This window comes from Crotalus tigris, unplaced genomic scaffold (assembly GCF_016545835.1).
Source record: "Crotalus tigris isolate CLP2741 ecotype Arizona unplaced genomic scaffold, ASM1654583v1 scf7180000018867.1602434, whole genome shotgun sequence".
NCBI lineage: Eukaryota > Metazoa > Chordata > Lepidosauria > Squamata > Viperidae > Crotalus > Crotalus tigris.
The window spans coordinates 808,164-879,635 of NW_024097246.1; the positions used below are offsets into that span (position 1 = coordinate 808,164).

Below are 71,472 nucleotides of genomic sequence, written 5' to 3' on the forward strand. Positions count from 1 at the left end.
ATCCAGCCGGAGTTGAACAAAATCATTTGGACCTATGTCCCTAGCAACCTTATTCAAAAGAGGCTGTATCACATTATGAACAGCCTCTATAGCATCTACAAAAGACCGGATTTGGTCAAGATTAATAAATCTATAGCGTTGATAATATTCCACAGCCCTGAAATTCCTGATAGGCTTCTCCCATTCCTGTACCATATCCAAATAAACATTGTTCATATTCTGAGAGTTTGCAGAGTTAGGGGCTTGTAGCTGTGGTGTAGAATGACATATCTCCCCTTCTGGTTGAGATGCTGGCGTGGAATCACATTTATGACTGTCTGCTGGGGATGCGGGAAGTCCACCTACATGCATTTTTGCTTTTTTGCAGGCCGGCTCTGGTTAAACAAACAAACAAAAGGCTATCACCAACATTCCTAATAATGTAATAACGCTCCCCTCCCTTTAGTTTCTAAAAAAATAATACTAATGATTTTGTAGTTGGATAAAATGCTAGATATTATACCTCCTAACAGCATTCGTGTTGTGTAGCTTGTGCATGGCTGGGCCTCTTGGGGCTCCTGGGGTAATGTAAGGTCTACATATGGCTGGTCATCCACCCATTCTGAAGGAAAAAAAGCCCCCAATGTTCAGAATTGTTGCAGAAATGTTTACCAGAATCTAAAATGTTATGAAAATATGAAAGACAAATACCTTCATACGCCCTCAAACATTCTGAGTCTGTCAATTGGTTCTCTACAGTAATAGCAACATCAGTGAATAACTGGTCATCCTCCCATTGTGAAGGAAAAGAGAAATCCTATGGTCAGATTTGTTGCAGAAATGTTTACCAGAATCTAAATGTGTGAAAGTATGAAAGACAAATACCTTCATAAGCCCTCAAGCATTCTGAGTCTGTCAATTCATTCTAGTGAAATAAAACAATCAATCAGTCAAACAAGCAAGCAGACAAGAATATTTTAAAACTCCATTTTGCATCTAAGTGTTTCAAAAATTAGCCATAAAACTACTTACAATAGTGGCTTCCATTCTGAAAAGGGTCTTCTTAGCAGATCAAATGGCTCCAGAGGTACAGATATGCCAGAAACCAGCAAATGTGACTAGACCAGTATGGACCCTGCTTTTGTATACACTGGTGATGTCACAACTTAATCACATCAGAGGAGGTGTGTTTTTCACAACTTTTGCAAATCTGACCACCCCCGCCTCATCAGGGAAACCGAATTGAATAATACCCCTTGAGTTTTGATTAAATTGTGTTTAACATCTGCCAAAGTTAAACAGGGGTCAGCAAAAGAAAAACATAATACATATTTCATGTGATTTGTAAAGCCCATTTTATTATAAATTTCATAGCATTAAGAGATTCTTGTAATTAATTTCTGTTACATTTTGGCATATGAGCCTCTTCAGAGACAATGGCAATTCAGATTCAATCTTTGACATTAATGACAGTGGTTTACGGCTCTTTTCGATGCGCTGTATGAATGTCTTGACCTCATCAAGGGAACCCTGGGTGAAATATAAGTTATTCATTTTGTCAGAAATACTGATGATGATCCAGAGAACATGAGGCATAGAAAGTCTAAAGCATAAGCTTTTAATATGTTCTGTTTCACTGGTACCATCCACGTGGTCTTCATCTGATTGTAGACACCCCATTAAACAGTGGTGTAATATTTTAATAATACACGCTTTCAGAATCTGAGGCATGCTGACATTTTGAGACTCCGCCGTTTCTAAAGCAGGAAATAAGGTAGATTTAGGCTAGCTGTTTCAACCAATCAAAATACTGTTTTCTTAATTTATATATATATATATTTACTTACCATTTGATGTTTTGCAGAATCTGCAATAACAAGGTTTTATAAGTTTGTTCTCTTCAATGAAACTGTATAACTCAGGTCCTTTTCTTATTCTGCGCCCACGCTTGGGTGGTTTGGGGGTCAAATTTACATCAAACAAATCTCCATCAGAGGCTGCCATCTTCAAAAGACTGCTGGGGTTAAATCGCTAGCTGTTCAGGCCTGCCCACACAAACTCCCCTGCCCCTTGAAATGACACGCCCTTGAGCATTGTGCATGCCCAGATCACGGGGAGCATGACATGCCCAGGCACGTCCCAAACAAGGCCTAACCCCCACTTTTTTTTACTAGCAGACAGAGAGGCATGGCTGCTTGCTGCTTGCCTCTTGTGAGCCTGGTTGGCTGCTTGCCTCTTGTGAGCATTTTAATTCCTGTTAATATTCCTTGTCTTTTGCTATAGTGGGGAGGGGGGCAGAATAAATTTTATTCAAGGTGCAAATGGCAAAATATGTGTCTTTAGATTTTTTTACAAAGGTAAAAACCAGCTGTGGGTTTTAAAAGGGGCTGTGTTTGTTTGTTTTTTCCCCTGCGTTCGAGGAAATGCTTTTAAAGCCACCTAGAAATAAATACCTTTCAGAAAAAATATCTTTTAGAAAAAGGGGGTTAAATGCAGGCTCTGGCTGCCTTTCAGGGGATTCTTTTCCCCCAGCTTTTGAGGCACTGATTTTTAAAACTCCACAAAAATTAAAAGCATCGTTAGGCTAATAAAAAGCCTTTTTTTATTTTTTATTTCACAGCTCCCCAAAGTAGGGCTTGTTTCCCAAAAACACAAACAGCTCCCCAAAGTAGGGCTTGGTTCCCAAAAACACAGGCCTCTGCTAATTATTCACTTAGCTCTTTTTGGTTTTGAATGTCCATAGAAATAGTCTAGGGTTAACAGCTCCCCAAAGTAGGGCTTGTTTCCCAAAAACACAGGCCTCTGCTAATTATTCACTTTACTTAGCTATTTTTGGTTTTGAACGTCCATAGAATTAGTCTAGGGTTAACCTAATCATGTACCCAGAGGATTGCCTGCCAATCTTGATGGGATTAGGCCAAAACGTCACATCCGGAGGGTGGGGGCTGAGCACGTCACTTCCTTTTAGGGCTGTGACCTGTTGACGTAATCAGCACATGGGTTTGTTTACTTTGATGACGTCACTGATCAAAAGTGCTGATAATTTTCATTAAAAAAAGGTATACACTACTTCTACTGGTGTAGGCTTTGGAGGTTACAATCTATCAGAAGCGCCTAAACAGAATACATTATACTAAGTACCACAGGGGGTACTTAGGGCATGCCTTCCACATCATCCTCCAATGAAATCCCATTGAGTCCCGGGTTTCGGCACCAAAATTGTTAGACACAAAAATAGTGACAAACTGAAATCCACTCTGAGTTACAAATAGAAAAGAAGTTTATTAGACTTCACAACAAAGTCTAAAAAAATAACGGTTTGCAAAGCGTAGTGGATTCAGGAAGGCAATGCAATGTAGCCAAGCACTGAACCACACCCCAAATTCCAAAATCACATATTATTATACATCCTATCACGACGCCCCATTCCCTCCCCCATGGCCCCATTGGCTTAGGCTTTGGAGGTTACAATCTATCAGAAGCGCCTAAACAGAATACATTATACTAATAAGCTCCCTCCCCTACTATCCCATATCCATTCTAGAGGAGAGATGTCTCCCATCTTCTACACCTGTTAGATCCAGTAGGGGTACCAGGCACCAGAAGGTACTTAAAAACAATTCCTAGATGGTGACTCACACTGGGCCCCATGGTAACTCCTGTTCTCCCCCCTTCCTCCACCTGAGGCTTGTATGTTCCCTATATACTCAAAGCATCTACTCAGGCAATTGATTATACAATGATAATTATAAAATATAAAATATGATTACATGATAATACTAAAAGCATATATATTTTTATTTTTAAATTTCCCCCACACTTTGACATAAAGTCAGCATCCCTTCTGGGAAAATTTGCTTGTAGCCTTTGGTAGCCACATGATATACCCTAGTCCAGTGTTTCCCAAACTTGACAATTTTAAGCCATGTGGACTTCAACTCCCAGAATTCCACAGCCAGCAACGCTGGCTGTGGAATTCTGGGACTTGAAGTCCTCATGCCTTAAAATTGTCAAGTTTGGGAAACACTGCCCTAGTCAACGCTAATTTTTTTTTTCATGATTACAACTCTCATTCCAGATGGTCCTCATTACAGGGAATCCTTGACTTACAACATTTTATTTAGTTTCTGTTCAAAGTTACACCGGCACTGAAAAAAGTGGCATGATCATTTTTCACACTTACAACCCTTGCAGTAACCCCATAGTTACATGTTCAATATTTGGATGCTTGGCAAATGATTCACATTTATGATGATTGCAAAATCCCAGTGTCATGTGATCCCCTTTTGCAACCTTTTGACAAGCAAAGTCAATGTGAGGAAGCCAGAATCACTTAACTGGGTTACTAAATTAACAATTGCAGTGATTCCCTTAATGACTCTGGCAAGAAAGGTAGTGAAATGGTGCAAAATTTACTTAACAACTGTCTTATTGTCAACAGAAATTTTGGGCTCAATTGTGGTCGTAACTCGAAGGGTGCCTGTATTTATATACAGTATATACTCTGTGGGAAGAATCCAGAGAAAGAAATATTTGGGGGAATATTAAAAAGGCAAAATATATTTCCCCAAAGGAATAATGGAGAAGATCTTTAAAAAGGCAGAAACTTCTCTCCCCCCCCCCTCCCAGCCAGGGAACTCAGCAAAAGCCAGCTTTTAGAAACGCAAATGTAATAATCTTTCAGAAAAGTTGCCGCCTTCCATCTAGAAACTGAAGAGATTAGGAAGACAAAGACCCCTAAAATCTACATACCCCACTCTAAGACAGGACATAATAGGATTAACCCACCAATACCAAAAGGGCACACTCAGACTGAGCTCAAAGTACATGACACAAGAAATACAAAGCCTCAAACAGGAACAGGAAACAACCTCAAGAGACCCCAGAAGGTATAAAAGCCCACCATTCTGCTCCATGTGGTCACTTTTTTCCAGAGTCATCTTTCTGTCTGGCTCTCCTCTTCAATAAATTACAACCTTCTTTCTAAAACAGTTGCCATGTCATAATCATTTCCTTAGTAAAGAACCTTGCATTTGTCTCCAACAGATCTTCCTTCCTTCCTTCCTTCCTTCCTTCCTTCCTTCCTTCCTTCCTTCCTTTCTTTTTCTTTCTTTCTCTTCCTTCCTTCCTTCCTTCCTTCTCTCTCTCTTTTTCTTTTCCTTCCTTTTCTTTTCTTTCCTTTTTCTCCCCATCTGAGTAAACAACTCTGGGTGGCTCACAATTTAAAAACATATATTACAATTAAAATCTTCAAAACATTTTAAAACAGTAAAAACCATTAAAACAATTCAAAACATTAAAACATCTTTATGCTATTCTGCCTTTTCTCCTACCCTTTCAGGTTGGTTTTGAATGTGGAATCTGCTTTAGAATTTTACCCATCCAGTTGTGTATCATCTGCAAACTTACAGAATTCATCATTTCCCTCCCCCCAAGTCATTTTTAAAAAAATAATAAAGGTAGAGGACAGAGGGCTGAATCTAGTAGCATTCCACCTAATCTCTCTTTCCAATTTGATGAGAAAAAATTGCCATTCGTGTAGCTAAACTGGAATTGAAAAAAGTGCAGGAAATTAATTTGATCCCTGCCAGAAATGGAGGTGAAACATTCAGAGATCAAGAAGAGAAGAGAAGAGAAGAAAGAAAGAAAGAAAGAAAGAAAGAAAGAAAGAAAGAAAGAAAGAAAGAAAGAAAGAAAGAAAGAAAGAAAGAAAGAAAGAAAGAAAGAAAGAAAGAAAGAAAGAAAGGACTCCCCATTCAGAGGTCCAGAGGGTATTTATAAAACCAGAAACTGTTTTGATTTGCAATGCCCCATTTTAAGAGAGGCTGCAGAGTTTCCACAGGTGGCCTCTGGAAGTTCCCTGAAGCATCCAGGGGAGGATTTAGAGTTAAGGCCCTGGGTACAAAAGCCGCCTTTTACAACTTGGGCTGATTTCCGAACACGCCTGATTTCCAGGAATCAGTGCAAAGCAGAAACTGAAACTAAACAGGCTGCATAAAAAGCACTCGCATCCGCTCGAGCTTCACAAAAGCATCGAAACCCCTCGCAGAGCGAATATAGCCGGTTTTGGCTCCTCTCCAGTCTGAACTTCAAAGACAAACAAGTTCCGACGTGAGTCTCTCTCTCTCTCTCTCTCTCTCTCTCTCTCTCTCTCTCTCTCTCTCTCTCGGGGGAGGGGGTGTTTCTTATGGTGGTTCTCACGGCGTCTTTTACCAACAGGTGAGCCTCCATAGGGTCGTGTCCTTAAGGGAGCATAAAACTTTCTCCCGCAGGGGGTGGAAAACACAGAGTATGGGGGGGGGGAGCCAGAGATAGGCTGATTTTCTGGTTATGGACAGTGAACTGAATGAAAGCCCAATGAGAGGATGGAGACAGATTCTGCAGTGGAGGTTGGGGGTGTCCTCATATGAAATGGGGGAAGAGCCAGGAAGCCAGGATTCAGCCGAAGTCTGAAAATTATGTGTCACTGTGCTCCACTAGGGGGATGACAACAGCTGAAAAGAATCGTGCAGAGCTCGGAGTAAGGAGGCTGAGGAAACAAGTGTATGTTCCGTTAGTATTTGGAAGCAGATTATGGCGAGGATGTAATTTAAGCTTGTTTCTCTTCTCCGTTCCTGAGTTCACGGAAGGAGGTGGCTGTAAAGTGGCTTTTTCCTTAAATCCCACCTGTTGGTGAAATCTAATTGTACTTTAACTCTTAATACATTCCGGGGTGTCAAAGGAATCTCTTGAATCTGGCTTGAATCAAAGTCCGAGGGAAATGAAAGATGAAGTCAGAATAAGCAAAACAAAATATGCATTCAGTTTTCAGTTATTTATTAAATGGATAAGTCAGGTTACATTGAAAGATGAGAATCTGGCTTGAATCAAAGTCAGAGGGAAATGAAAGACCGGAAGAAGCAAGACAGGTCCTTCATTATTTATCTCCCTTTATGCATTCAACTAAACTATCAATTTATTAAATGTATAAGTCCTCTTGGGGAGGGAGAAACTTACATTGAAAGAAGTGAACGTGTTTCCAGTTAATACATTGGAAAGCTTCAGTTTGACTACGAAGATACTTTGAGGTACCAGGTACTTCTTGAAATACGACAATATATTTCCATCGCTAAGTAAGATAGTTATTAAGTGAGTTTGGCAGCATTTTATGATCTTTCTTGCCAGTTACGTGAATCACCGAAGTTGTTAAATTAGTAACACGGTTGTTAAATGAATCTAGCTTTGCCATTGATTTTGCTTATCAGGAGGCCACAACAGACCTGACCCCATGACACTGCAACTGCCACAAATAGGATCCAGTTGCCAAGTGTCCGAATTTTGGTCACGTGACCAGGGGGATGCTGCAATGGTTGTTCAATGTGAAAAAGGGTCATGGGTCACTTTTTTCAGTGCTGTTGTAAGTTTGAATGGTCACTAAATGAATGGTTGTAGGTGGTAAGTTGAGGACTATCTGTATTGTGGTTTTACTGTGGCACTAAATGGGATTGTGTAATTAGTTGAAGAATGAATGTATTTGAGACTTCAAAATTTGGTTAAACAGAATTTGTCAGCTTTCAATCTTTGAACAGATTTTGTATTGCCAGAAAGGCAAGATCAGATAACAGGACTCCATATAAACTTGGTTTGATTTCTTGTTCAAACATTGACTCTAATGATTTGTGTAACTATGATTTCGCTGATTTTGGCATACTAAGCAAGTAGAAAATATTATTGGAACATTGTTCTGCATTTTTTTCTTTTTAGTTTTTTTCTTTTTTTCTTTTAGCTTTATTGTTTAGGTTTTTTAATCATATAGCTGTTTTCAGTTATTTAGATTGAAGTATAAAAATATATTCATTTTTATTGCTGGCACTGGTTAAACAACATTTAAAGACTTAATAAACAACATTTAATTAATATTAATTAAATTAATATTTAAAAAATTCTGTCCAGATATGTTGGATGTTAATTCTGTAAATCCCCATTGAATGTGGCCGTTGGGTTGGCTTTGGAGGTTATAGGAGCTAAAATTCAACATTTCTGATAGAAGCAAGCTAAGTACATGTGAAACAAAGGTTCAGAAGTGAATTTCTAAATCTAATTTATGAAAATGCAGCAAGTCAGGCAAATTTTGCATTGTAGGAGATGACCAGACTGAGCCCGAGGGAGGGGTCAAGCACATCATCAGTCTCGAGTCCCTTTGCGCTCACAAGAGATCTAAGGCCAGCGCACCTTGAATTCCGTTGACCCTTATCGACCACCAATCTGCCTTTAACCGTTAGCACTTCAGATTCTTGTAGAGAGTGCTAACATGCAATAAACCTGTATTCATTTCAACCGCCTCAGCTCCTGATTTCCTGTGCTTGGCATGCATATTTCTGAAAAGGAAATTAGCGCCAGTAAAAAAACATTATGACTGTATTATCCTGGATGTGGCAAAGTCTTCTAGAACTCCTGAGTTCACTGGGATCTTTTCCAATCGAGGTATTCCAGAGACTACAGTTTTGACTGTTCAACCTTTCTTCTTCTTCTTTTTGTTTTATCCAGGCCGAAATGGCTGTCCAGCCCAAAGGTGCGCTTGCTACGAGAGCCGTGATGAACATTAGCAAAGCAGAGGAAGTCCAAAAGGAGACAGAACTGATGATGAAGCCCCACGCAAATTGGGAGGAGTATCTGATGCCTGGGCCCATTTCCATCGCCCTCTTAGGGGAGCTGGCTTGCATTGCTGCAGGACAAGGAGACTTTGCCATCAATCTTGCCCCACCCGAGGGAGGCTACAAATATATGAGGTATCCGGACTCTTTCCGGGCCTCCCTGATGCAGGTGAGCAACAGTGGGTGGCATGCCTTCAGCATAGCCCACAAGAATATGGATGGCATCCGGCTGCTTTCTATGAGCAAATCAAGATGGTCATGAAGACCTTATTCCAGGGTGACCTTACCTTGATAGATGCCTTGCTCCCTGGACAGCTATCCAGCCTGAAATCAATTGCAAATGAATGTTCCTCTTTGGCTAAGGCAGTTGACAATAAGTTCTATGATGTCATCTGTCTGACTGAGGAACTCCTGGAAGTGTGTATGAGTTCCAAATCACAGTATGAACAAGGATTGACGCAAACCAAACACGCCTTGGAAGACCTGAAGCTAAGAAAAGCAGCAGCTGAAGAAGCCCAGGCCAAAGCAGAGGAATACTACAAGGAAGTAAAGAACAGAGTGACTGATACGTTTGACGATTATAGAAAAGCGATAGATAGCATTCCTACCGGCTGGAGTAATGTAATTCTGGATTTCACTTCAACTGTAAGAGAAACCTTGACGGTGCCAATTGCCAACCTGACATCCTTGGTCAGCTCTAACAGAAATAAATTGCTTTCTCCAATCAAGAGCAGAAGTGAGGAAGAGTTTGAAAGTAAGGATGACTTTATAGCCATGAACAACATCTGTCCCCTGTCAGGTCAAATGGTGGTATTGGTGGACAGACTTAAAACCATGGTGGATGATGAAGGTAATATTAACATGGATGTCCTCTACAATAAAAAAAACAATGAAATCAAAACCATATGGATCAAAAATAAATCCCAGCAACTGTTAGAGAAAATAAATAAAGAAAGAAAGTGCAGCCTGAAAAACCTGGCAATGAAAATATGTAATTATATAATCGAGATTTCCAATATGTTAACTGAAAGAGTAGAGTCAGGGAACATAAACCAGAAAGAACTGATAAAGAAAATGAATACCCTCTCGACTGATATTGTTGTTTTTGATAGCAGAAGCAAATCCTGCAACCGCACATCCCCTTTCTGTCCCGTGGCGCCAAATATGGCCAAATCCCAGGCCAAAGCAGAGGAGTACTACATGGAAGTGAAGAACAGAGTGACTGATACTTTTGATGATTATAGAAAAGAGGTAGATAACATTCCTACCGGCTGGAGTAGTGTAATTCTGGGTTTCACTTCAACTGTAAGAGAAATCTTGACGGTGCCAACTGCCAACCTGACATCCTTGCTCAGCTTTAAGAAAAATAAGTTGCCTTCTCCAAATATGGCACCAAATATGGCCAAATCCCAGAAAAATGTCCAAGAAGATTCATCGTTGTCATCAGCGATGAAAAACAGCCTTTTGAAAACCGAGCAAATGAAAGAAATACTGAAGATGAGTCAAGAAGAGTACCAGAAAAGCTTCGACAACTTAAAGGAGCAGAATAAGGATTTGCTGGACGTGCTCAGTGAAATGAGGAAATGTGAAATAAAGGAGATTGATTTTGAAAAAGCCCAAAAGATGCTGATCAAAGGCCTGGACACCATGGGAAGAGTGAAGGAGCAGTGGGAGAAAATGGTGCGTTTCTTCCAGATGATCTCGAATCTCATTGATTCCTGTCTCAATAAGCGCCTGACGGAATTTGTGAAATCGGCCGAAGATCTTCCCCAAATTCCAAATTATTCCCACCAAGACTTTGTCATAGATATGATCTATAAACAGGCCTTCAATGCGTCCAACATAGCTCATTTGGTGCACATGATATCCGAGACCTACACAGACGTGTCTTCAAAATACCTGATGGATAATGTGGGCAGCCTGAGCAGGCTTATTTCCATGGACCCTTCTGATCCCCAATTCCAGATGGAGCGGATCAAACTAGCAGACGGCTGTGACAATGCCCGAAAAGCCATAGAGGACCTGGTCATTAAGCAAAAGAAAGAATTTGAAAATAACATCCATGCCAGAGTGGCCAAAATCAATTCTGAGCTGAAGGCTGTCTTGGCAGAAGTGCCGGAAGCTGAGAGGAAAGCGATCGAACATAATGTGCACAAAGGAATGAGGGAAATCACCGAGGATGAAGCTGGTCAATTCATGTAGAAATGTCTTTCAATCCATGAGGGAAATGGAGGCAGTCTAGGCCAGCGGTAGGCAACCTTGGCTCTTTTATGACTCGTGGACTTCAACTCCCAGAATTCCTGACCTGGGAGTTGAAGTCCACAAGTCATAAAAGGGCCAAGTTTGAAGACTCCCTGGTCTAGAAGTTTATAGCCCATTGTGCTCTTGCTCTTTTCTTTTTCTGAAAAAAAGAGGAGAGGAATTTTCACACAGCTGCAGAGAACTGCCTTATCAGACTTTTGGTTCCATTCCAGAGTTATCTCACCAAGGCCAGGTCGTGCAGTCTCCTGAGCTGGGAATCAAAGCCATGAACTTTTGAGGCTAAATTTTAATAAACCTCTGAAAATTGCTCACTAAGATTGAGCTTCTGCACAGGTTCCAGAGTGCCCAGCGCTGTGCACTAAGGCCCTTGGAGTATCTCCACTGCTTGAAAATGGGGCTGCCAGCAGCTCAAGGGACAACATCTTGCAATGTAGACGGGGTGCACCCCAAATAGTCTAAAAATAGTCTTCAGATTCTGGCTGCTAGACCTGACCAGAAACTTCCAGCAAGAAGAAACAGTGTGAGTACCAAAAATAAAAACACTGGTTAATGCTGTATTCTGTTAACACCAGAGGAAATAAATAGAAACCTTGCTTAGTATATTGGTTTTTTTGTGTGTGGCTATTTAATTTATTTGCTGCGGTGAAACACTAAGGCTTAAAATTCTTCTTACCTACTGTTGTGTTCATTATCTCCGGATCCTCAAAAGAACGTGTTCTCTGGCACCTGGTCACTACCTGAAACTTGGCAAAACAGCATAGGCCATTTACTCACAAACCACAAATCTTATGACAGCAGACCTCTCAAGCCTGCAACCAATTAATTCACAAAATTTCCCACACTTAACTTTGCTAAGGAGCACACCAATATTTACCTTGACACTCATCGGTTTCATTCAACTTAACAGCAATATGCTTTATCCACCCCCATTCCTTCACTTAAATTATTATAAAGTTAAGAAGAAGAGATGAGGAGAATTCTGGGAATTGAAGTCCACACATCTTAAAGTGGTCAGGTTTGAGAAACAGTCTAGTGCAGGGGTCCCCAACCTGTGGGCCACAGCCCACTACCAGGCCGTGCCGGGCTGTGGGACAGGCTGGCTAGTACACTCACTTGCCCCCACTAACACTAGTGCCACGGTCGCACAGTGAAAACGGGGCACTGAGCAGCCTAAACGGAGCACTGCGTGGCAAAAACAGGGCCCATGCAGCAAAAACGGGGCAGGGCTAGAGAGTGTCATGTGGGTGCTAGTGCCACCCTGTTTGTGTCATGCGCATGCTCGCAGCCCTGTTTGTGTGCAAGCATGTAAAATGCTTCCCCCTCCCTTTCCATCTGGTCCTCCAACCGAGAAAGGTTGGGGGACCTCTGGTCTAGCGGGTGGAGTAATCAGAGTCTCAGTTGTATTTCTGTGCAGGATTTGCACAGAGACTATTATCTGATCAAACATACTTTGGATGGTCCTCCTTGACTGTTGGCTGATAGTATTTCCATCTTATTTCCATCCATTTCACTGTTCCTAGGAGAGCACACTACTTCGACACCTATAAAAATCAGGGTATATTAAGGCTGCTCAGGGAGGTCTAGGGATTTAGAGGAAAAGAGAATGATGGGAATGCAGCAGCAGAACGAGATTGCTGGGGCTCCTGTGAATGAAATGCAAGGGGGGAAATGCTCAGAGAGTTGGAGGGCTAGAGAGGCCCCTCAACCACTGGCCAACTTGGTGAAGGAGTATAACAGTAACAATAATAAAAAAGTTGGAAGTGACCTTGGAAGTCATCTAGTCCAACCCCCTGCTCAGGCAGGAAACCCTATACCAGTGGTTCTCAACCTTTCTAATGCTGTGACCCCATAATACTGTTCCCCATGTTGTGGTGACCCCCAAGTGGGTGTGGCCACCAATAAGAGGGAGTAGGACAGCTAGGGAAAAGGGAAAAAAATGGCGGACAGCGTGGTTTGGCGACCCCCGTGAAATGGTCATTCGACCCCAAATGGGTCCCGACCCACAGGTTGAGAACCACTGCCCTATACCATTTCAGACAAATGGCTGTCCAGTCTCTTCTTAAAGACTTCCAGTGTTGGAACATTTACAGCTTCTGGAGGCAGGTTGTTCCACTGGTTAATTGTTCTGTCAGGAAGTTTCTCCTTAGTTCTAGGTTGCTTCTCTCTTTGGTTAGTTTCCATCCATTGCTTCTTTGTCCTGCCTTTGGGTGCTTTGGAGAATAGCTTGACTCCCTCTTCTTTGTGGCAGCCCCTGAGATATTGGAACACTGTTATCATGTCCCCCCTCGTCCTTCTCTTCATTAAACTAGACATACCCAATTTCAGCAACCGTTCCTTGTAAGTTTTAGCCTTCAGTCCTCTAATCATCTTTGTTGCTCTTCTCTGCACTCTTTCTAGAGTCTTCCCCAATAGATGGCGGTCTTGCTCCACTTGGCATGAGCAGTGATAGGGAATCTTGTGTCTCTACTTTAAACTGCCCTTACAATATTAGCCAAGAAGAGAAACAACATCAGGAGTCTTTTGAAGCAAATTGCTCATTTTATTTTGATTGAGGGAACTATACTATCACGAGACTGACATTCTTTTCAGTGATATGAATCTAGGTTTCCTGGTCTGGTCTCGGAAACTAAGCAGTGTTGGTAGGATAGGAGGCCACTAAGAGATCCTAGCATGGACAGTTAAGAAGTTGGAAAAATAGACCCAACAGAGGCAGTTCTCTATGTTGCCAAGTAAGCCAGGAAGATAAAGCCATGAAGTCACCAGGCCCTGAGTTCAGCTCTAAGAAGGTTTTACTTCAGACTGAAGCACCCCAAACATAAATGTCACATTTTTTTGGTAGCTTTGAGCAATTCTTTGTGCTGTCCAGCTTTCTACTTTAAATATGGGGAAGAGGGTCATCTGGCTTATCTTGCAGGGCTGTTGTAAGATTTCAGCTCATGTTGAAATAGACAATGAGACAAAACAGAGCTCACACTCTGCTAAGGAGTTTTCAAACTTTTATTGCACTGAATCTTTGGACCCCACAGATAGGATTAAGGCAGTGGTGGGATTCAGCCGGTTTGCACCAGTTTGGAAGAACCGGTAGTTAATTTTCTGTTGCCAAGGCCCACAACGAACTTCCAGAAGCGGCATCCACACAGAGAACTGGTTGCTCACATATTTGAATCCCACCACTGGATTAAGGGCATGAAATAAATACATGAGCACACACAGTTCATGTAGATTTCTCATGCTAGTAAATAAATAGGTAGCTGAAAAGAATATTACACTCCAAGAGCTGAAAGGTCCTAGTGGTTACTTTGCTCTTGGTAGATACATTCCAACAGCTCCATAAATGTCAAGCTTTTCTCAACTTTAGTTTTAGCACCTAAAACTTGTGGTTCAACACTCAAGCTATTTGCATCTAGACCCAGTTTCCTGCAACTGCCTCTGTTAAAACTTTCTTAGAATAGACTGCTGCTGTTTCAAAAGCTGCCTTGCCCAAAATGGAATCATATTTACTGTTTTTCTGTGGCAGCGTTTTTTGAATTAGCTCCTGCAGCTGCCTATTTTATTCAAACTGGACCTGCTGCTGAAACCCCCTGATTTCTATTTTTGTCTGACAGAGGTACAATTATTGAACAATGAAAAAGCACCCATTTTTCTTTTTCTGGTTTCTTAAGATATCCCCAGATCAGCTTTCTTTTACCTGGCGTTCTCCAGGTCTAAAGATGAAGGATTCACCTAAGCAGGGTGGAGAAGAACCAGGAATTTTGTCTAAAAGATCCCTTCAGAGAAGTAGTTAAGAAGGACCCAAATCATTAAGGAAGCAAAGGAAAAATGTCATATCACAAGAAGTTGGGCCTGAGCACATGGGAAACCTCTCCCCAAATCCCACCAACAGGCAAGAATAGCTGCCAGATGTGAGAATCTACAAAACAAAGCAAGCTAGGGCTTTGGAAGATAAAAGAGGTATTAAAACCTACTCACTCTTTGAATCTTTTTTTTTTTTTTTGGATCCAGACTGGGCAGCTTCTGACCTTCTGGCTGATGCCCAACAGCCTAGTTGAGAAGGACATGGATAAGTGTGGATGAGTGTGGGCATATGTGTGTGAGAAATAACGAATGTATATTGTAACCAGTAAAGTGTTGCTGTTACATTAAATTCACTGGGTTTCTGGGTATTTCCAAAGAACTGGTTGTGCTTCTGTGTTTGAGTGGGGCTGTTGACCAGGGTTGTGGTGGCGTGAGTGACCATAAGCCAAACTTGAGAGCATGGGTAACACTACCAACTGGAGATGTTACTCACCGAAGAATCCCCCTAGGGCAGGGGTCCTCAACCTTAGCAACTTTAAGACTTGTGGATTTGCTGGCGGAGGAATTCTGGGCGTTGAAGTCCACAAGTTTTACAGTTGCCAAGGTTGAGGACCCCTGCCCTAGGACAAGGGTGTAGGCAGGCTACCAAGATCACAGGTGTAAAAGAAGGGCAGAAACAACCCTAGTTATGACAGAGATTGTAATGTAGTCATATGCCTGCTCAGATGTCAGCCCTGTTGATTTTAGCAGGGTTTGTTCTTATCTGGAGATCATGGGTCAGCCTTATGGGCCAGAGTTAAGTTGGCTTTATCCAAGAACATTGAATTTAAAGCAGGAGTCCCCCAAGTGGTCAAAATTGCTCCTGAGAATGGATGGAACTATCCAAGGGGTCAATGTTGCCACTATTAGTATGTACAGCACTATTAGTTAAAGGCCAGAATCGAGACCGAATTTCCATTCTTAAACAAGGCAGTTGTTAAAATGAGTCATACCCAATTTTATGACCTTATTTGTTCAGTGAACCACTGCAGTTGTTAAATGAATCATATGGCCGTTAAGCAGATCTAGCTCTTTGCTTATTGGAAGCCAGCTGGGGAGGCCACAACCCCATGACCCTGGGACACTGCAACCATTGTAAATATTTGTTGGCAAATTCTGATCGTGTGCCCGAGGATGCCGCTACTGTTGTAAGTGTGAGGACTGGCTGTAAGTCACCTTTTTCAGCGCTGTTGTAATTTTGAACAGCCACCAACAAATGGTTGTAAGTCAAGGACTACCTGTAATTTCCTTTAATGAATGCTCGGAGGTCAATGAACAATTTGGCACTTCGTGAAGGGGGCAAGGAGCCGAAGAGTTTGGAGATACTTAATCTAGAACAGGAGTCTCCAAGCTTGGCAGCTTTAAGACTTATGGACTTCAACTTCCAGAATTCCTCAGCCAACATGGCTGGCTGAGGAATTCTGGGAGTTGATGTCCATAAGTCTTAAAGTTGCAAAGTCTGGACACCCCTTGGGATAAGCTTTCAGAACCTGTTAATTTATTCTAACCCTCCACAGAACTATATTCTGAGACAGGACGATAAAAGGCCTTTCAGAGGGTTGCCAGCATGATTGTACACATAAGTAAGATTTGAGTTCCCATGACACCCTAAACACATTTTTCTTGGTGACCTCACAGGAACCCTCCTAGCATGATCTGCTTCTGAAGTTCGCCCTCCAGTTGCAGGCCGTGTGAGAAGTCAGGGAAACGGGCTCAACTCCAGACAGCCATTTTAAATTCACAGTGATAAGTATTTAATGAGAGGCGGGGGAAACACCACCTTGGTGTGATACAGCTGGAGGCGTGTAAGATGGCCTTGTCAGTGAAGAACACACTGAGGGCACGGTGGGAGGAGACCTTCTTGGCCAAAAGGAAGTTGTGGGGGAAGATTTTTTTCTTCTTCTTCTTCTCGTTCTTTCCACGAGAGGAGCCATGGCTACTGCTGATGCTGCTGGAGCTGCTGCTAGCTTAATGCCCTCAACTCTCTGTGAGGTCCACAACAAGCCTCTGAAGTTCTTTTGCCAAAATGAGTTGGCTTTGATCTGCACCCAGTGTGCCAAAACCAAGCAGCATCACAACCACATTGTTTTCCCCATTCAAGAAGCAGCCCAAAAAAACAAGGTGAGTGAGGAATTGGCTGTTCCAGACAATTTTGGGATCTCCTTGGCAAGTTTTAAAAGAGGCGAGACTCTTCCAAGAATTTCAAGCTTGGAATTCTGGCTGGGAAGTTTGGAAGAGGAAGTTCATTTATCTGGCAGGCAGCAAATTGAGAAAAGCAACTTCTAACGCTCTTTGCAAAGCATCCTGAACAAAACTTTAAATATCCTAATTTGACTGTAGCAATTACTCCAGGGTTTATTTAGAAAAAGAGGCAGGAAGAATAGGATGTATACAAAATAAGCCTTTGATTGCGCTTCTAAACTTTGGCAAATGGAGCAGGAAAACAGAACAAATGAAACATTTTGCTTTGCATCTCTTCATTCTACTAGGTCTGGTAATAAATGTAAAAGCTGGGAGATAATCTCTTCTTGGTATCTCCAAGTAAAGCAACAAATTAATTCTTCAAGGATTTCTGATCATGTTATCAATCTAGTTCTACTATGGATTATAAAAGTCAGAAACTGTAACTACCAAGATTAGGAGATCACCCGGGAATCATCCAAGAGCACATCTCTGTGTGGGTGGGTGGGTGTGTGTGTGTGCGCACGCATTTTGAAATAAAATTTTATAGGTATATAATTATATATATAATATATATTTTTTAAAAAATTAAAAATTAGTAGAAACTAATATAGAATAAGAAAAAGGGGAAAAAACTGGGAGGGAGGGAGAGAAGGAAGGAAGGAAGGAAAGAAGGAAGGAAGGAAGATCTAATATGTATAGCATTTATAAGTACAATTATAAATTTACTTCTTCCCCTATGATTATAGCATAATCTATGCTAACTATCAAAACCGTAACTTGTAAGTTCATTTCTTTCTGTTTCATGCAAAATGTCATTTTCCAAAGAGTAGTAGTATCAATAGGTATTAATTTTTCTATTAAGAGGAAGAACTGCAGCACTCTCTTGGGGGTCTGGGATTGAGGGCTGCCCCTCCTCTCCCTCCTCAGTTTCCCCCCCCCCCCCATTCAGAGGAGATTCTTGCAAGGAAGGGGATGTCAAGAGTCTCAGCTTCCAGGAAGTCTCCCTTCCTTCAGCTTGAGCAAGAGGCATCCACCAGCAGCAAAGCAGAAGAAACTATGAGATACCCCTTTCCTTTGTTATTCTGTTGGGCTGCAGGGGTGGGAGAAAGTTACAGGATCAAAACTTTCCACCTCACCATCCCATAAGGTCCCCCCACTGTCCCAACAGGGCACAGGAGCAGGGTGGGGATGTGGGAAAAACAAATTCTTAGATTAATGGAATAGAATTAAATCAAGTTGATATAGAGAGAGGTAAGATCAAAGTTCTTTATTTTATTTTTTTAGAATAATCCCACAGATTTGCAATAGGGAATTACCCCCCCCCCCCGACATTCCCAAACTGCCCCCTCCTCTTGATTGATGGGAGATGTTTTCCTCCCTGTTTTATTGTTTTATTTATTGTTTAATTGTCTTCCTTTTTGGTTTCTGAAGGAAAACAGGCACAGGAAATAGATAGAATCAAGATCACGTGAAGTGATCCAGTTTTGGTCACCAGGATGTAAAAAAGGTATTTAGACTCTAGAAAGAGTACAGAGAAGAGCAATAAAGATGATTAGGGGACTGGAGGCCAAAGCATATAAGGAACGGTTGCTGGAATTGGGTATGTCTAGTTTAATGAAGAGAAGGACGAGGGGGGACATGATAGCAATGTTCCAGTATCTCAGGGGATGCCACAAAGAAGAGGGAGTCAAGCTATTTTCCAAAGCGCCTGAAGGCAGGACAAGAAGCAACGGGTGGAAACCAAGCAAGGAGAGAAGCAACCTAGAACTAAGGAGAAACTTCCTGACAGTTAGAACAATTAACCAGTGGAACAACCTGCCTCCAGAAGCGGTGAATGCTCCAACACTGGAAGTTTTTAAGAAGAGACTGGACAGCCATTTGTCCAAAATGGTATAGGGTTTCCTGCCTGAGCAGTGGGTTGGACTAGATGACCTCCAAGATCCCTTCCAACATTATTATTATTATTATGGATCATCGCACAGTCAGCCAGATGTTCAGACTGGATTTGGCATTTTGTCTACCTATGAGTCCTTACCCAGGACCTGGGATAGGCAGATGTGGATGTTTGATGATATTACAGATATCGTCACAGGATGGAAGCAGTTCCTAATAAGGCCGCCTTTTGCAATTGACTAATAGCGAATTTGTCAATGCCAATGGTGTTCAAGTGGTGCTCCAGTTGTTTTGGGATTGCACCCAAGGAGCCTATGACTATTGGTACTACCCTTGCTTGCTTTTGCCACAGTCTTTCTATTTCTATTTGTAGGTCTTTGTATTTTGTTATCTTCTCCAGTTCTTTCTCTTCTATTCTGCTGTCTCCAGGCACTGCCACGTCCACTATCCAGACTTTTTTGTCTTTCTTATCGACAATTGTTAAGTCTGGGGTGTTATGTTGCAGGTGCTTGTCTGTTTGAATTCTGAAGTCCCAGAGCAGTTTAATTTTATCATTTTCTATGACTTTCTCTATTTTATGATCCCACCAGTTTTTGCTTACAGGCAAATGATATTTTTTGCAGATCTTCCAATGCACCATTGTTGCTACTTTGTTATGCCGCTTATTATTATTATTATTATTATTATTATTATTATTATTATTATTATTATTATTATTATTATCTAAACTCCATTACCTATAATAACATGAGATCATTTATCTATGAACATGTTTTTATCATCTGTTGCTTATGCGTTAGTCTCTCTCGCCTTTCTGAGATTTATTTATTTGTTTGTTGGTTTCCTGACTTTATTATTTTTATAAATAACTCAAGGCTTACATGTCTCACACACCTTCCTAATCCTATTGTCCCCAGAACAACAACCCTGTGAACTGGGGTTGACTGAGAGTATGTGACTGGCCCAAAGTGTCAGCTGCCGCCTTATGCTTGCTTGTGCTTCCTTGCTATGCAGTGACAGACTGCCATGAACTGTAGAGAGAGGGGAACGAAGAGGGGCCTTCCACTTGGGGGAAAACGAAAGTAAGTGCTGCATCTCCTCCAGATGCTGCCTCAAGGTCACCCAGCTGGAAGAAGGAGGGGGCCACATACCAAACTGTGCTTGGACTGGCCACTGGGTAAACATCTTGCCTGAATTGGATTGGTTACACTGGGGTGGGCAATGAGAGACGGTTAAGGGAGGGAAAAATAAAACTGAGGGATTTTGGTGCCCAGATTTTCAATTCTGGATTTGCAATACCTCTAATAAACTATACTCTTCTCAACAAATGGAGCCAAAGATTGTTTCTATTTAAGGGGTTCAAGTCCTGGTAGATCTGACACAAGGTCACCTGGCTGGCTTTCACAGCTAAGATGGGACTTGAACTCATAGTGTCTTGCTTTCTAGGCTGGTGCCTTAACCATTAGTTAGAACAAACTGGCTACGAATGCATCCCTTTGTGGTGTGAGGGGCCATCTCTCAATATTCTTTGGTGGGACTCCCACTAGTAAGTTCTGTAGTATTCTGTAAATACTACACTATGTTTTGATTATTTGCTTTGGGTCCTGGGTTTAGCTCCACAGGGAGGAGCTGAGCAACATAGGAGTTAGGACAGGGGTAGTCAACCTTGGCTCTTTTATGACTCATGGACTTCAACTCCCAGAATTCCTGAGCCAGCTTAGGAGCCAAGGTTGACTACCCCTGAGTTAGGATGACATCTGCAGCTGCTTCTAGTTTTACAGTCCTCATCCATCAAAATGGCTCTGTGGCTTCAGCCAGATTGTGATTATGCAGCTTCACAAAATGGGGTTGATTAGTAAACTATGATGAAGTTCATAGCTAGGTTTGCACAACCTGTAAACTAGAATCTATGGTTTACTGTCCACAACGGACATACTTAAGTAGTATTAAGCACATCCTATCTAACTGTTTTATAAATAACATGCTATCAGATTAAGCCCTAACATTGTTGCTCAATTTATTGCATGACTCTAATCATTATGGTTTATTGACATGCTTTAACATTATAGGATCAATTGCAAACTCAGTATTCTGACCTTTGAGAAAGACAGAGAGGAATTTATTGTCCCCCAAAATTGCTCAGATGCTGACAAAGCTTATTTTTTTTAAAAAAAAAAGTTAGTCTGCAAATGTTAATGAACTTTATCCTTCAGTATTTTATTACACCTGGAAATCAAAGTCGGGAAGGGATAGAAGGGGGCCTTGTGGGAATGGATGGTAGGAAGGGGCAGACCAGTTTCTTTCTTTCTTTTTTTAAAATAATTTTTTATTTTTCCAAACTCTCCCCCATACATATACTATGATATTTATCAGATGTTAACATACATTCTTTTTACATTCATATATAAGATACTTTTAATAAAATGAAATAAATACATACACATGACTTTTGGTATTACTCGCCCATTTCCTCTTTCACTGTATCCACACTCCTTCTTCTCTACCTTCTTTCTCCCTTTCTTCTCTTCCCTACTTCCCTCTTCTTCCTCTCCTCTTCTCTTTCCTTCACCACTCTCCTCCCCTTTTTCTCCACTTCTCCTCTTCTCCTCCAACCTTCCTACTTCCTTCTCCCCTCCTTCATTCTTTTCTCTCTCCTCTCCTTTCTTCCCTCTCATCCCTCTTCAGATACAATTCAGGGGTAATGTCCGAGCAACTCCTCTCTCCAAATTTCCCTATCTGTATTATATACAATAAGATTAATTTTCTCTTACATTAATACTTCTATTTATCTAACCTTCTCGGTATATTCTTCTATAAATATTTATACAACCTCCAGTTATTCAATACTGTGTCGCCTGGGTCTCCCTCCTTATAGGGCAGACCAGTTTCAAACCCTGCAAGATGCTAGAGAAGGAGGGAGTGTGAGATGGAGGCTTCAAATCAACCCAGCTTCAATGAAGTGGGTATAGTTTGATATGGAAAGGTATCTTCACAGGCAGAGAAAGGAATACAGATAGTCCTTGACTTATGATCGCAATGGAGCCCAACATTTCTGTTGATAAGTGAGACAGTTCAATAGGTTTTGCTTCATCTTATGACCTTTCTTGCCATTGTTATTAAATGAATCACTGCAGTTGTTAAGTTAGTAACACGGTCGTTAAGGGAATCGGGCTTCGCCATTGACTTTGCCTGTCAAAAGATCACAAAAAGGGGATCATGTGACCCCAGGGACACTGCAACTGTCATGAATACATGCCAGTTGCCAGGCGTCCTAATTTGGATCACGTGACCCTGGGGATGCTGCAACAGTTGTTTCAGTGTGAAAAACGGTCATGATTCACTTTTTCCAGTGATGTTGTAACCTCGAACGGTCACTAAATGAACTGTTGTAAGTCGAGGACTACCTTTAAGTGAAAAGATGTGCAGGCTGTGCAAGAGTTAGAAAGAAGCTGTCCAAAAAGCTATTTTGGACACATTTCCAGAGAAAAGTAAGTCTCCTGTTTCTGCTTTAAACTCACATACAGATGCCAGAGGCGAATAGCAATAGACTCAAGGCTGAACAGATAATGGCAGATAAGGAAGGGTTATAAGTCACAATATTTATTTATTGGGGGAGGGGGGAAGAAGCCTGCATGGATGGTTTCATTTTTAGTAGAAATACGAAGAAAGGAAATCAAACCCAGCCTGAACTTCAGAGAGCAAAGTTAGGCTTGTCAGCCAGCTGCAAGGTCAGGGTTTCAGGAACCACCGTACCAGCAGAATTATAAGTATTTGCTTCTTCTCTGCAGATAAAAAGGATGGGTCTGAAAGTATAAAAAATAAGATTATATCATAGACACGCACAGAGGTTCTTTGAGAAGAATCTGTTATGTAGCTTGTTACGCTTTATTAATTGTGAAATCAAATGCAGGACCCCAAAACCAATAAAGCGTGAAGCGTGCAAACCAGCGTTTGCATTTCTTGCATCAGATGAGAAGAGCACATGTTGCTCCTTCGGTCCTGACCACTTTTCATGATTGAGAGTGTCTTAACAAACTTGCATCACTGTCTGGTTTGGTGGCAGCAGTGCCTCAGATAGAAGGTCCATACCGAAATTGGTAAGGACAGCCGAGAAGATCATAGGAAGCTCGCTTCCTGGTATTCAGGAGTTGCTTACAAGCGCTATGTGCTTAGAGCTTGAAGCATTGTTAGAGACCCCACACACCCACATGATTACATGAAAAAAAACCCCAGTTAAACGAATATAGAAATTTACACATTCTGCTTTTTTCCCCAATCATTGGGCCTGTCTTCCTTGGAGCAAGCATTGTTAATACTGTAGAAAGTCAAGATAACCTATCTAGAGTGATGATTTTTCTTTGGGAAAAACTACTTTTTCCCTGACAGCATGTATATGCACACAAATGAACTGATAGACTAGACCAGGGGTAGGCAACCTTGGCTCTTTTATGACTTATGGACTTCAACTCCCAGAATTCCTGAGCCAGCCATGCCGAGGTTGCCTACCCCTGGACTAGTCTCTCCCTCTCTCTCTCTCTCTCTCTCTCTCTCTCTCTCTCTCTCTCTCTCTCTCTCTCTCTCTCTCCCTCCCTCCCTCCCTCCCTCCCTCTTTCTTTCTTTTTCTCTTGTTAAGACACCAGACTAGAAACCAGAAAACTCTTGAGTTCTAATCCCACCTTCCACCTGAAAGCCAGCTGGGTGACTTTGGGCCAATCACCAGGAGACTGAGAGTTCTAATCCTGCCTTAACTGTGAAGGTTGGTTGGGTGACTTTGGGCCAATCTTTCCCTCTTAGCCCAACCCACCTCCCAGGCTTGTTGTTATTGTGAGGAAAGTAGGAGGAGTTAGGAGTGTTTGCTGCCTTGAGTTATTTTTAAAACCAATAAAGGCGGGATAAAGAATTCCATAATAGGAAAAAAAATCTGCAATCAATCACACGCATGAAAAAGACTCCTCTCCTTCATGAAATTATAGCAGTTGCAGTGGAACCAATTTTATTGATAAATTATGCCTGCTCTGCATCTCCAATTCATGGGAATGTGTACAGACAATGGCATTCACAGGGCAAAGCCAGCTATAATGCCAGCCTCCCCCCCCCCTTTTTTTTTTTTAGGCTTAATGTGACATCACTTGAAGGGCCCAGACTCGCAGGGGTAGGCAACCTTGGCTCTTTTGTGATTTGTGGACTTCAACTCCCAGAATTCCTGAACCAGCATGGCTCAGCTTGGAAACCTCTCCCTTTCCCCTCAGCATGGCTGGCTCAGGAATTCTGGGAGTTGAAATCCATGAGTCATAAAAGAGTCAAGATTGCCTACCCCTGTCCTGGAGGGTTGAGGTGGCAGAATGGCACTGTATCAGTCTGATGAAAACAGAGAGAACCTGTTAATACCCCTCTACTGTATACAAAACTCAGAGAGTTTTGTATACAAAAGCCGAGGTGACGCAGCAGTTAGAGTGCAGTACTGCAGGCCACTTTAGCTGACTGTGTTCAGCAGGTCAGCGGTTCAAATCTCACCGGCTCAGGGTTGACTCAGCCTTCCATCCTTCCGAGGTAGGTAAAATGAGGACCCAGATTATTGGGGGCAATGTAAATATATATATACATTGCTTACTGTTGTACACCACTTAGAGAGTGCTTGCACTTAAAGCAGTATATAAGTCTCATAAATAAATAAATAAATAAATAAAATCCGGTGGCCTTCTGGTAGAATTAATTTTGCAGGTTCAACCCGTATGTGAGAAGAGGGAATTGTCTTGTCTACAGCTGCTCAAGGAGGAGACACACACTGAAAGAAGCTACAATGTTCTTTTGCATCCCTGGAATTTCTTCTAGAAACTTCAGATCTGATTTTCTTCTCCTCTTCCTAGGCTGAAATCCAGAATCACGTGAAAAAGGGAAGAGAAGTCGCTCGGATGTATGAGAAGCATGTTGAAATGAGCACTCGGAATCTATGGGTAGGTGCCTCTGCTTTTATTTGGCCTCACTGGTTATATCAGTGATCCATTTTGCTAGAGAAGACAGTTAAACTAACAAAAAGATGGCAGGCCCCATTTCACTGGGTAAAGGTAGTCCTCGACTTACGACCACAACTGAGTCCAAAATTTCCGTTGCTAAACAAGGCACTTGTTAAGTGAGTTGTGTCACATTTTATGACCTTTTGCCTCAGTTATTTTTTAATTTATTTATGAAATTTACAGGCCGGGCCCATCTTATCTCAAGGTAACTCTTATTCTTATTAAGTGAACCGCTGCAGTTATCAAGTGAATCACGCAGTAATTAAGTGAATCCGGCTTCTCCCCCTTGACTTTGCTTGTCAGAAGCCAACTGGGAAGGTCACAAATGGTGATCACATGAACAAACCCAGGCCAACTGTCATAAATACATGACAGTTGTTGAGCCGCCAAATTTTGGTCATGTGACCATGGGGATGCTGCAACGGTCATAAATATGAAAACCAATCATAAGTCACTTTTTTCAGTGCCGTTGTAATTTCAGACAATCTTTCAAACTTTCAACTAAGCTCTCAGTCTGAACAAGTCATGCCATAGAGGAATAAGCATGTCACTACACACACACACACACACACACACACACACACACACACACACACACACACATTTCCCTGAAAATAAGACCCGGCCTTTTTTTCCCTCCAAAAGAGGCAGTAGGTCTTATTTTCAGGGGATGTCTTTTTTTCCTAACACCTACCTCACTGACAGAGAATGAGGTGGCTGGAGTCACTGAAGCAGTAGGCATGAGCTTACACATATACACCCACTAACACCTTCGTTCCCCCATTACTCACATGCATGTATCCCCAAATTGTGTGGTGCCTGCACTGGGCCTGCCAAGCAGAATGGGACAACTTGCCACAGCCAACTCACCACAGGACGCTGTGGCCAGCTTTCTGCAGGACAACTCACGCATGGGATGATTCAACAATTTTATTTAATTATTTAAAATAATGTTAACATTATTTTCATTTTTGTCACTCACATTTCGTTTTGTCCCTCCTTTCTTTAATGGTTCTATTCCACAATTTCTTCAATATTGTGTAACATTTGTACTATGGCAAGTTGTTCTGCAATGAGTTGGCTGTGGCAAATTGTCCCATTGTTAGTTGGCCATGGCAAGTTGACCGTGGTGAGTTTCCTAGACCAGGGGTAGGCAACCTTGGCTCTTTTATGACTCATGGACTTCAACTCCCAGAATTCCTGAGCTGGCTCAGGAATTCTGGGAGTTGAAGTCCATGAATCATAAAAGAGCCAAGGTTGCCTACCCCAGTCCTGGACCCTTCCCAAGGTCTCCTGCACACTCACATGGTACTTAGTTGGGACACCTGCTTCCTGCTTAATGCCCCGTGTGTCTTAGGGTTACAATGACAACCGGGACTACCTGGATTGCTATCCTAAGCAAAGGGGTTATGTGACACTGCACTGTATGACCACAATGCTTAGCGATCATAATCCTGTTCCCAATCGCCATTGTAATTCAAGGACTATCTATATTGTATTATGGATTATTTGCAGTTGCGGCTAATTTTCTTACCGTGGACATATTACATGACCATTGATATTTTTTGCTTATTATTTATTGTATTTAATCTTACCCATGAGTAGCTGTGAAATTAGATGATTCAGCAGCATACAAACCCAACAATCATATATCTGCAGAAAAGGCCAGGAGAAGAACGTCGCAAGTTGGTGCATGAATTCGAACAGTTCCATCAGGCTGCAAAGGATCAAATGCAGTTTCTACTTTCCCATCTGGAAGAACTGAAAATCAACATCTTAGACTACCAGAAAAAAAATCACACCAGACACACCACAAACACAACCCAACTGAACTTCTTGATCGGAAACATAGAGAAGAAGTGTGATCTGTCAGAGATTGAATTCCTGAAGCAAATGACTCAGATCAACAGCTTGGTCAGTAACCTAGAAAAACTGTGTAAGGAGCTCCCTGAGGAATGCCTGAAGGTGAGAACTTTCATAGAAATGCTCTTGATTTTGTGTGTGTGTGTGTGTGTGTGTGTGTGTGTGTGTGTGTACTGTGTTTTCCCCAAAATAAGACCCACCCCGAAAATAAGCCCTAGCCTGATCTTTTGAGGTGGGCCTAATATAAGCCGAACCCAAAAAATAAGCCCAGGGGGTGGGCATGGTGAGCACACGGGGGGCCGATGGGGTTCAGCAGCAGCTGTAGCCCGCCCGCCCCTTGGCACAGAGCAGCTAAGTTTGCACTCAGAGGGGGGAAGTGTTTGGATGCCTATGGGGCACTTGGGAACAAACCGATTTGCTCGGTTCCCAAGCGCCCCATAGGCACCCAAACACTTTCCCCCCAAACGGAGATCTGACAGAGACTGGAAGCTTCATCTCCTTGCAAATGGGGTGTTTGGAGACGGAGCGATTAGTGCCACATTTGCAAGCAGACAGAGCTTCCAGTCTCTGTCAGATCTCCGTTCTGGCGAAAAGTGTTTGGGTGCCTATAGGGCACTTGGGACAGCTCCACCCCCTCTCCCACCTGCCTCTCCTCATGGTGGCGGCATGGCGCAGCAGGCCATGTGGCCTCCTGCCACGAGTGGCTGTAGAAGTGGGCTGGCAGCCATGTCAGCCTCCTTCAGGATGGGGCTATCGGTGCCGCTGCTGTGAAGTGAGGTTGTTGTTAGTTGCAAAGTCGTGTCCGACCCATTGCGACCCCATGGATAATGTTCCTCCAGGCCTTCCTATCCTCTACCTTCTTCTGGAGTCCATTTAAGTTCATGCCTACTGCTTCAGTGACTCCATCCAGCCACCTCATTCTCTGTTGGTGGGGTAGGTGTTAGGAAAAAAAGACATCCCCTGAAAATAAGACCTACTGCCTCTTTTGGAGGGAAAAAAAAAGGCCGGCTCTTATTTTCAGGGAAACATGCTGTGTGTGTTTGTGTGTGTGTGTGTGTGTGTGTGTATGTGTGTGTATAATGACATGCTTATTCCTCTATAGCATGATTTGTTCAGACTGAGAGTTTAGTTGAAAGTTTGAAACCGTTGTATATAAATAATGAAGTCAAAAGGGAATCTCAAAGGTGCTGTAACTGAATTATAGCTAAAACTTTACTAAGTTCACAAATACTGCATGTTTTAATGAATAATGTAAACTTCTGCATTAATTCTAATAATTACTTTAATGCTAATGCTAACCCTAACCCTTACCAAATGAGAATTTTCTCTTCTTCCTTCTAGGAATTTAAAATTATTTCGAACTGGTACGTATCTCTTCCTTCCACATTTTGCTTCTGCCTGGGGATGAGGTTTTAGATACACTTTCCTGGAGAAGCTCCTGCGTCTGAACTTCTGAAAATGTTGCTGTGGTTCCCTAGGCTCCTCTTGGCTCCTCTGTAACAAGATTGTTAGAAATCTTTCTTTGAAAAAGACTACAGACACATAGATCTGTCTGTCTGTCTATCTATCTATCTATCTATCTATCTATCTATCTATCTATCTATCTATCTATCTATCTATCTACCTAACCTAACCTTATCATCTGTCTGTCTGTCTGTCTGTCTGTCTATCTATCTACCTACCTACCTACCTACCTACCTAACCTAACCTAACCTTATCATCTATCTGTCTGTCTGTCTGTCTATATTATCTATCTATCTATCTATCTATCTATCTATCTATCTATCTATCTATCTAACCTAACCTAACCTAACCTAACCTAACCTTATCTGTCTGTAAGTCTGTCTGTCTATCTATCTATCTATCTATCTATCTATCTATCTATCTATCTATCTATCTATCTATCTATCTATCTATCTAACCTAACCTTATCATCTATCTATCTATCTATCTATCTATCTATCTATCTATCTATCTATCTATCTATCTAACTTAACCTTATCATCTATCTATCTATCTATCTATCTATCTATCTATCTATCTATCTATCCACCCATCTATATCTATCGATCTAGATTTGATCGATCTATCAAATCTATCGATCATCTATCCATCTATAGCTGTCTATCTCCATCATCATCTAATTGAGGTACCACCCATCTCACTCTACCCTCTTCCTACATGAAATTGCATAAGACTGTACTTGCATTATATCTTTTGCTGCCTCATGTAACACACTAGTTTGCTTGTGTTTTCACAGATGTAACTATGTCATTTTGTTTTCATGTACCTATATAACTTAGATTTTTTTTTCTTTTTTTTTCCCTTCAGCTTGGGTGAAGAAAAGTATGTGGAAAACAATCTTGGTGACCTGGAACAGAGATTGGAAAAAATCAGTGAACAAAATAAAGTTCTGAAGGAGACACTGAGGGCATTGAAAGGTATCAGGATGTAAAGAAGGAGGAAAATGAGAGGTGGTAGAAACAGGCTTTGGGTTTCTTCCCATGAGGGTTCCAGGTTTTGTCATGTTCTTGCGCACATTGTCATCAATAGCTTTCTCTTCCAGAAAATCTGTCTCTCCTTTACTTCTCTCACAATCTTCCACATACTTTCTTGTGAATGATGGGTGAAAATCGTATGCATGGAAAAAAAAAACTTATTCTTTCAAATACATGGTTTACATGGGTTTATACATTCACAGGAAAAGCAGTAAATCCAAAAGTACAATTAATTTCTTTCCTTATCACAAAAGACCAATTTAGATCTACTAGATCAAAAAGAATTTCTGAATGGGAGACAGTCCGTAGTATGGGAATGCCAAAAGCAGAGCTTGAAAAAAAAAAAAAAAAGGAAGTGAAAGACACCAGAGTGAGAATAGGACATAATTCCAGGGGGAAATCAAAGGAGGGAAAGCTGAAAGAAGGAATTCAGAGATTTGTATGGGAATTAAAGAGCTACTTTGAAAAGTGGAATTGAAATGAATGCTGTCAAAGTAGCATCCAAGGAAAATGTGAATGAAATGGATGCTATCAATACTTTGAGGATGTTGACAAGTGTTAAAGGCATAGATCAGTGGTTCTCAACCTTTTTAATGCCGCGACCCCCAACCGGTCGTAAGTCGAGGACTACTCAACCGGTCGTAAGTCAAGGACTACTCAACTGGTGCAGCACCGTTTGCAGAATGGGACTTTTGGTGGGCTCAGCAGGGCAGAGACAGCCTGGACAATTCCTATTGGCTTTTGAAAGCCAATAGAATTAGACTCTATTCAAGAGAGTCTATTCTATTGGCTTTCAAAAGCCAATAGAATAAAAGGGAGTAGCACAGCTAAGGAAAAGGGGAAAAAAATGGCGGACTGCATTGTTTGGCGATCCCCGTGAAATGGTCGTTTGACCCCTAATGGGGTCCCGACCCACAGGTTGAGAACCACTGGCATAGATTGTTAGGAAATACCCAGTCAGAATGGAGGGGTCAAGTGGGGAACTAACCTTGAATCTTTGCACAGCTGCAAGAGGTCCAAAACTGACTCCCACCATGAAGCCTTATCTATCCGTTCCCAAGAGAAAGCCAGCATTCTGGGGAGATTTCTGTATGATAGATAGAATAAGGTAAAAATTAGCTTGAATTCAACACATGTGGATCTGGTTGCTTGTGCTGACATAGATGGTGTAGATATGAGTGTGGTTGGTTTATGGAATAGCTTCGGAATTAATTTGATGTGTTTGTGAAGGCTGTAAAGTTTGGATTACAGCAATGGGCTCTACATGGGGCTGGCCTTGAAGAGCATTCAGAGGGTTCAGTTGGTGCAGAATGCAGCAGCATGGATATAAAAGGCACCAATTATTCAGCTCAGATAACACCACTACTGACCTACATTGGTTGCCAATGTGCTTCTGGATAAGATTCAAGGTGCTGTTGTCATCTTAAAGTTCTTCATGGCTTGGGAGTGGGTTACTTGAGGGACTGACTCTCCTGAGTTGCTTCTACCCATCTGATCCTGGGCATGCTTCAGGTCCCATTGGTGTGGGACCTGAAGGGTGTCAGTTGGCAAGGCCTTTTAGGCCCACCTTGTTCTCCCTCCAGAGATCAGGATGTCCCCAGCTCTACTGGCCTTTTCTAAGGCTCTAAGACAGGGGTAGACAACTCTGCCCCCTTTACGACCTCTGGACCTCAACTCCCAGAATTCCTGAGCCAGTCTGCTGGTTATAAATTGTCCACCCTGCCCTAAGACCTAGTTCTGAGCCCAGGCCTGGGGCTTCAAGGGTGTACAGCAGCGGTCTGCAACCTTGACAACTTTAAGACTTGTGGACTTCAGCTCCCAGAATTCCTCAGCCAGCATAGCTGGCTGAGGAATTCTGGGAGCTGAAGTCCACAAGTCTTAAAGTTGTCAAGGTTGCAGACCGCTGCTGTGCAGGATCCTGATTCTTGGTTGCCCCTAATGATTTTGCTTATGATGTTTCTCAGCAACTTTGTATTTTCACTTTTGTAATGCTTGCAATTGTTTTTATTTTATTTCAATTCTGTTTGCTGCCCAGAGTCACTTGTTGAGATAGATGGCCATATGAATTGAAAGATGAATAAATGAATATCTGATGAGTTAAATAATGCCATTGTTCCCGTAAAAAGGGAAAACTATAACGGGATTGGTTTGTTAGGCATGCCTGGGAAGGTGAGTGGCAGAATTCTGACTGAATGCTTACCTGCTTTCTAGGTAAGATGCAAACCGAATTAATGAAAACCATGGACAACTGCCTGAAGCCTTATGAGAAAGGTAAATTTGCTAAGCCAAACTGGGGGAGGGATCCACATCATGGAAGTCAGGAAGAATGTATTGATTTAAGGTTTCCTTTCCTGTGTGAAGTTAGCCACTGAGATTTGTGCACAATCATTGTGGCTTAGTTTGTGGTGCAAAACCAGCCAAATGGTGTATGTTTTATGAATTGTGAATAAGTCGTCTGTTGTTTATTTTCTGATGTGTTATTTAATAGATATACATTGTAAAAACTTTTCATTCCACTGATTCATTGCTAAGCCACATTAACCATGATTTAGCGGAAAGACAACACATAAATGGGATAAATAGTCTGCAGCTGTTTGCATTTTGCCAGCAGACAGCCATTTTGCTCTTTTAAAATTTTGGGACACTTTTGCTTGCTTCACCTTGAATGATTCCCATAAATCAGTGCTTCCCAATTTTTTTCCCCTTCAAAATTTATTAAATCAATATCACTAATGGACTTTATGTCATTTTACTCCCCTGCGAAGAGGGTGGTGGGTAAATCAGAGATTGCAGATGGCTACAAGCGGGCTGATACACACTTTCCAAATCCTGACTGTGCATTATGCGGAGGTGCGCATCCTGTGGGCTGATTGGTTGGTCCAACTTCCTGTTCTATGGAATTTCTCCCTAGCCCAGGGGTAGGCAACCTTGGCTCTTTTATGACTCATGGACTTCAACTCCCAGAATTCCTGAGCCAGCATGGCTCAGCTTGGAAACCTCTCCCTTTCCCCTCAGCATGGCTGGCTCAGGAATTCTGGGAGTTGAAGCCCACAAGTCATAAAAGAGCCAAGGTTGCCTACCCTTGACCTAGCCAGAACATTAAAATTTGCTGATGTATAAAAGGAACAGCTATGCAACCGTCTCCGAATGATAGGCACATATGTTCCATGCAGTGCTGTGATGCAGAAATCTACTCCAGCCTTTAGCTGATCTGTTGTCATCCAAAATTGCCAGCAATCTGCCAGTTGGCAATTCTGAATGATACTGCCATAATCTATCTGAAGGCTGGCATAGAACATTAGAGGGAGTCAAGCTATTTTCTAAAGTGCCTGAAGGCAGGGCAAGAAACAACAGATGGAAACTAATCCAGGAGAGAAGCAACCTAGAACTAAGGAGAAACTTCCTGACAGTTAGAACAATTAACCAGTGGAACAACCTGCCTCCAGAAGCAGTGAATGCTCCAACACTGGAAGTTTTTAAGAAGAGACTGGACAGCCATTTGTCCGAAATGGTATAGGGTTTCCTGCCTGAGCAGGGGGTTGGACTAGATGACCTCCAAGGTCCCTTCCAACTTTATTATTATTATTATTATTATTATTATTATTATTATTATTATTATTATTATTATTATTATTATTATTATTGAAAATTTATAAGGTTTTACAATACAAAACAAAACAGTTTTCCCCATCCCTCCCCAACCCTCCCCTTCCCTCCCCCAACTATCCCAGAGCTGGATATAGGCTTAATTAGAATTTCTTCAAAAAATCTTAAGAAAAGTATAAAATATAAATAAATCTAGATACATTACTTAAACAAATTACTAAATAATTAACAACAATATATATGTAAAAAAAAGAAAAACATAAATACCAGAAAAGAAGAAGAAAAAAAGAAATACATAAAAAATATGAAAAGAAAATTAACTTTTCAATATAAGTTATAAAATTATAAACAAATCTAAATACATTACTTAAACAAGTTATAAAATAATTAAAGGTAATATATATATATAAAAAAGAAAAATAGAAAAGAGGAAAGAAGAAAATAATAATAATAAAAAGAAAAAAAATAAAAGGGAAAAAAAGTTTGGCTTTTCAAGAAAATTGGCTTTTCAATATAAATTATTAAAAAGCTAAGTAATATTTTTTAATATCCATCTTGTGTTGTATAAAATCTATCCATTTCCTCCATACCACAACATACTTCTCTTGAGATTGATCCTTCAGGAAAGCCGAAATCTTTGCCATTTCCGCCAGATAAGAAACTTTAAAAAGCCACTCTTGCAAGGTAGGCAGAGATTCCTTCTTCCAACATTGTGCTACTAACAACCTTGCAGCTGTGATTAAATTTAACATCAATGTGATATCTTTAGTATCACAATCTGTAACAATACCTAATAAAAACAATTGTGGGGTAAATTTTACCCTCCTTCTAAAAATTCTTTGAATATTCCACCATATCTTAATCCAAAAAGCTTTTATATTTTTACACGTCACCAAATATGATAATATGTAGCATCCAAACTTCCACATCTCCAACATTTAGGCTGTAGATCAGGATACATACGAGACATTTTTTGTGGATCAAGATGCCATCTATAAAACATTTTATAAAAGTTCTCCCTTAAATTTTGGGCTTGCGTAAATTTAACGTTCCTCACCCAAATAATTTCCCAGGTATCTAATAGTACCGGTTCACCAAAGTTTTGTGCCCATTTAATCATACATTCTTTGACTAACTCTGCTTCTGAGTTCAATTCTACTAAGATATTATTATTATTATTATTATTATTATTATTATTATTATTATTATTATTATTGGAAAGTCACTTTGAGCCTTGCAGCCTAACACGATCCTTTTCTCTTCCAGGAAATGTGTTCTTCGATCGGGACACACTGAATCACATGCTGGAACTTTCAGATGACCAGATAACTGTCAAGTGGAATGCAGAATTGAAGGAAAAAATACCTTACCACTGGATGAGATTTGAAAAAGATTCCTGTGTGCTTGGAAGTGAAGGGTTCACTGCAGGGAGAGTCTACTGGGAAATAAATGTGGAAGAAGGGAAGATCTGGGCTGTGGGGGTTGCCAAAGAGTCGGTGGAGAGAAAGCACCCGGTACACTTTGCTCCCGAAAACGGCATTTGGGGACTTGGTTTAGATGAGCAAAAAAAATATGTGGCCTATACCAATTCTGGAGTTGTTCCTTTGGGTCTGTCTGAGCCTCTCCAAAAGATCCAGGTAAATCTAGATTACACTGCCGGGCAGGTGTCATTTTACAATGCTGGGACCAACAATTGGATCTTTACCTTCCCGCCAGCAAACTTTTCTGGTGAAAATATCTACCCTTGGTTTTGGATCAAGGGAGGGCTGCTCAGGCTGCCAGCAATAGATTTTGAAGAGCTGGTTGATGATCTTGTGTGGGGAAGATATAGTGAGGTGCCTCTTTATGGAGACCCCTGGGAATTTTTTAATGAACCTTGGTGAAGTCCAAAGCAAACTGGCCATCTCCTGCCATGCATTCTCCTTGGTTCCTCTTAGTCAGATGCTTTATTGGCCTTCCCTTGTTAAAGGCATGGAGGCCCAGCTTCAGTTTAGAAGCTTTACATCTGGATGGCCGTGACTGATTTCCCAGAGACCTGAGCGAACAACCAGTATGTTTTCTGCATTTTAGGTCACAGAACACTAGAGATGATACAGACTTGATTTTTTTAGACCAGGGGTTCTCAACCTTGGCAACTTTAAGACTTGTGGACTTCAACTCCCAGAATTCCTCAGCCAGCTTTGCTGAGGAATTCTGGGAGTTGAAGTCCACAAGTCTTAAAGTTGCCAAGGTTGAGAACCCCTGTTTTAGACCAATGTATTGTACCGTTAATATTTCATGAGATGGTTCATTCGTATGTTCTTATGCCTTAGGCTAATTTAATCAGGCCATTTCTTTGATGTAGAACTGCCTTGCTTTTCTTTATCCAGTGGGGAGACAGAAATCCTGGAGAAAATGGTTATTCAGCTGCCTTCTCCCACGTTCAGTATGAATGTGTACTTTACATATTAGTCCTTCCCAATTTCTCTCCAGCTTTAGAAATTATATTCGAAATGTGATGTTATAACCTGTTCGATCCATCCCAAGGATGTCTGCAGAGAAGAAGGTTAAAAAAATAAACAGGATGGCCACAGTCATCTAAGCTCCAACCCATTTATATGTTTTGCACACATTAAAAGAGGACTTTGATCACATATGCTTTTGTGGATGATGCACATAGAAACCAGACATCCCTGACAATTTTAAAATATTTCTTTGGACATATAAGATAAAATATCTCTCTAGGATTTTTCCTACTTACCGTATTTTCCGGCGTGTAAGACAACCCCCGACTTTGGAGATGATTTGCATGGTTTAGAAAGTCGTCTTTTACGCCAGAAAATATGGTATATACAGTATATGAAAGTAATATTCTTAAGCTTGCTTCCACCAATTTTGTCTCGGTTCGTGGTATTCTTTGTTCTTAAATTTGCATACTGGTAGTACTTTTCATTTGTCTACTGTATTACTATTTCATTGTTTGCAGACTTCCTGTGTTCTTGTTTGAGTATATTTTAATACTTTTCAGTTGGTTGTTCTAATAAAAATTTTAAAAAACTGCAAATCATATTTCTGAGGCTGTACCTATGCTATGGTGCACCAATATCTGTGTATGCCCCCATGCTCACAAGAAAAATCCAATGTTCTGCATTAAGATAAATCAGAGCTAGATTTTAAAATTGGATTTAGCTAATTTTAAAATTCAGACAAGGTTGACCCAGCCTGTTTTGACTCTCTCTGGACCCTCATAACTTTTCCTAGACACAAAATTGCTCTGGCAAAAACAGCAGGAACAAAGTTGAGATGTCTGTCTGTTCCCTCCTTCTCTTGGATAAGGATCAGCTGGCATCAAAACCACCAGTATGTTTTTGGCTGGGAAGGCTGAGCAAATTAAAAAATGGGGGTGAAGGAGGGAGTACAGTTTTGCTTGAGTTCCTAAGCCAGGACAGAGGCAAAAATTCCTAGTCTTGGAAAAGTAAGAACGTACAAACCCAGGATTTCAAAATGATGCAAAAAGAATTCCTAGCTTGGCTATAGTTTCTAAAATATGATAGCTGGGCCACAAATGAACTGGGTCAGGGAAAGTGCTGCCAACTTGGGTAACCACAGAAGTCTGGAGCCATTACACAATCCTTTCATCCCTTTAATCAGTAAGCCTGGATATTATTTGATGCAATACTATGTGGAATAATACAGGGAGAAAAGACACAACTCAGGAAACATCAGATAAAAAGCAACTTAGCCTGCAGTAGGAATGTCTGCAAGGCAGGCAGCTTCTAGATCAGTGGTTCTCAACCTTTTTAATGCCGCAATCCCCAACCGGTCGTAAGTCGAGGACTACTCAACCGGTCGTAAGTCGAGGACCATTTGCAGAATGGGACTTTTGGTGGGCTCAGCAGGGCAGAGGCAGCCTGGACAATTCCTATTGGCTTTTGAAAGCCAATAGAATTAGACTCTATTCAAGAAAGTCTATTCTATTGGCTTTCAAAAGCCAATAGAATAAAAGGGAGGAGCACAGCTAAGGAAAAGGGGGGGGGAATGGCGGACTGCGTTGTTTGGCGACCCCCGTGAAATGGTCGTTCAACCCCAAATGGGGTCCCGACCCACAGATTGAGAACCACTGTTCTAGATTCTTGGGCTGTAAAGGAGATGGGGGCAAGGAGACGAATGTACTTCCAGACTTGCAAGATTCTAATAACAGTAGATTTGCATTCTTCTATTCTGAATGTACTTTCAGACTTACAAGATTCTATTAATGTAACCTTACAATAAAATAGAATTAGCTCATTGGCTATGTTTTATGTCTAGCCTGTCTTGTAAGACTAACATTCTGTGACTACTTCTGAAATGGACTTCTTCTGGTTAATTTAGTTTGGAATGTTTTGAAATACCCCCAAGAGCAGAAAAAGTATACATCGCCTCAGTTGAATTCAATTTCTTTCTTTTTCAGGAGTTTTTGAGTTTCTTCTTGCTTTTGATACATGAATATTTTTAGTCCTCCTCCTTCTAATCAGATATCCTCAATTAACAGAACAACAAATTATATGTATGACAAAAGCGAATTGGAAAAGAACCAAATCAGATCAAATCTTTATTACAATCAAAGATCAGCAGAAGGAAAGTTGGGTACAACCATTAAAATTCATAAAGGATACATCAAGAATAAAAATAAAAATCTAAAAAAATATGAAAAAGGTGAATTAAAAACTAAAAGTATATATAAAAAACAAGAATCAGAAAGAAAGGGTAGGAATATTAGATGGCTGTAGGAGAGCATAAAAGATTAGTATGTGAGAGACCAGATCAAGTTACAAAGCAATATAGTGAATTAGGTGCTCATTTCATATCTTAGAAGCTACAATTTTCTTGGCAAGGTTTTTCAAAAGTGGTTTGCCATTGCCTCCTTCCAAGGGCTGAAAGAAAGTGACTGGCCCAGGTTCACATAGCTGGCTTTGTGCCGAAAAAATACTGTACAAGTCTCCCAGTTTTTAGCCTGATATCTTAGTTATTATACCAAACAGGCTCTCTAGATGTTCCCTAACCTTTAGATCAAATTTACCTTTGATAACCTTTATCAAATTTATGTAGCCACCCATCTCACCATTAGCAACTCAGAGTCGGTCACAACAATGGGATAAAACAGCAATGTAAAAAAACTACAGATACAAAATGTGAAAATTCATGTTAATAAATACCATAAAAGGGTGATATTTCCAATCCAGTCTGAACATCTATCTGACTGTGCGACAAAGCAAACATTAAAAATAGACATCCCAGAATTTATACCACAAGGCATTCTCCAACAGAAAGTACAAAGAATGCAAACTGGGTTTGACTTTCCATCTGATGACCTTGGAGAATTCTGTGTAAAGAAGTAAAAACAGTAACTTTGCAGATTTCAGACAATTTCAATCAACCTTCACCTGCCAATTCTCTGTCAGGGTTCGGAGTCATCTGTTGACCAGAGAGAAGCTATAAGGACTAGATCCTAGTTTAATAGAAAGCCTGAAGGAACATAGTATTGATTGGCAGAAGTCTGTGATGTATTCCTATTTGAAGGGATTATTCCTACTCTGAGGAATTCTATGTTGCTTAACACTGATAACCAAGTTTATAATTTTAGAAGCAGAGAAGTTAATTTATGAGGCTTTCAAAACCTGGGACCTAAGCTTGTTCTCTTTAAAATATCACTCCTTTTGCATCCCTGGGTGGTTTTTATTTCACTTGTTCCTGTCACTCCAAATAGCCCTTTGCCCTCTTCGTGTTGACATCCCTCCAGTTATTTAATGTCTTCCTGTCTTGTCCAAACGAAGCTGGACCCATTTAGATTTTATTAACTGTCATGAACCTTCTTGCTCTCGGCTCCCTCCCTCCCCAGAATAGTTGAACGGCTCCGATTTCATTTAGTCACTTAATTTCTTTGGGAACATCAGAAGGAACAACATCGCCTTCGTTTGAAGAACAGGAAGGCCTGAGGTGAGGAGAGCAAAAATAAGCAAATAGGAGATTTAGAATGAGATTAAAGTCAGGAATGTCAGGAAGAATTTGCATCGGCTGGGAGGTTCTTGAGAAGTGACTTTTTTATTTTTGTCAAAAATTTATAGTTACAGAAAGGTTTTAGGGGTGATTAGATGGTGCCAGGGCTAAGAATTAAAACAAGAAATCAGAAAGCCCTTGGTGGAAATATCTTCTCTGTCATGAGAAGTTTTAAGGGATCCAACTCCTGTAGATGTATCTGTTTTATAAAAAGGATACAATTCTGTTGTCTACCAGTTCCATGATGGAATGATGTTTTAAGGATTGCCACAGTAATAGATGCTTGAAAGATTTGGAACGATTGAGATGTCTGTATACATTTGTAACATTGCAAAAGGGATATTTTGGAATATTGCTCCAACAGAAATGGGTGAAGGCAAGAAACTATTTTTTTTCTTAATTGCATTTGAGTCATTTTGGGGTAGATATATAAACTTTTAGTTCTATAAAATGAGCTAGCTTGTTATCTAATATACATTAGATCCCATTAGTGAATTGTATAGCCTCCAAAGTCATGGTCCTAAATTAAGTCCAGTTTTACAAACACCCATTGTTACTTTATTATATAGATATTGGTTTTCTAATTTGCCTTCATGATATTATTTAATTTTTCTGTTTTAGTCTCTCTGATTCTAATATACAGTAAATTGTACCTGCCTGGCTGTTTTTTACTCTCGTATCTCAGCTGAAGGATGATTTAGGATCCAATACATTTGTCTTTGGATCCAGTTAAGTTCACAGTACTTGAGAGAAGCCAAGAACAGCTACAATTTAGCAGAGGGGTTCAAAGAGAGCTCAAAATTAAGCTTTGGTTTGCTTCTTTATCACCTAGGGCAGGGATCTCCAAACTTGGCAACTTGTGGACTTCAACTCCCAGAATTCCCCAGCCAGCCCTACTGGTTTCAATGCTGGCGGGGGAATTCTGGGAGTTAAAGTCCACAAGTCTTAAAATTTGGAGATCCCTGATGTAAGGTGTGATAGAAAAAGAGCCATTGTAGTCTATAAGCCACGGCTTCAATTAGTATGAATTGATGTTTAACAAATTACAATTAAATAAATCACGCAATACAAGACAGCTCTTGAGAGGAAACAAAAGACTGCTTCATCCTTAACACATTTATAGTGTTGTTATGACTGAATACAAGGCAACTCAAGTTGTAGCAGGGAAATAGCCTGGCAGGAATAGCCAACACTCCAGAAGACAGGCTTAAGATACAGGAGGATCTGGACAGACTTGAACACTGGGTGCTATCTAACAAAATGAAATTCAATGGTGAAAAAACTAAGGTTCTACATTTAGGCAAGAAAAACCAAATGCACAGGTATAGTATAGGGGGTACCTTGCTCAATAGTAGCAACTGTGAGAGGGATCTCGGAGTCCTAGTGGACAATCACTTAGATATGAGCCAGCAGTGTGCTGCAGATGCCAAAAAGGCCAACAAACTGCTAGGCTGCATTAACAGAGGGATAGAATCAAGATCACGTGAAGTGTTAATACCACTTTACAATGCCTTGGCAAGGCCACACTTGGAATACTGCATCCAGTTTTGGTCACCACGATGTTGAGACTCTAGAAAGAGTACAGAGAAGAGCAACAAAGATGATCAGAGATCTGGAAGCTAAAACGTATAAGGAACGGCTGCTGAAATTGGGTATGTCTAGTTTAATGAAGAGAAAGACGAGGTGGGGGGACATGATAGCCGTGTTCCAATATCTCAGGGGCTGCCAAAAAGAAGAGGGAGTCAAGCTATTCTCCAAAGCACCTGAAGGCAGGACAAGAAGCAACGGATGGAAACTAATCAAGGAGAGAAGCAACCTAAAACTAAGGAGAAACTTCCTGACAGTAGAACAATTAACCAGTGGAACAACCTGCCTCCAGAAGTGGTGAATGCTCCAACACTGGAAGTTTTTAAGAAGAGACTGGAAAGCCATTTGTCTGAAATGGTATAGAGTTTCCTGCATGAACAGTGGGTTGGACTAGATGACCTCCAAGGTCCCTTCCAACTTTATTATTATTGTTGTTGTTGTTGTTGTTATTAATCAGAAACTTGAGACAGGAAAATTTAAGATCAGCTGATTAAAAGGGAGCCTCAGTGCAGACTGACATACAATCACAAATGAGCCCAACGTTTCTGTTGTTGAGCAAGACTGTTATTAAGTGAGCTTTGCCTCATTTTACCACCTTGCTTGCCACATTTATTAGGTGAACCACTGTAGTTGTTAAGCTAGTAACACGATTGTTAAGTTGATCCGGCTTTTCCATTGATTTTGCTTGTCAGAAGGTCACAAAAGGTGATCACATGATCCTGGGACACTGCAACCATCATAAATACATGTCAGTTGCCAAATTTTGATCACGTGGATGTTGTCACAGTCATGTGAAAAACAGTCATAAGTCACTTTTTTCCAGTGCTGTTGTCACTTTGAATGGTTGTAAATGGCAGACTACCTGTATTTTCCAACCTTGGCAGTTTCCAGGGAGTTCAACTCCCAGAATTCCACGGCTAGCATGGCTATTGCTGAGAATGAAATTGAAATTCAAATCTGGGGACTTTGGTTAACCGAATCAGAGAACTGAGAATTGTGTGGTTAGGGGTGAACCCCGAGAATCAACTACTTCCACTCTTTGCAGTGGCCTTTCTCCTTCACTCAGGCCACACTGATGTCACAAAGGGGGATTCTCATAGCCTTTGCTAGCTCCTTCAAGGAAACTCCCCCTTGAAACTTGTAGAGTTTGGAGAAGTTGATAGACTGCCTTGAGGAACCCCAAATTTCTCTTTCTGAGCAGCAAGAAAGAAAACAGAGGAGCTCAAAGCTATGTGATGCTGGTGCCATTTTTGTTTTCGTTTGTTAAAGGTAGTTTGGGAAGGGGGACATAAATCATCTTTATAAAAAGCTTAGCTAGAGAAGATGGTGTGCAAACAATATTTTTCTTGGTGCTCTCTGAACTTGGTTACCCAAACCAGGTAACGTCACCTGTGCTTACTAACAAGTTTCATTACTACCAGGTAGATCATCTAGTTCAGGGGTAGTCAACCTTGGCTCTTTTATGACTCGTGGACTTCAACTCCCAGAATTCCTAAGCCAGCTTAGCCAGGACTCCTCATTTCAATCCTGAGCTACAAAGATTCTCCTTTATTAGAATAATTTTCCTTTGCTGAGGTCACAGGCCTTGATTAGAAGAAAATGACTTTATATTATGATACTAGGGATCACTGTCTGGGGGTTTGTTCATGACATTTGGCCATAATGCAGTTCTTTAGATTTTGACTCGGTGCGCGATTCAAACTCAGTCCTTGTGGCTTATCGAACAAACCAGAATTAAGCAAACAGTGACTCCATGTAAGGTATGAATTGAATCCAGGCATGAATTGCATTTGTTGGTTTATGAGCCTGCTTATTCTTCCACTCAGAAGCATCCACGAAAGTCAGTATTTACAAGATGGCTGGTATGGTGTCGCTCTTTTGTGCATGCACAAAATGGACAGCCATTTGTCCAAAATAGTACAGGGCAGGGCTTTTCAACCTTTTCACCCATTGTACCACTTTTAGGATATGGCAACATCTGAGTACCACCAGTCGCCTAGCAAAGTGTCAAAAACTTGATGACCAAAAAAAATAAAAAAAGGAAAAAAATGATAAAGTACAGGTAGTCCTCGACTTACAACAGTTCACTTAGTGACTGTTCGAAGTTACAATGGCACTGAAAAAAGTGCCCCCCAAGCCACAGCCGAGCAAGACACCTGCCTGCCCACCTGGCGGCGCTCTTCCTCCTGTCCAAGGTTTTCATTGTTGTAAGCATTTCTGTTGAGAATTGGCAGCAGGGGTGGGGTGGGGGGGTGTTTGGTTTTTATGTCCCCCGTCTCCTGGGTGGTTGCAGGAGGTTTTGGTCACTTCACATGACCCTGGGACACTGACCGTCATAAATATGAATCAGTTGCCAAGCATCTGAATGTAAATCACAAGACCCTGGAGATGCTGCAACATTCCAGCTGATCGGCGCTTCTTCTGGGCTCAGCAGAAGCGCCAGGATCAGTGCTGAGCTCCAGCTGGAGCCTGGCGCTGATCCTGGCACTTCCACTGAGCCCTGACAGCCCCAAAAAAGTGCCGATCAGCTGGAAAGCGGCACTGATCCTGGTGCTTCCGCTGAGCCCTGACAGCCCTGCATCTCCACTCATCTCTTGCTCAGGCTTGTGTGGTGCTGCCACCGGTTCAGCTCATTCCCCTCCCCCGCTACCAGTTTTCTAGGATGGTCACGTACCACCTGCCAAGTGCCAATGTACCACAGGTGGTACCCGTACCACTGTTTTAAAAGCCCTGGTATAGGCAGTGATGGCGAACCTTTTACAGACCAAGTGCCCCAAAACTGGCTCGCTCCTGCCCCCGCTCCACCCCTGCTCTGCCCCCACCCATCCCCCACCCCATCTGGCTACAGGGCCACTCACCACCTCCAGGGCCCACTGCATGGCGGCTATGACCTCTGCCCATGCCCCGCAGCATCAACTGTGTATGATGGGCCATGAATGGCAGAGTGTTGTCTACGCTGCCTGGCTGCCATGTCCTTGGCTGCGCTGCTCCATGTGGTCCACGCTCAGGGGCGACTCTCCTCCAGGGGGGCTGCTGGTGAGGAGAGGGTTGTGCAAGATTGGGGCAACGGCACATGTGCCCACAGAGAGGGCTCTGAGTGCCGCCTCTGGCACACGTGCCATAGGTTCACCACCACTGGTATAGGGTTTCCTGCCTGAGCAGGGGGTTGGACTAGATGACCTCCAGGGTCCCTTCCAACTTTATTATTATTATTACATGTACCAAAAGGATAGGGCTTTGTGTTATGGGGTTGCATGTCCATCTACTTACCTGTACCCATTATAACCAGGACTTCATTTTGAAAGGGGCTGCTGATAATAGCCAGCTATTTCTGACTTCCTGTTTGTTAAGTACAGGTCATTCCTTAACTTATGACCAGTCACTCAGCAAACCTTCAAAGTTATGATGGATCCCGGAAAAGCTACAGGGTGGCTGCCACTATCACAACCCCTGCAGCCAAGCAATTACTTATAGGGATCTTGGCAACTGGCTCCCATTTGCAACTTTTTGCATCATCCAATAGTCATATGACCCCATTTTACAACAGCTTTGCTGATAACTGGCATTTACTTCCAGTTTTCGGCAAAACCGGTCTACAGCAAGCAATGGATTCTCTTTACAATCATGACATTCATCTTACGACCACCACAAAAAAGATAACAAAATCAGGCCAGTCATGTGGGTGACCTGTTTGGCAAGCTCCATTACCGTCATAAATCAAGGATTACCTGTGTGGATGAGAAGATGATCTTTCTTACCTGAGTCCTAACGTTGGGAAAAACAGTCTTGAGAGCTGAACTGTTTTTTGAGAAGGATCCATACGTGCTCTGCCCCTCATAGAATCCAGGAAGAGAGACAATTCACGGACTTTTCTGCGTCATCTTTGTGAGGCTGAGAGACTAAGGAGAAGCAGCAAAACCAGAGCAAAGCAAGACACAAACAGCTGCTTTCTGGAGTCTGAGAAGCGATGAATTAAGTTGTTAAGATATTCTGGCAGAAGACAATTATACGAGCTATTGTTAAATGCTAGCATTCTAAGAAAAAAGACCGGCAAGGCAATTGTTAGCTGAAACAAACACATACTTGTATATTGTCAGCAGCTCCTGTGCAGCTTCCTGATAGCTAATAGCGAGGGTATAGCCTTAATTTAGACATATGCTTTTTGAAAGATAAGCAGGGAGTGATCCTTGATAACAGCTGAGTCAAAAGATCTGTATGCAAAACCCACTGAAAGGCTTTGGGGCAGGCGTGTAGTTAAATCCCCTGTAGATCTTTCATGGCTTATCTTTCTTTGCACACCTTATTAACATCTAGTACAAAGCTACATAGCCACAAGTAAAATAGAAATACATATGCACATACATCACAGGACTGACGCTGGAACTATAACTTTCATCTCAGATCATTGACTATATGGGTAAGACAATGCATATTTTTGGCGTGGACTTAAACATAGCTGTAAGGCTTAGAACATAAAACCGAGCATGTGGTATTCAAACTTGCTTATCACTATTTTAAGTATTATCTTCCCATTCTACTTTCATGGAGCACTTGTGGTTCTTGTTGTCACTGTTTTAATAAAGAAGAATTACATATTCCTGTTCTCCAATAAATGTCTCAGGATTTTTCCTACATATGGATATTAACTTCTCCATATGTATACTGAATCAAGTAGAAAGTAAGAACAACTTTTATTATTATGAAAGTTCTGACAAGGAATAAGATAATCTTTATCGTTACTTTTTTCTGTGAACACACTGGCACACATTAAAAGATGAAATACTGATGCCAGCTCTCAAAAGAATATGTATGTGTATGTTTATGTGTATACATCAGAAAAAAAAGTCTTGAGAGTTGATACTATAAGGAGTATCAAACTCGCAACATCATGTGACATGTCGCAATGTATTGTGACTTTTTTTCCATTGCCGGCAATAGGGTGGGTGCAGTTTCGGCATGACGCATCCGGAAGTTTGACACCCTGCTATATAGTATAAAGCTATTACAGAATTTAGTTGTTCTGCTTTGGATACTGTAAAGCCTCCTCCCAGAAGACAAATAAATAATTGTTTAATGTATGCTATTTTCCCCTAAGGAGCAGAAATCACTCAAGATAGTTTCTGAGAAAAAAAATATCTGTTGGTTAAATCTATAATCTATCTGACCTTAGAACAGGGATGAGCAAGTATGGCAAATTTACAATCTGGGTGGACTTCACCTCCCAGAATTCCTGAGCAGCCATGATGGCTCAGGAATTCTGGGAGTTGAAGTTCACAGGTCATAAAGTTGCCATAGTTACACACACCGCATTAGAAAGAACACAAAGAGGGGGCCCAACCCACAAGCACTCCAATTTTACAATATATGAATACATTATAACTTCTCTTGGATGAGTCCACATTTCTGCTGTTTTCCTCCTTAGGGAACCAGGAGAAGATCACATCTTCAAGCCCTTCTACAGGGGAAACTGTTTGTTTGATTGGTTTGACCAACTGTCAACCTCCAATCACTCCATTCTGTGGGGTGAACTCTTCTCTAACGTGCATCAGCCAATCCTTGGAGGATGAAGTAAAAGAGAAAGCGCCTTGTTCAAGTTGTACAGGAGATTCATTGAAAAACAAGCAGGGATCCACAGAATTTCTGGGGAAAATGAAAGAAGCCGTCAGACAGGCAACTGTAGATGAAACAAATTGGTCAACTCAAGAGGTGTGCATGATACATAAAGAAGACTTAAGTCATTTCTGTTTGGAGGATCAAGTTCCCCTTTGTTCACTCTGCAGAAAATCCTGGGATCATGCGGCACATACTGTCATTTCCAGGAATCAACCAGAAAATCAGGTAAGCCAGCATAATTCTTCAAAACAAGGTATCTAAGACAATAGGGAGCCAGTCCCTAAATACCCCTGGGATAAAATCCTCTGGATATCTTTTACCAATAGAAAAGCCATCATCTGCACCAGTCTCCAAACAGTCTCCAAGGGCAGCTCCACATGATGTTCATTAGAGTAGTCCAGTTCACTTTCACTTGTTTTATTTATTATTCGTCACAACAAACTGACTGATTAAAAAATATTTGCTGCAGCAAAAGTACAATATGCATCCATCATGGTAATTGTGATTATTTCCCCCCCCCATTATATATAACCCTCATCTGGGATTGAAAAATGTGAAATATGGATATCATATTGTCAAAAGATTCCACAGCAACTGCAGAAGTGTTTGACTTAAAAATAACATTGGGGAGGGGAATGAGGGAGTTTAGATCTTTTTGTCTTTGCACCAAAGTTCTTCTCAACCAAAATATGGATTCGATACAATACAATACAATACAATACAGTACAGTACAGTACAGTCCAATATATTATACAATACAATACAACATAAAATTAACTTGACGTTAACATAATATGTAATATGGTTTAGTATCATATCATGCTGTATCCAAAGTCCAGGATTGAAAAACAGAGCTAAATTATTATATATTTTTATGTTTTTATTTCTGTCCCATTGTTATTAATTTTATAAGTAACTCAAGGCAGCAAACATACCTAATATTCCTTCTATTTTCTCCACAACAACCCTGTGGGTTGGGCTGAGAGAAAGTGATTGGCCCAAAGTAACCCAGAGAGTTTTTCATGCTTAAAACAGGACTAGCCTGATGCCTTAACCATTAACTAGACCAGGGGTAGGCAACCTTGGCTCTTTTATACAACTGGACTTCAACTCCCAGAATTCCTGAGCCAGCATGGCTCAGCTTGGAAACCTCTCCCTTTCCCCTCAGCATGGCTGGCTCAGGAATTCTGGGAGTTGAAGTCCACGAGTCATGAAAGAGCCAAGGTTGCCTACTCCTGAACTAGACCAAACTGGCTGACATTAATAAGGTGACAATTGTCTCTTATTTGACTTTTTTGCAAAAGAAAAATTCAAGGCATCCCATAATACTTTACCTCCTTCTTTTTTCCCTAGGCTACTGGAAATGTCTTGAATGGGTAAGTGTTTTCTTGCCGATGCGCCAACATGTTGGGGCATTTGTTTGTTTGATTTGTATGCCACTCACCTCGCCTTTCACGCCACCCTTTGAGACTTTCAAATCTAGACCTGCAGCAGATGGATGTATCTCACTGGTTCCATCCAATGCCAGCTCATAGATGAGCTTAGCTCATACCAGGTCCAACAAAACCAGCCTGCCTCTTATAGGCTGTCGCTTTCCATCTCTAGAGCTAAGAGCTCCCATCCTGTGACAGTTCTTGGCCAGCCTGGAAAGCTAGATAAGACCCAGACTTGCTGAGTACCTGGATGAGAAGTCTGAGTTAATTTGGGAAGCTGATGAAAAAAAAAAAAAACCTTCTTAGAGTGAAGGTAGGTAATCAATCCACTTCGGTGTTGTTATCAAGGAAACAATATGAACCTGAAGTCTGAAATAACCAGGTGCTAAACTCAGTCAAGAAAGCCATTTTGATCCTTCTTTATGAGACATGATAGCAGTATTCCAGTATCTGAGGGGCTGCCACAAGGCAGAAGGGGTCAGGTTGTTCACCAAAGCACCAGAGGGAAGGACGAGAAACAATGGTTGGAAACTGATCAAAGAGAGAAGCAACCTGGAATGAAGGAGAAACTTCCTGACAGTGAGGACAATCAACCAGAGGAACAGTTTGCCCCCAGAAATCGTGGGTGCCCCATCACTGGAGGTTTTTAAAAAGAGAGTGGACAGTCACTTGTCTGAGATGGTATAGGTCAGTGGTGGCGAACCTATGGCACGCGTGCCAGAGGGGGCACTCAGAGCCCTCTCTGTGGGCACATGAGCCGTCACCCCAGCCTCGCCTCCCCGCGTGGCCCCCTCACCAGCAGCCACCTGGAAGAAAGTCACCCCCGGGCGCAGCCCATGCAGAGCAGTGTAGCCAAGGACATGGCAGCTGAGCAGTGAGGACAAGACTCTGCCCTTGCACCCCATCGCTTGTAGATGATTCTGTGGGGTGCAGGCAGAGGGCATGGCTGCCCTGGTGCTGCTGGGCCACCTGGGCAATCAGCTGTGGCGGGCTATGGAGGCGGTGAGTGGCCCTGTGGGTGGACGGGTGTGGGGTGGTTTTGGGGCACTCAGTCTCTAAAAGGTTCGCCATCACTGGTATAGGTCCTCCTGCTTGAGCAGGGGGCTGGACTAGAAGACCTCCAGGGTCCCTTCCAGATCTATTCTATTCTATTCTATTCTACTCTACTCTATTCTACTCTACTCTACTCCACTCTACTCTACTTATTTATAGCGCCTGATTGCCATGTTATTGACAGGCTACTTTAGACAGTACAGGTAGTCCTTGACTAACAACCACAATTGGGCCCCAAATTTCTGTTGTTAAGGGAGACATTTGTTAAGTGAGTTTTGCCCTATTTTACAACCTTTCTTGCCACAGTTGTTAACTGAATCACTGCAGTTGATAAGCTAGTAACACAGTGGTTAAGTCAATCTGGCTTCCCCCGTTGACTTTGCTTGTCAGACAGTCGCAAAGGGGGTCACGTGACCTTGGGACACAGCAACGGTTATAAGTTATGAACCAGTTGCCAAGTCTGTGCATTTTGATCACATGATCCTGGGGATGCTACAAAGGTTGTAAGTGTGAAAAATGGTCATAGGTCACTTTTTCAGTGCCGTAACTTTGAACAGTCACTAAGTGAACTGTTGTAAGTTGAGGATTACCTGCATTTCTACTGCTAACTTTTATGAATACAGTTTAGTCAAATAATCGCATTATATTCTACTCTACAGTCCATCATAGGAAAAGGCAAATGTTTGGATCTTCTTCGATTACATATCCTTTATATCATGAATTTCCTCTCTCCCTAGGGGAAAAGACGGTTTTCCAAAATCACAGCCAACCGATGCTTCCATGGTAGAGTTTTCAAACATAAACAAAGAAGACTTCATAGAAAAAGGTAAATGTGAAACATAGTTATAAGTCGCTTTTTTAAGTGCCGTTGTAACACTGAATGGTCACTAAGTGAACGGTTATAAGTCAAGGACTACCTGCGTAAGATGACTGTTTGCTTGACTGGCCCACCAAAGAAATAGAAGGAAGCCTGGAGAAAAATTATAATAAGACAGGAAGCTGGATAATTTCACCTTCAAAAAAAAAATTTATACACACAAAATTCTGATTCTCAGTGTTACAAAAAACTGAGGCTAATCCTAAATATCAGTCCACAAAAGAAATTTCCAAAGTGAGGTTCCTTTCACTGAATTGCAAATTCTGTCAAATGCTTGAACCAACCACCCAGAAGCTCTAAAATAAGTTTCTCTCCTTCCTCTACCAGATCTACCAAATCTAAAGTCTAAAGAAAAGAAGAAATAGGGGTGACATGATAGCAGTATTCCAGTATTTGAGGGGCTGCCACAAAAAAGAGGGGGTTAAATTAGTCTCCAAAGCACCAGAGGGCAGAACAAGAAACAATGATTGGAAACTGATCAAAGAGAGAAGCAATCTGGAATTAAGGAAAAACTTCCAAAAAGTGAGGACAATTAACCACTGGAACGGCTCGCCTTCAGAAATCGTGGGCGCTCCATCCCTCTTTAAGAAGAGACTGGACAGTCACTTGTCTGAGATGGTGTAGGTTCTCCTGCTTGAGCAGGGGGCTAGACTAGAAGACCTCCAAGATCCCTTCCAGCTCTATTCTATTCTATACTCTATTCTATTCTACTTCTAAGCCACCAACAGTTTTGCTTGGTGACATGCATATTGTTACTGGCATGGCACAATAATCCACCACGTTTAAAAACATTATTGTACAAGAACTTCACACAGATATAGCTAGTGTACCCAGTGGGTCAGGAATCTCCATGCCTGGAACAGTGTTTCTCAGACTTAGCAATTTTAAGATGTGTGGACCTCAACTCTCAGGATTCTCCAGCCAAGAGGCTCTGGACTCTTCTCTTATCTTGTTTCAGCCAGGATTAAATTTAGGTGCAAATAGTTCAGAAGGTGTGGGTGCAAGTTTCACACGTCTGCAGCTTTTGCCTCTGTTTTCCTGGGATTGCGCAGTAGGAAAAGATGGCATTACGTTGAAGTAGTTAATGGACAGATTTGCCTCTACTTCCTTCAAAAAGTGGCTTTGCCAGGTTTACAGTACTTGGCCGACATCCACAACATTTAGGTTCATTTGGATTTAGTTCCAGATACCAATACAGGTAGTCCTCAGCTCATGACCACAACTGAATCCAAACTTTCTGTTGCTAAGCAAGACAGTTGTTGAGTTTTTGGACCCATTTTATGACCTTTCTTGCCACCGTTGTTAAGTGAATCACTGCAGTTGCTAACTTTGTAACCTGGTTGTTAAGCGAATCTGGCTTCCCCGTTGACTTTGCTTGTCAGAAGATCGCCAAAGCGATCACATGATCCGGGACACTGCAACCATCCTAAACATGAGTCAGTTGTCAAGCATCTGAATTTTGATCAGGTGACCATGGGGATGCTGCAATGGTCGCAAGTATGAAAAAAGGTCATAAATCATTTTTTCAGTGCAGTTGTAACTTCAAATTATAACCGTTGTAATTCAAGGGCTACCTATATGTAAGATTTCCCTACCTCCGAAGTAAGCTCCCCCTGCTAACTTCTGGCACTATGATGTGATAGAACCGGGGTCTTCAAACTTGGCCCTTTTATGACTTGTAGACTTCAACTCCCAGAATTCCTCAGCCAGGCAGGCTGGCTGAGGAATTCTGGGAGTTGAAGTCCACAAGTCATATAAGGGCCAAGTTTGAAGTCCCCTGTGATAGAATCTGCAAGAATCAAGAGGGAAGAAGCTTTATGTTACTTCAGGCAGAGTAGATGTCTAATTTCACTTTATTTTTCGAAGGAGGGGCAACTGATGGGAACAAAGATGACAAGAAAGACAATAAACCTGCAACTGTTGAGCAGTGGGTGGACTTCAGCTTGGAAGAAAAGAAGGAAGCAGGTAAAAGGCACTTGGCATTGTGGGATATTCCTCTGCACTGCAGGGAGACAATTTCACTGTTTGGATCCTGGGAATTTCTAGGCTGCTCCAGTTGTCAGCCAAGAGGAAAGATGGTCCTGAACTTAGTACTAAGAGTTTTTCTTCTGAATACATGCTCAGACATTTGGCTGTGCGTGATTGCTGTTGGACAGGGGTAGGCAACCTTGGCTCTTTTATGACTCGTGGACTTCAACTCCCAGAATTCCTAAGCCAGCATGGCTCAGCTTGGAAACCTCTCTCTTTCCCCTCAGCATGGTTGGCTCAGGAATTCTGGGAATTGAAGTCCACGAATCATAAAAGAGCCAAGGTTGCCTACCCCTGCTATAGGAAGATTGAATGACTCCACTGAGCACCAAACTCCATGGAACAAGCTTTCAAGTTGGAGCTCTCCAAGGTCCTGTAGCTCTACCTCAGTAAGGCGAAGATGTGTGGACTTCAACTCCCAGAATTCACCAGCCAGCTATCCTGGCTGGGCAGTTCTGGGAGTTGAAGTCCACACGTCTAGAAGTTGCTGAGATTGAGAAACAATGTTCTACTCCAGAGACCCTCAACCTTTTGGGCACCATAAAACCGGTTCTGTGGAGAGATTTTTCCGCAGACCGGAAGGGATGTGGTTTTGTGTTCTGCCTGCATCCCGCGGATGGGGCTTTGCTTGTTTGTGTGGCCTGGTTTCTGCCATGCCACAGCCCATTGCTGGTCCACAGGCCGGGGTTTGGGGACCTCTGTTCTATTCTATTTGCCATTATTGTATATGCTCCAGTTCCATGTGGTCACAACTGGGTGCTAAGAAATCAGAAGCTCTCCAAAAAATTCTTAATACATAATGCATCCTTCCTTATTTGCTTGTCATCCAAGGAACTAGTTTGGCTTAATAGAGACTCTGGGAATTAATCTAGGCCAAATCAGAAGTGTAAACAGGTGTGGAACCTTGTCCTTTCAGCATTCCCAAGAAGGTTCCACGCTTGTTTACACTCTGAGTCAACTGATTTTGAGGATACATAAAATTTCTAAGTGGACTCAGTGACTCTCAGAGATCTAACAATGGATGACTGCAAAGAATACAAATCCTTCCATTCCTCACCAGTCAGTTATAACTGAAGAAGCTTCTTGGGTGAGAAGTGAAATGTTTTCAAATAAAAAAAAAACCCAAGAAAGTCCAGTTGTCTTTTAGAAAAAGCACCTCTGGGGCAATCATGACCTGGAGGATTGAGACTCATCCATAGACATATAATGTTTTATGAGCACAGGGTGTGTCCCATCACTGAGGTGACTGGGGCACCTTTTACAGCAGGTTCCATATTGCCTTCCAGATGATGCTCACCATTACCTCTGAGCAGCCACAGACAGCCAGACCATGGGGAGACATGCTGAGAGTCTTACTTTAGCCCAATGGTTCTCAACCTTTTTAATGCCACGACCCCCAACCGGTCGTAAGTCAAGGACTACTCAACCGGTTATAAGTCGAGGACTACTCAACTGGTGCAGCACCGTTTGCAGAATGGGACTTTTGGCAGGCTCAGCAGGGCAGAGACAGCCTGGACAATTCCTATTGGCTTTTGAAAGCCAATAGAATTAGACTCTATTCAAGAGAGTCTATTCTATTGGCTTTCAAAAGCCAATAGAATAAAAGGGAGTAGCATAGCTAAGGAAAAGGGAGGGAAAAATGGCGGGCTGCATTGTTTGGCAACCCCCGTGAAATGGTCGTTTGACCCCAAATGGGGTCCCGACCCACAGGTTGAGAACCACTGCTTTAGCCACATCTGGAGCACAGCAAGCTCCCCAGTGATTTAGAAGTGTCTGTTTACTTATCTGACTCTTTGAAGTTATGGTTTGTGGTCTAGATCTCAAGGACAACCTGCTGAAATAATTAGTAGAGAGACACCTTGAAGTACATATTTATTAAGCCAACTCAGGTTGGATTAATCAAGCAGAATGCAAACATTTGATCTGTTAAGAACTGTTTATTCAACAAGATGTTAAATACAGTTGAGAGAAAGGAAGGAAGAAAAAAGAAACTGACAGCCTTTCTGATCACACCTATGTTTAATCTCAATAATGGGTGCTTTGAAGGGGCATGAAACTGTTGCCAAGGTAGTACAGGATCCACTAACCAGTGTTTCTCAACCTTGACAATTTTAAGGCATGTGGACTTCAACTCCCAGAATTCCACAGCCAGCAATGCTGGCTGTGGAATTCTGGGAGTTGAAGTTCACATGCCTTAAAGTTATCAAGACTGAGAAACACTGCATGACTAAGCCATTTCTAAGCTTCCTGGGAAGAAAAGTCTTTTTAAAAATGCAATCAAAAATAAATTATAATGACATATGATCTTTTCCTTTGTAGGCACCCAACCCAACACAAGGGTCAAGAACTCAATTACGTGGATTGTCCTCATACTCTTTGTCATTCAGATTGTGGGCTTGGTAACCACCATCTTCGTTTTCACAAGTGAGTGACAGACTCATGTTCCCTATTCATCTATCCAAGTTTCATCCTTTGGAATAATACAGGCAGTCCTCAACTTACAACAATTCATTTAGTGATGGTAAGTTGAGGCCCTTCAAAAGAAAATATCCTAATCCTGGATCCCCACCTTAACAAAAAGATCCAGTATCAATGTGAGAAGAAGGCCTAGTGTTCAAGGCAGCCATATCTTCTGTTCAGACCCTATGGCAGTGGTGGCGAACCTATGGCACGCATGCCAGAGGTGGCACTCAGAGCCCTCTCTGTGGGCACATGTGCCATGCTCCAGAGATGGCAACCGTCCCTCTTCAACCAGCCACCTGTTAACTTGCTGAGGTCCCATGTGGCCGGATGCATCCCAGCATGGCTGGTTTCCCTCCCCCTCATCTCATCCCTCCCGGCCTCGCATGCTCTCCTTTTCCTGGGCACGACCCACTGCATCTCCTCCTCAGCTGTTGGCTGGCTGTCCTGCTCAGAGGCAGCTTCTCTGAATTGCTGGTGGCGCACTGCGGAGCCCCAGAGTGTACTGGTCAAGGGGCTGGCAGGCTGTGGCTGCTGACAGACACTGCCAGCCCCCATGCGCTCACTGGCCTCTGTGTGGGGGGGCCGATGGTGTCAGGCAGCAACCATCCTGGCCCCTGCCTTGCCTTGCGACAATGGCACCCCCGCCCTACCTCACCTTGGCTCACCTCACCCCACAGGACGAGCCTTCTGTCCACTGCCCCACCTGCCAGAGACCCCCTGGATGTCCCCCAACCCTGCCCGGCTCCCACAGACATCCCTCCCCACAAGCAACATCAAGGTGACCATGCCCACCTTGGCCACACCCACCCAGTCTGCCATGACCACCACAGCCACGCCCACCCAGTGGGCCACACCCACCTGGCACCCGGCAATACATAAGTGGGTTTTGGGTTGTAATTTGGGCACTCGGTCTCTAAAAGTTTTGCCACTACTGCCCTATGGACTCTACTACAGCACTGGGAAAAATGACTTAGGACCGTTTTTCACACTTACGACCATTGCAGCATCCCCATGTTGCACATGATCAAAATTCAGATACTTGGCGACTGACTCATATTTATGACGATTGCACTATTGCTCATTGCTCATGTGATCCCCTTTTGCAATCTTCTGACAAGCAAAGTCAATTGGTTCCTTTAACAACAAGGTTATTAACTTAACAACCGCAGTGATTCACTGAATAACCATTGCAGGTCGTAAAATAGGGCAAAACTCACTTAACTGTCTTGCTTAGCAGCAGAAATGTTGGGCTCAATTAAGTCGAGGACTACCTGTCTCTGTCCACGCACACATCGTTTGCAGTTTTGTTTTGAGAAATATTTCAAATAACTTCCCACATAACAGGCAGTTTACTTTTTAGGGTACAACATTACTGAAGTTAGTTTATGAAAATATTGGGTTTTCCTTTGTCTTTCTTTCTTATTCTGGAGAACATCACCCATCATGCAAGCAGGCAGTTGCTTAGAGCAGAGTGTTGTTCATTGCTTTCCCGCATTGTAATTCAGTGGGAATCACACATCCAGAAAGCCCCACAGACTATGGATACAAATCCCAGCAATCTCTTTTAGGTTGGGGAACAGCAGTGAATCCCTGAACTCTGCACAGAGTTTGGAGAATATCAGAGTGAGCCTACACGTTTTTCTTTTGTTTGCAGCAAATCATCTTTGAAATAAATATTTTTGTAATTGGGAAGGAAAAAATGTGAAACCACTTTAATGATTCCTGTCCTGGCAGATTGCTCAGCTCCAGCAGCCGTTTATCTGGTGCGCCTCCTTATCTGACATCTGTGTCAAACTAAGGTCATAAAAGGGAAGCCAAGACACTGTCTGTTTGAAACAACTGCCCCAAAATTACACTGTTCTAAGGAGAAGGTCTTAAAATCCACTTTGTCATACTACCAATATGAAAACTTGCAACAACTCATTTTTTTTTCTTTTGTAAAATCGAGCCCCAGATAATTGTTTTTAATTATTATTCCTAGCTTCTGAGGAACATAATTTGACACAATAATTTATTTGGGTTTTTTGTTGTTTTTTGCTAAAGAAGTTATTTGTCTTTTGCTGTGACGGTGTTTACTTTTTTTTCCTGTAATGAGATCATTTTGGGGAAGGATAGCTGCAGACTTCCAAAATATACGGAGATGTTGGTGTTCAAATAAAAGCGTTTCCCTAATTCTGTAATAATAATAATGTTATTATAAAGAAAGCAAATATAGCAGAAATAGTGATAGGTACCTTGAGTGGAAGCCCAAAACAACTGAGGCATCACTTGAATATCATCAGCTTTGACAAAATCTCCATCTCAGGGAGCTTTACTTGGAACAACGTATATTTTGTGAGAATATCTTTCATGCCTTCAAACAACATCTGCCTATCTCAGATCCTTGGGAAGGAATCAGTAGGTGCCAGATCCAGTCAAAACATCTGACTGGCTGTGCAATGAGGTATAATAATATTTGCCTCTCTTTGTTCTTTTTGCTCAGCGGTTGTTCTTGCTTACAGCCAAATGTACATCAAACCCTATGTTAGGTCCATTCAACCAACTGTAGTTAAAATAAAACTAGGTTTAGTATAATGGATGTTCAGACAGATGATTGATAGAACTATATTATGCAGAATTCTTATCAGTGGCCATGTTGACTGTGGAATTCTGGGAGTTGAAGTTCATGCACCTAGAAATTCACAAAGCTGAGAAACGTTCTTCTAAATCAGGAGTGGGGAACTATGGCCCTTTTAGGACTTGTAGACTTCAATTCCCAGAATTCCTGAGCTGGCCATGCTGAGGAATTCTGGGAGTTGAGTCCCATGCTAGCTCAGGAATTCTGGGAGTTGAAATCCACAAGTCATAAAGGGGCCATAGTTCCCCACCTCTGTTCCTAAATAAAGGGCTGAGGATAATAATCTATTAAATAACATGAATTTGTATTTTCAGAAGCTAAACCTCATTTGCCTTCTGCTGCTGCCACCACTTCCTGTTGCCCAACGGGCTGGCACAACAACCAAGGAAATTGCTATCATGTTATGGAAACCAAAGACACCTGGAATGCTAGTCAGAATCATTGTCTCTCCTTTGGGGCCACCTTGGCTGTCTTTGGGGATCTAGAGAAACTGGTAAGAGAAGAATCTGTCAAAATTGTTATCTGCAGTTACGCTCAATCAGACCTGCCTACTCTTTCACTCTTTTATGAAATAAGAGCCTGTCGTTATCTTTCCAGGATATTCCAGGAATTTAAATCTCATTCCAGATGTTGCTTTATCCTCTGGTATGTCTAGTTTAACGAAGAGAAGGATGAGGGGGGGACATGATAGCAGTATTCCAATATTCCAATATGAGCCGAGGTGGTGCAGCAGTTACGAGTGCAGTACTGCAGGCCACTTTAGCTGACTGTGCTCAGCAGGTCAGCGGTTCAAATGTCACCGGCTCAAGGTTGACTCAGCCTTCCATCCTTCCGAGGTAGGTAAAATGAGGACCCAGATTGTTGGGGGCAATGTAAATATATACATATATACATTGCTTACTGGTGTACACCGCTTAGAGAGTGCTTGCACTTAAAAGCGGTATATAAGTCTCATAAATAAATAAATAAATAAATAAATAAAATAAAATAAATCTCAGGGGCTGCCATAAAGAAGAGGGAATTAAGCTATTTTCCAAAGCACCTGAAGGCAGGACAAGAAGCAACGGGTTGAAACTAATCAAGGAGAGAAGCAACCTAGAACTAAGGAGAAACTTCCTTACAGTGAGAACAATTAATCAGTGGAACAGCCTGCCTCCAGAAGCAGTAAATGCTCCAACACTGGATGTTTTTAAGAAGAGACTGGAGCAGGGGGTTGGACTAGATGACCTCCAAGGTCCCTTGCAACTTTACTACTATTACAAACTATTATTACCCCAGAAGCAGATTGTGTAATTCAAGCAATCCAGATAGTGGATTTTCTTTAGAATATGAATGGTCGTTGTTGATAAAACATATACGTATATGTGCACATATATGAGGAGTGATGATGGAAGAAACAGAACTCAATTTCTAAAATGTCAACTGCTAACATTGGATGTTTTTGCATTGACAACAAAGGGAAATGTAGCCATCTTTTACCTTTTGCTTTTAGAGTTAGATGATGCTGGGAGGGGGAATGTGAAGGAGAGTCCAGCTAGACATAACAACATTGGACCTAGCGTGAGAAACAAGGTTATTGTAACCAGAGCTGATAAGGAATGTGATTTATGACTGTCAATTGGAGGAGGGAATTGTGCTTTGATACTATGTGCTCAGGGGAGGGGAATTCAGTTTTTGGCTTTGATTATGCAGTGCCGAAGTTATGCTACTCATAATAAAGATTCTTTAAGGCAGCGGTTCTCAATCTTCGTGTGACGGCGACCTCCGTCACATGGACGCACCGCGCATGCGCGGCGTGCACGCGGGGCGCCCCCATGCGCGGCGTGCACGCGTGGCGCCGCCCCCACACGTGGCGTGCATGCATGGCGGTGCCCCCACGCGCAGCACGCATGCACAGCGGCGCCCCCATGCGCAGAGCGCATGCGAGCCAGCGCCCCCTGGGGGAGAAAATGGCGGATCGTGTTGTTTCGCGACCCCCGTAAAATGGTCGGTCGACCCCAAATGGGGTCGCGACCCATAGGTTGAAAACCGCTGCTTTAAGGAAAACAATGCCTCGAAGTTCTTTTGAAGAGTTTCATCTGTCGGAACCATGACACCCATATTTTGTTTCTTTTTTTTAATTCAAAAACAGATTGGTGCCATGAATGTCAGGGAGCCCTTTAACCACTGGGTTGGCCTCCATAGAAGTCCTGAAGAGAGCTGGAAATGGCCAGATGGGACCCTGTTCAAAAACCCGTAAGTTCTTCCTACCATTGGATACTCAGACCATACTCTCCATTAAGTCTTCAAAAAAAAATCATTACAATATGGCAGATGTTTGGGAGTGAAAGATCATAGTAACCAGCATGTGTAAGCATGTGAGGTTAGAAGTTATAAAAGCTCTGTAATTGTCTCAGTCTACATCTGGTCTATTGCAAACAGCTCCAAGGCTCTGGATTGGAATAATAATAATAATAACTTTATTGTCACTTTGAATGTACACCAATCGGCATACATCAAAATGAAATTTCGTTGCATACAGCTCTCAAAGGGTCACCACCTCCGATATACACTCCTTGTTCGTGGCCAGCTCAAGTTTCAGATCATCCATTTTAGTCTCTAGGGAGCGAACCAGTCATAAAAGAGCCAAGGTTGTCTACCCCTGCCATAGTGTTTTCATTTTCCCAACACTGAACAAATAACAGTCCTTACTACTATTAATACATACAAAATTAGATATGCCAGCAACTCTCTATTGCTTTGCAGCTTTGAAGTGGAGGGAGACGGACCCTGTGCTTATCTGAAGAAGAGAGTGGTGAGCAGCGCAGATTGTGCCGACTGGAAGAAAGGACTGTGCAGCCTGAAAGGGTTAATGAACCACCAACTCTGCAGCGCAACCTGAGTGCTGAAGAATTCCTTCTGTGCAAAAAAGGAGTTGGAGACCTTCCCTGCTGCTGGGCGTGCCCGTGCACACACACGACAAATTTTCTGTGGGTGGCCTTCCTTTTCATCCATGCAGGAGATAAACGTTTTTACAGGGTATAATTGCAAAAACTGACTAGACTGAAAAAAGTCAAAGTGACGTAAGAAAAGATCTAAACACATTTTAAGGGTTTTTCTTCCCCCCAATACAGGTTGCAATCCTAACTAAATAGGTTTTCATGGGAGAACACTCCTTGAATTTTTACTCCCAGGTAAAATAGAAGTATATCTAAGGTTATATTCATGCGGTGTGTTTTGGTACATATACACATATACTCTCTAGCTGGATTGAGAGTGCTTTGCTACCTCACTTTTTTCTTTAGCTAAAAACAATGCAAATTTGGAGAAGAAACATTTTAAAACACTAGTCAATTTTGAGTAATTGTGTGGTCAGACTAGCCTAAAAACAGGTCAGGGTAGATTGTAATTCAGTGAGTTGTAGGATGCCCAGCTGTTAGTTTTGCATGTGGTGTGAACACAATATCAAGCCCTAGTATTGCATGTTTGTATGGACTTTAATACATTGGATGACCCCATCCAGAGGCTCAAAAGTCTTTACATCTACCAGAGCAATCCCTTAATTGTAAAATCTCATGATCCTGATGTTTCAGACTTGGAATCCTACCTCAGAAATAAACCCTTCCGGGGTAGGTAAAATGAGGACCCAGATTGTTGGGGGCAATGTATATATATATATATATATACATTGCTTACTGGTGTACACCGCTTAGAGAGTGCTTGCACTTAAAGCGGTATATAAGTCTCATAAATAAATAAATAATAAATAAACCAAGCTCAGAAGCAACAGAGAATTGTAAACCATCATGTAATCAAGTCAAGCTTCTCCATGCAGGGAGAAGACTTCTGCCCTTTTCCATAAAGGAGCATCAAACATAGAATAACAAAATAACAAAACTGGAAGGGACCTTGGAGATCTTCTAGTCTAACCCCCTGCTCAGACAGGAAACCCTATACCATTTCAGACAAATGGTTGTCCAGTCTCTTCTTAAAACCTCTAGTGATGGAGAAGCCACAACCTCTGTAAGCAAATTCCACTGATGAATTGTGCTAACTGCCAGGAAATTTCTCCTTAGTTCTAGGTTGCTTTTCTCCTTGATTAGTTTCCATCCATTGCTTCTTGTCTTGCCTTCCGGTGCTTCTTTATGGCAGAGGTCCCCAACCTTTTGGGCACCAGGGACCGGTTACGTGGAGAGAGGTTTTTCCACCAGAGGGGGCATGGTTTTGTATGCTGCCTGCATACCATGGATGGGGCTTTGCTTGTTTGTGCGGCCCGGTTGCTGGCATGCCGCGGTCCAATACCGGTCCCCGGACCAGGAGTTGGGAACCCCTGCTTTATGGCAACCCCTGAGATATTGGAACACTGCCATCATGTCCTTCTCTTCATTAAACTCGTCCTTCTCTTCATTAAACTTGTTGTTGTTGTTAATTGCGAAGTCGTGTCCGACCCATCGCGACCCCATGGACAACATTCCTCCAGGTCTTCCTGTCCTCTAACACCTTCTGGAGTCCATTTAAATTCACACCTACTGCTTCGGTGACTCCATCCAGCCATCTCATTCTCTGTCGTCCCCTTCTTCTATTGCCCTCAATCTTTCGCAGCATTAGGCCCTTTTCCAGTGAATCCTTCCTTCTCATTAAGTGGCCAAAGTACTTGAGTTTCAACTTCAGGATCTGGCCTTCTAAAGAGCAGTCGGGGTTGATCTCTTCTAGGACCGACCGGTTTGAACGCCTTGCAGTCCAAGGGACTCGCAGGAGTCTTCTCCAGCACCACAGTTCAAAGGCCTCAATTCTTTTGCGCTCAGCCTTTCTTATGGTCCAACTTTCACAGCCATACATTGCAACTGGGAAAACCATGGCCTGGACTATACGCACTTTTGTTGGCAGGGTGATGTCTCTGCTTTTTAGTATGCTGTCTAGATTTGCCATAGCTTTCCTCCCCAGGAGCAAGCGTCTTTTAATTTCTTGGCTGCAGTCCCCATCTGAGGTGATCTTGGAGCCCAGAAAAATAAAATCTGTCACTACCTCCATTTCTTCCCCATCTATTTGCCAGGAATTGAGAGGGCCGGATGCCATGATTTTGGTTTTCTTAATGTTGAGTTTCAAGCCAACTTTTGCACTCTCCTTCTTCACCCGCATCAAGAGGCTCTTTAGTTCCTCTTCACTTTCTGCCATTAGAGTGGTATCATCTGCATATCTTAGGTTGTTGATATTTCTCCCGGCAATCTTAATTCCAACTTTTGATTCATCTAGCCCTGCCTTTCTCATGATGTGCTCTGCATATAAGTTAAATAGGCAGGGCGACAGTATACAGCCTTGCCGGACTCCTTTTCCAATTTTGAACCAATCAGTGGTTCCGTGTTCGGTTCTCACTGTTGCTTCTTGACCCGCATATAGGTTTCTCAAGAGACAAATGAGATGGTCTGGTACTCCCATCTCTTTAAGAACTTGCCACAATTTGTTGTGATCCACACAATCAAAGGCTTTTGCATAGTCAATGAAGCAGAAGTAGATGTTTTTCTGGAACTCCCTAGCTTTCTCCATGATCCAGCGTATGTTGGCAATTTGATCTCTAGTTCCTCTGCCTCTTCGAAATCCTGCCTGTACTTCTGGTAGTTCTCGATCCACATACTGCTGGAGTCTAGCTTGTAGGATTTTAAGCATAACTTTACTAGCATGTGAAATGAGTGCAATGGTGCGATAGTTTGAACATTCTTTGGCATTGCCTTTCTTTGGAATTGGAATGTAAACTGACCTTTTCCAATCCTGTGGCCACTGTTGAGTTTTCCAAATTTGCTGGCAAATTGAGTGTAGCACTTTTACTGCATCGTCTTTTAAGATTTTGAATAGCTCAGCTGGAATACTGTCACCTCCACTAGCTTTGTTGTTGCTCAGATTTTCTAAGGCCCATTTCACTTCACATTCTAGGATGTCTGGTTCGAGGTCAGTGACCATCTCATTGTGGTTATCTGGGATGTTAAGCTCATTCTTGTATAGTTCTTCTGTGTAGTTTTGCCATCTCTTCTTAATCTCTTCTGCCTCTGTTAGGTCTCTGCCATTTTGGTCCTTTATCATGCCCATCTTTGCATGAAACGTTCCCTTCATATCTCCAATTTTCTTGAAGAGATCTCTGGTCCTCCCTATTCTGTTGTTTTCTTCTATTTCTTTGCACTGTTCATTTAAGAAGGCATTCTTATCTCTTCTAGCTACTCTCTGGAATTCTGCATTCAATTGGGTGTATCTTTCTCTTTCTCCTTTGCCTTTCGCTTCCCTTCTTTCCTCAGCTATTTGCAAAGCTTCCTCAGACAGCCATTTTGCTTTCTTGCATTTCTTTTTCTTTGGGATGGTTTTAGTTGCTACCTCTTGTACAATGTTGCGAACTTCCATCCATAGTTCTTCAGGCATTCTGTCTATCAGATCCAGTTCCTTAAATCTATTTGTCACCTCTACTGTATATTCATCAGGAATATGATTTAGTTCATACCTGAGTGGCCTAGTGCTTTTCCCTACTTTTTTCAATTTAAGCCTAAATTTTGCAACGAGAAGCTCATGATCTGAGCCACAGTCAGCTCCTGGTCTTGTTTTTACTGACTGTATAGAGCTTCTCCATCTTTGGCTGCAGAGTACATAGTCAATCTGATTTCTATGTTGACCGTCTGGTGATGTCCATGTGTAGAGCCGTCTCTTGGGTTGTTGGAAAAGAGTGTTTGTTATGACCATCGTATTCTCTTGACAAAATTCTATTAGCCTGTGCCCTGCTTCATTTTGTACTCCAAGGCCAAACTTGCCTGTTATTCCGGTTATCTTTTGGCTTCCTACCTTAGCATTCCAATCCCCCATGATGATAAGGACATCATTTTTTGGTGTTAATTCTATAAGGTGCTGTAGGGCTTCATAGAACCGGTCAATTTCATCCTCTTCAGCACCAGTGGTTGGGGCATAGATTTGGACTACTGTGATATTGAATGGTTTGCCTTGGATTCGAATTGAGATCATTCTGTCATTTTGGGGATTGTATCCCAGTATTGCTTTTCCTATTCTTTTATTGACTATGAAGGCTACTCCATTTCTTCTGAGGGATTCTTGCCCACAGTAGTATACCTGATGGTCATCTGAGTTAAATTCACCCATTCCTGTCCATTTTAGTTCGCTGATTCCTAAGATGTCGATGTTCATTCTTGTCATCTCTTTTTTGACTACGTCTAGCTTGCCTTGATTCATGGATCTTACATTCCAGGTTCCTATGGAGAAAAAATCTTTACAGCATCGGACTTTCCTTTCACCACCAGATATATCCACAGCTGAGCGTCCTTTCGGCTTTGGCCCAGTCGCTTCATTCTTTCTGGCGCTACTAGTACTAGCCCTCTGCTCTTCCCCAGTAGCATATTGGACACCTTCCGACCTGAGGGGCTCATCTTCCAGCGTCATATCTTTTTTCCTTTTAGTACTGTCCATGGGGTTTTCATGGCAAAGATACTGGAGTGGTTTGCCATTTCCTTCTCCAGTGGATCACATTTTGTCAGAACTCTCTGCTATAACCTGTCCATCTTGGGTGGCCCTGCACGGCATAGCTTATAGCTTCATTGAGTTACGCAAGCCCCTTCGCCACGACAAGGCAGTAATCCATAAAGGGGTTCATTAAACTAGACATACCCAATTCCAACTAAGACGATTAGGGGACAGGAGGCTAAACTGTTCTTTATACAGTTTAGCCTCCTGTCCCCTAATCGTCTTAGTTGCTCTTCTCTGCACTCTTTCTAGAGCAGTGGTTCTCAACCTTTTTAATGCTGTGACCCCCCAACCGGTCGTAAGTCGAGGACTACTCAATTGGTCGTAAGTCGAGGACTACTCAACTGGTGCAGCACCGTTTGCAGAATGGGACTTTTGGCGGGCTCAGCAGGGCAGAGACAGCCTGGACAATTCCTATTGGCTTTTTAAAGCCAATAGAATTAGACTCTATTCAAGAGAGTCTATTCTATTGGCTTTCAAAAGCCAATAGAATAAAAGGGAGGAGCACAGCTAAGGAAAAGGGGGAAAAAATGGCAGACTGCATTGTTTGGCGACCCCCGTGAAATGGTTATTCGACCCCAAATGGGGTCCCCACCCACAGGTTGAGAACCACTGTTCTAGAGTCTCAATACCTTTTTTACATCGTTGCGACCAAAACTTTCCATCCATTGCTTCTTGTTGTTAACACAGAAACCTGTTCTACGTTCAGAACATAGAAACTGAAACTCTTTACCCTTTCTGCCAACACATTACTAAGACACCGATATCCCTTGGGCAGGGAAATCAATGTGATCTATGGCAAGAATGCAGCAGCAGAAGCAAACAACAGTTTTGCTATGTTGGACAAGTGGTAACGGAGCACCAGGCTGTGTTCCCGCTCTGTAACCTTTGAGTCTAGTAGAGGGAACATTTCCTAGAAGCTTAAGCCAGGCTGGCAGACAGTGTCCCTGTCTCATATTCAGACACTGAGTGCATAGTTGCAATAGGGAGGGTATCAATGACTCTGTCAAACACGGATGCCCAGTAAGATGGATCAACATGCAAACGCCAAGGAGAAGAGAGCTGATCATTATAATGCTGATAATAAGAGAGCAGCCAGGTGTCTGCCTCAGTCTTTCTTTGGTATGTAGGAGAGCATCTGTGCCTGAATGGGTTGCCCATTAAGCAGGAATAAGCAACTCCAGATTTAGGGATGGTCTGTGGGCCTTACTGAATAGAAAAATATGTGGCACAGAGAGAGTGTGGATGTCAGAGAATCTGATCTTTGTAGCTCACAGGAGAGAAACAGAGTCGAATTAAGCAATACCCATAGCAGTAGCATCTAGACTTATATACCGCTTCATAGTGCTTTACTGCCCTCATTAAGTGGTTTACAGAATCAGCATACTGGGCCCTCATTTTACTGACCTCGGAAGGATGGAAGGTTGAGTCAACCTTGAGCTGGTCAGGATTGAACTCCTGACAGTGAGCAGTGAGCAGTGAGCTAGCCTGCATTCTAACCACTGCGCGATCAGGGCTAAGACAGAAAGGAAGATGAATCCCCTTCAAATATTGGTCTAACTCAGTGGTTCTCAACCTTTTTAATGCCGCAACCCCCAACCGGTCGTAAGTCGAGGACTACTCAAGCGGTCGTAAGTCGAGGACTACTCAACTGGTGCAGCACCATTTGCAGAATGGGACTTTTGGCAGGCTCAGCAGGGCAGAGACAGCCTGGACAATTCTTATTGGCTTTTGAAAGCTAATAGAATTGGACTATTCAAGAGAGTCTATTCTATTGGCTTTCAAAAGCCAATAGAATAAAAGGGAGTAGCACAGCTAAGGAAAAGGGGGAAAAAATGGCGGACTGCGTGGTTTGGCGACCCCTGTGAAATGGTCGTTCGACCCCAAATGGGGTCCCGACCCACAAGTTGACAACCACTGGTCTAACTCAATATTTCTCTTTTTTTATATATAGGTCCTTTTTTATTAGTTTATATTACATAATACAAAAGTATTATGTAATATAAACTGTCTAACTGTCAGTATTCCTGACAGTTAAAACAATTAATCAGTGGAACGACCTGCCTCCAGAAGGGGTGAATGCTCCAACACTGGAGGTTTTTAAGAAGAGACTGGACAGCCAGCCATTTCGATAACAACAAACCTATCTAATCAGTAAAAACCATAATCAAAGTTTCATTCCCCCCCCCCATCTCAAGCACAAAGTCCAGACACGGTTTCCAAGTAGAAATGAAAGTACTTGTGTTTTTTTTTCTTTAATCAAAGCAGTTGACCATCTCTGCTAACTCCATCAGCTTTTGCAGCCATTCATCCATTGTAGGAATCAAAGTATCCTTCCATTTTTGTGCATAATCTTGCTGCCAGTGTTTCTCAACCTTGACAGTGCTTTGGAAAATGAGTTGACCCCCTCTTCTTTGGGGCAACCCCACAAATAATGGAACGCTCCTATCATGTCACCCCTGGTCCTTCTTTTCACTAGACTAACCACACCCAATTCCTGCAACCGTTCTTCGTATATTTTAGTCTCCGGGCTCCTAATCATTTTTGTTGTTCTTCTCTGAACTCTTTCCAAAGTCTCAACATCTTTTTTGTAATGGAGTGAGACCAAAACTGGACACAGCATTCCAAGTGTGGTCTTACTAAGGTTTTACAAAGCAATAATAACACTTCACATGATCTTGATTCTATCCCTCTGTTGATGCAACCTAGGATTGCATTGACATTTTTTGGCTGTTGCCTTTGAGGGCATAATCCATGGTGGAATAATCAGGGCATGTTTGTGGTTCATTCTAAGCTACAAACCACATGTATCTGAAGGCCACCTCTAATCCACACATTCAGTGTGACAAAGATAGCATAGCCTTGAGTCTTCTGCATCTCTGTGGAAGATTTGCGGGAAATGAAGCACTATCTTGAGGGACACTGGTGGGTATTCAGGGCTTGTTTGGCTGAATGTAATCTGTAATTTCAGGACAGCGTAGACTTCAGACTTCTCTGTATCTTTGTTGAGGCTTTGTTGTTATGCTTCAACCAAGGTCATGAAAATGATGAGTACTTGCCACATTGGGGCGTCTTTTGGATCTATTTGTTCACCCTGAGGACAATGTGTGTCGCAACAGAGGAACCTGACATTTAGATGGGTGGTGACATTTTAGGCAAGGGGCAGATCCTAAAACAAGTTCTCTTTCTCCTCTGCTCAGACCAAAAAAATGGTTGGGTGAGTTGAAGGTCTCCAAATTCATTTGCAGCCCAGGAAACTCAACAAGGCAGCTACTGATTTTGCGGGAGCCAAAATAGCAAATCTGTTAAATTGAGAATTTATTGCAGTGCGAAAGAGCAAAATGGGGCTGTCATACCTAGATTTGGCCACCATGTGGCAGCATGTGCTAATCTTGAGATACAGCTGGTTGAGAAGGAACATAGAATAACAGCATTATATAATTCTGTACAACATACTATATAGACAGTGTTTTCCATTCCTTTTAAAGAAAATAATATAGAATCTTAAATTAGAGAAACAAAATCTTAGCAGACTAGAAAATTTCAATGGAAGCTAAATTGATAGCAGTTGGAATTCTTTTTTTTAAACAGAGGTATATACTGCATATCAAATCAAATCATATATAATGTTCCGATGATAAAGGTAGCCTTTCATCTCTTATCAAGCAACTCTGGATGGCTTGCAATATGATAAAAATGACAATATAAGACTTTAAAACAATAAATATTAACATCCAAAGAGTTAGGACTCAGTTACAGAGACGAAGCATGGATGATGTTACCTTCTTTGGTAAAGAAACGTCTCCAAGAAAACAACCGAATTCAAAGAGCACCAAGGGCCCTACAGAGACAGTGAATTGGGAGACATGAAAAAAAATGGGAATCGAGTGGAGTGAAATGGTTTAAAAATTCCTTCTTTTTTCCTGTCCAAATAACCAAGCATGTCATGTGTTTAAAAAAAGTGGAAACATCTCTTACTCATCCACCAGCCATAGGATTTTGCTGTCTGCCTTCCTGAGAACATATTACACATGGTTCCACCCCCTCCCACCTCCAGATGTTGGTAAATAAGAGTCTTCTTCCTAGAGAGTCATAATGATGACAGAAGGACATCCACCTTGCCCTATTGGTGGTTGTAAGCCCCCAACATTGACCTTGCTGTTGAATCTCTTATGAATGAGAAATTCTCCTTTCAATCTTTCTGTCCACGTTTCTTTGGCACAGAAATTAGCAATCAGCTCAATTTCAAAATGAAATTGTTAGATTCTACCCAGGAAGTCCTTGACTTGCAACCATTTGTTTAGTGACCTTCAAATTACAGCGGCACTGAAAAAAAAGGGACTTATAACTGTCTTTCACTCTTACGACCTCTGCGGCGTTCCCACGGGCACGTGATCCAAATAAATTCAGACACTTGGCCACTGGCTCATACTAATGACTGTCGCAGTGTCCCCAGGGTCACGTGATCAGCTTCTGGAACCTTGTGACAAGCAAAGTCTATGGGGAAGCCAGATTCGCTTTACAACCACGTTACTAACTTAACAACTGCAGTGATACACTTAATAACTGTGGCAAGAAAGGTCGTAAAAATGGGGCAAAACTCACCTAACAACTGTCTTGCTTAACAATGGAAATTTGGGGCTCAGTTGTGGTCCTAAATCAAGGATTACCTGTAATATCCTATGCACCATCATGAGACACATGCAGTCATATTCCACTAGGGGGCATTGAAGTACAAATATGAAGTTAAATTGTGATTCAATTTTAGAAATTAATTATAACAATACTAGGAAAAGCTGGGGATAATGGGCTTTGCAGCCCAATGGCTCTGGAAGTACCAAATTAGAGAAGGCTGACCAAAGAAATTACATTTCTCTTTTACACCTGGTTAAAAGACAAAGCAAGGTCTTCATTTTGGTTTGTCACACAATATAATGTACATATTAGCATCCACGTAAGCTTATGAAATTTCTAAGCCACGATTGTTCAAACCTGGTTGCTCGAAGGAGCAACCACTGGATGGCTTTGCACAATAGGCTAGGCCACAAACCATAGTTACGTGCAGTTCAACAGCATTTTCAGCCCCCCCCCCCCCAAAAAAATGACGGTGTTGTAGTCACCTTCTAAATGAGAACCCACGTGGTGGGTGAATGTAAACCTAAATATCACACAGCCTATGGAGAATAAAAGGGATGTGAATGAAGTGATCCTTCAAAAAATGCAGTTGATTGATTATGTCCCTTCAGGTCATTGACTGATGCCCAGTGATCTCACAAATTTTGTCTGTGATGATGTGTCCCTAACGGCCTAACCTGTTCTTTCATGTTTTCCATGGGTACACCCAACACTATTGTAACTCAGAATAACAGAGTTGAATGGGATCTTGGAGGTCTTCCACTCCAACCCTCTTACTCAGGCAGGAAAACTTATACCATTTCAGACAAATGATTGTCTAATCCAGTGGTTCTCAACCTGTGGGTCGGGACCCCATTTGGGGTCGAACGACCATTTCACGGAGGTTGCCAAACAACACAGTCCGCCATTTTTTCCCCTTTTCTTTGGCCTCACCCCTGGCACCTGGTGATGTATAAGTGGTTGGGGGTCACCACAACATGGGGAACTGTATTATGGGGTCGCGGCATTAGAAAGGTTGAGAACCACTGGTCTAATCTCTTCTTGAAAACTTCCAGTATTGGCGCATCCACTGGAGGCAGGTCGTTCCACTGATTGTTTTCACTGACAGGAAATTCCTCCTTACTTTGGATCTCTCCTCACACAGTCCATCTCTCCTGCTGTCAGCCATCCTCTTCTCTTTCCTTCCACCTTTCCCTGCCTCCAGAAGCGGTGAAGGCTCCAGCGCTGGAAGTTTTTAAGAAGAGACTGGACAGCCATTTGTCCGAAATGGTATAGGGTTTCCTGCCTGAGCAGGGGGATGGAATAGATGACCTCCAGGGTCACTTCCAACTTTACTATTACTACTATTACTACTACTACTACTACTACTACTACTATTATTATTATTATTATTAGCTTTTCCAGAGAGCTGGGTCTTCACCTCCTGTGTTCAAAGTAGAATAATTTGAGCCTGTTCACGTGTGCCTCAAATGAGAACTCTGCATTGATTTGCTGGATGACCCATTGGTTTGGTTTCCTGGCTCTCCATGGTATTCACAGGCATCTTCTCCAACACCAGACTTCAAAAGACGTCAATACTCTCTCTATCCTGCTTCTTCAAATTCCAGCTCCTGCTTCCACAGCGTGTCCCAGGGAATGTCACTGCAAAAAGCCAATATCGCTCCTTATTTTTCAAAGGCCCACCTGGAAAGCTGGTCAGAAGTAATACTGTCTTATTATTTTAATATAGTAAGTATATTACTATATTAAACTATATACTAGTTACTGTATATATAGTATTTACAATGTAGTGCCCATTAGTTTAGCAAAACACTCTTTGTAGACACCACAAAGGGAACGGAACAGAAAGTTCTGCTTTTATGGAAAATCTCAGACAGGTTCAGGTACTCCTCAAATTACCACCACAACTGAGTCCAAAATTTTCATTGCTAAGCTAGACAGTGGTTAAGTGAGCTTTGCCCCATTTTAAGACCTTTCTCGCCACGGTTGTTAAGTGAATCACTGCAGCTTTTAAATTAGCCACACCGTTGTTAAGCGAATTTTGACTTTGCTTGTCAAAGGGGATCACGTGATCCCAGGTTACCGCAATTGTCATAAATGCATGCCGATTGCCAAGCCCCCAATTTTTTATCAGGTGACCGTGGGAATGCTGCAACATTTGTGTTAAAAGTGGCCATAAATCACTTGTTTTCAGTGGTCACTAAACGAACTGTCGTACAACAAGGCTCACCTGCACAAAGTTGGTTGGAGAAAGAAGTACCTGGAAAATTATTCTTTGTATTTGGTGTTGATGACCAAGTTGTTGCTGTTTCAGTAAAAAGTGAGGGATAATTAACAATAACAACAGTATTTGCCCCAGAGTCAAGACAAAACATGTCTCTAGCTATAATGGTGAATGAAATGAGCCCTAAGAGAGTGTAAACTTTCTCTTGAATTTTGTTTCCAGGACCTATCCCACCCTCCGGTGGGAAAGGATATTGGAGCCCAGAAATAGTTAATAAATAACTTACTTCAAAAATTTCCTTGAGGATTAATGAGGTGTGACCGACTCATAACGGGATATGACAGAGACAAATAGCTGGGAGGGAAGAACCGGTGAATAATGGTGCAATGTCTTAAATCCTGTTATAGCCCCTTAATATTGGGATTCATTTATATATTTACACAACTACCACCTTTACAAAGATGGAGGCTTTAAAAACTGGCTGCAAGCTTTTTGTGAAATCTTCTCAGCCATTGGCTGAGCTGCTATGGTGTCACACAGAAGTTCCCACATCAGCGTTTCTCATCCTTGGCACCTGGCTGAGGGATTCTGGGAGTTGAAGTCCACATATCTTAAGGTTGCAAAAGTTGAGAACTGAGGAATTCTGGGAGTTGAAGTCCACATATCTTAAGGT

The 71,472-nt window shown here is 42.0% G+C and overlaps 3 protein-coding genes and 1 long non-coding RNA gene across 7 annotated transcripts in view; 3 read left to right on the forward strand and 1 right to left on the reverse strand.

Annotated features, from left to right (window-relative positions):
- LOC120314232 overlaps positions 1-11,474 on the forward strand; it is a 65,448-nt gene extending 53,974 nt beyond the window's left edge. Inside the window, exons 1-2 of one of the 2 annotated variants that reach the window (XM_039357101.1) lie at positions 5,521-6,090; positions 8,506-11,474. In XM_039357101.1, the coding sequence (XP_039213035.1) occupies positions 8,865-10,814 (1,950 nt within the window). In that variant the 5' untranslated portion in view covers positions 5,521-6,090; positions 8,506-8,864 and the 3' untranslated portion in view covers positions 10,815-11,474. Of the gene's footprint in view, positions 1-5,520; positions 6,091-8,505 lie in introns of those variants that run through there. The other variant, XR_005558376.1, reaches the window with a different exon arrangement.
- Positions 11,475-16,212: 4,738 nt separating this feature from the next.
- LOC120314234 (zinc finger protein RFP-like) lies at positions 16,213-34,918 on the forward strand. Its single transcript, XM_039357105.1, has 7 exons — positions 16,213-16,829; positions 24,653-24,739; positions 26,459-26,764; positions 28,004-28,026; positions 28,994-29,103; positions 31,372-31,431; positions 34,033-34,918. The coding sequence occupies exons 1-7, from the start codon at positions 16,641-16,643 to the stop codon at positions 34,647-34,649; spliced, it is 1,392 nt and encodes a 463-aa protein (XP_039213039.1). The 5' UTR covers positions 16,213-16,640; the 3' UTR covers positions 34,650-34,918.
- LOC120314236 lies at positions 22,079-44,586 on the reverse strand. 2 transcript variants are annotated; one of them, XR_005558379.1, is made up of 5 exons: positions 44,127-44,586; positions 30,149-30,247; positions 28,953-29,033; positions 27,974-28,156; positions 22,079-22,588 (listed from the first exon to the last, which is right to left on the reverse strand). It is a non-coding gene; the product is annotated as an uncharacterized LOC120314236 (long non-coding RNA). The 2 variants fall into 2 exon arrangements; XR_005558378.1 differs by lacking the exon at positions 22,079-22,588 and adding an exon at positions 26,431-26,560.
- LOC120314235 (C-type lectin domain family 2 member D-like) lies at positions 38,564-59,949 on the forward strand. 2 transcript variants are annotated; one of them, XM_039357107.1, is made up of 9 exons: positions 38,564-38,721; positions 45,791-46,206; positions 47,335-47,357; positions 49,205-49,293; positions 51,211-51,309; positions 53,692-53,796; positions 56,767-56,945; positions 58,584-58,687; positions 59,198-59,949. In XM_039357107.1, the coding sequence occupies exons 2-9, from the start codon at positions 46,018-46,020 to the stop codon at positions 59,331-59,333; spliced, it is 924 nt and encodes a 307-aa protein (XP_039213041.1). In that variant the 5' UTR covers positions 38,564-38,721; positions 45,791-46,017; the 3' UTR covers positions 59,334-59,949. The 2 variants fall into 2 exon arrangements, with proteins under 2 accessions (XP_039213041.1, XP_039213040.1); XM_039357106.1 differs by lacking the exon at positions 38,564-38,721 and adding an exon at positions 44,697-44,785.
- The last annotated feature ends 11,523 nt before the right edge of the window (positions 59,950-71,472 follow it).

Bases quoted from the DNA above. Each gene is read 5' to 3' on its own strand.
- LOC120314234 (XM_039357105.1), top strand. From the start codon at position 16,641: ATGGCTACTGCTGATGCTGCTGGAGCTGCTGCTAGCTTAATGCCCTCA. The intron at 26,765-28,003 runs GTGAGAACTTTC...TCTTCCTTCTAG, and splicing joins TCCCTGAGGAATGCCTGAAG to GAATTTAAAATTATTTCGAA. The intron at 28,027-28,993 runs GTACGTATCTCT...TTTTCCCTTCAG, and splicing joins TTTAAAATTATTTCGAACTG to CTTGGGTGAAGAAAAGTATG.
- LOC120314235 (XM_039357106.1), top strand. The intron at 46,207-47,334 runs GTAAGCCAGCAT...TTTTTTCCCTAG, and splicing joins GGAATCAACCAGAAAATCAG to GCTACTGGAAATGTCTTGAA. The intron at 53,797-56,766 runs GTGAGTGACAGA...TTGTATTTTCAG, and splicing joins CACCATCTTCGTTTTCACAA to AAGCTAAACCTCATTTGCCT.